General features: G+C 41.3%; 1 protein-coding gene across 1 annotated transcript; it reads right to left on the bottom strand.

Annotated features, from left to right (window-relative positions):
- Positions 1–13,464: 13,464 nt before the first annotated feature.
- Positions 13,465–35,135, bottom strand: LOC117249301 (NXPE family member 3-like). Its single transcript, XM_078165065.1, has 8 exons — positions 30,962–35,135; positions 19,654–19,734; positions 19,105–19,254; positions 18,100–18,549; positions 17,538–17,833; positions 14,706–14,776; positions 14,204–14,404; positions 13,465–14,121 (listed from the first exon to the last, which is right to left on the bottom strand). Exons 3-8 carry the CDS (start codon positions 19,192–19,194, stop codon positions 13,577–13,579), a joined length of 1,653 nt encoding a protein of 550 aa, XP_078021191.1. The 5' UTR covers positions 19,195–19,254; positions 19,654–19,734; positions 30,962–35,135; the 3' UTR covers positions 13,465–13,576.
- Between the last annotated feature and the right edge of the window lie 28,892 nt (positions 35,136–64,027).

Genomic DNA, 64,027 nt, shown 5'->3' with positions numbered 1-64,027 from the left:
AGTAGGAGGCGTTCCTCCAGAGTGTCCTCACGGGAGAGTGGCTGGAAGGTGCAGAAGCTGTGATTCATGTCAGGGTGAGTGGTAACTCTCGGGAGGATGATGGAGTTCACTTCATGCTGAAACTGGCAGGGGTTAAGAGAGATTTCTAATCAATACATGGACTGGTGCAAAGGTGATTCATCCAGCTATTGATGGTCTTCTTCCTAAAGCCTCCCCCACTGCCCTCTCAACAGCATCCTTAGTGGCTTGAACATAAAAATACTAGATGAGAGCACTATTTGACAACAGCTCCCTTCTAAAATGTAACAGTTATACTTTTGCTCTCTAGGGAAATGTTCATTTTTGAGTCCAATAACAGGTAAAAGTAGCACACACATTCCAGAAAACTTAATGCTGGGTGCTGGACCAAAAGGTAAGTATGGAATAAAAGATAAAGTCCGCACACCAGAAGCTGCTCCTTGAACAATTTATTCATGTGTTACGTTTCGGGCCCCTGCCCTTCATCAGACATGAAGTGAATGTGAATACACCTCCATATATACACACACAACCCCTTAGGGTCACCTGACACGATCAGGTGATAAACCACAGGTGTGAGAACAGTAATAATAATTATCAAACAGAAAAGAAAAATATATATTTCTGATTGATGACAAACAATCTTTAAATGCAGTACAATGCAACAATGCTAGAATACCACTTTACAAAGATTCTATAAGAAAATCTTTAAGAAGGTTCTATAAGAAAATCTTTAAGAAAATCTTTAAGAATTTGCGCAGGTATAAGGCCTGCAGTGCAAATATAAATATAAACAAATCCCACACACTTTAAATATCACATAAAGAGAAACATCAGGTGAAGACCATCATAAATTTATGCGATATCAAAAGGGAAAAAAATGTTCTGTAGAGGCGTCTCTATCAAACACAGTGATATGGCAAGTGTAGACAATATGAGAAACATGGCTCACACAGTAGTAGCAGAAAACAATCAAAACCAACATCATACCAGCTACTGAGGGAACAATGTAAACACAAATGACAAGTTCCTAGACCCATAGAAATGAAGCGCACGGACCACACACATCATAAAAAAGGCCTCAAGTCAAAATCAACGTTAAGCCCTTTGGGAGCCAAAGAGTCCAGGGTGTATATCCAAAAAGCTTCTCTTTTAAGTACGAGAGAGTTAATGTCACCACCACGTGAGGGCTGTTTAACTAGTTCTATACCTATGTATCTGAGAGAGGAGACATTATGCGAGGCTTGTGTGAAGTGCACTGCCACTGGACTTCTGGTGTCGTGGTTTCTAATGTTAGATCTATGTTCTGAGATTCTAGTTTTTAGTGGTCTGGTGGTTTTACCAGCATACGCCAGGCCGCACGGACACTTAATCAAATAAATAACATTTTTGGTATTGCAGGAAATAACACCCTTGATGTTAAAAGACTTGCCAACTTGTTTAGGAACTTGTCATTTGTGTTTACATTGTTCCCTCAGTAGCTGGTATGATGTTGGTTTTGATTGTTTTCTGCTACTACTGTGAATACTAAATTTATGATGGTCTTCACCTGATGTTTCTCTTTATGTGATATTTAAAGTGTGTGGGATTTGTTTATATTTATATTTGCACTGCAGGCCTTATACCTGCGCAAATTCTTAAAGATTTTCTTATAGAACCTTCTTAAAGATTTTCTTATAGAATCTTTGTAAAGTGGTATTCTAGCATTGTTGCATTGTACTGCATTTAAAGATTGTTTCTCATCAATCAGAAATATATATTTTTCTTTTCTGTTTGATAATTATTATTACTGTTCTCACACCTGTGGTTTATCACCTGATCGTGTCAGGTGACCCTAAGGGGTTGTGTGTGTGTATATGGAGGTGTATTCACATTCACTTCATGTCTGATGAAGGGCAGGGGCCCGAAACGTAACACATGAATAAATTGTTCAAGGAGCAGCTTCTGGTGTGCGGACTTTATCTTTTATTCCATTTTTGAGTCCAGCCCAACTGATAAGCCTTTGTCTATGGGCCTGACTTAGCTGCACACAATCTGGAATTTTACATCTCTAAGGCGACGTGATTATTCAAGAAACCATTAAATCAATTGTAGAAAGAAAACTTTCACTTTAACAACAGATGAGTTACCTTATTTTAACCTTTAAACGGATTCTGTATGCAGAAGCTTACAGCAATGAAACTGTAATATCAATCAGATGTAATAAATGCAATCAAAACGGAATTAATCAAAGACAATGAGTCAATTATTTTCTATCTTTGCCCTATTGCTCCTTTACTCGTGACCTCCTTGGGTTCTGAAGAACAAGGCTGGTAGTAAAAATGCAAAAAGTCCAAAAACCTCCAAAATCGGTATCAGCAACTCATTTAGTGGATTGAGTGTAAACAGGATAAGCTCCAGCACTCGCAGTAACCTCATCTCATCAGGCCCTGGTTCATCTCAGTCTATGGCAACAGAAAAATTGTTCTGCTCAGTTAAACGGTTCGTTCGAGATGAGCCAGGCCTGCGCAGATTCGATCACCGGCGATCGGCGCACAGTGCATGCCAGTTAGTTTTGTGTCCGACTTCATCCCAACTTGCCCTGACGTATTACAAAAGTGGACGGCGATAAAATTGCAAAAGCGAGGCGGCCGCAGTTTTTAGAGCCAGGCGCTGCAGTTGCTCTCCACCGACTGCAACGCCTAGCTCTCACCTGATCTAACAGCTGATTGGTTTAGATGTCGACTCAACAAGATGACGTTTTAGATAAACTATTCATTTTTGTTGAATTTCAGAGAACAACATTTCATTTGTCTGATTTGAAGGTTTATTGTGTGAACAGAAAACATGTTGTGTGACTGATGGTGAAGTTTAGTCACCAGAGACTGAATACATTCATCATAAACTATACAGAGTCTACTGTATATTGACACTGGATTGTTTTAATTATTGAGGTATTTAACATCACAGAGACTTGTGGTCAGTGGGATGTGAGGATTTTTAAAATAACATCTGTACAGATGTGAAGCCCTGACTGTATCTGACTGAGCCTTAAAGGGCCAGTGTGTAATATTTGGCATGGTTTATTGTCAATCTGAATCTGAATCTGAATCTGAATATTCTACCCATTAATATGTTTATACAAGTGTATAATTGCTATAAAATAAAATTTGTTTGGTTTTCGTAGCCTTATAATTATGCTTTTATATATATATATAGCATGGGCCTTGCTTTAGAGAGGTCGCCATCTTGCGCCGCCATGTATGTACGGCAGCCCGAGTGGACAATCCAGCCAGCCAGAGAACGCGTTTCGCGTGTATAAATAAACCAACGAAGACAGCGGAAGGAAGGAAGAAGGAGGAAGAAACAGCAGAGTGTTAGTAGTTCGTCAATAGAGAGTAGTGAAAAGTTTTTTTAGTTATAAAGTTTGCGAATGGACCACACTTACCACGCAACGGGAGAGAATGAACCCGAACCGTCATCTGCAAGGAAAAGAAGACGCAACTTCACTCCTCGTGATGCACTCTCTGCGGCGCTTTTCCTCATGATGATATATCTCCCCAACAATGGTAGCAGTAGCACCAAATCCCATTCTGTGCATTCAGCCTCTCTTCTCGCCCGCTCAGCATCAAACACATGGAGTTCCTCATCTGTATGCTCCGGCTCAAACAGGTATGGCTCTGGGTCTGTGTCCACTATAAGAAACACTTCAAAATCGCGTTCAAAGTCGTCCATTGCAGCGACTATAGTCCGGAGATATTGCTAGGCTAAATAAACAGCTGAGCTCTGTTTACCGGCTACGCTGTCAGTCAGTGTGCGGGCTGGAGATTGAGCAGAGAGGGGAGGGGGGTCCCCACTCAGAATGGTAAACGAGTATGTGTGTAAAGTTATGAAGTATGTCTGTTAACGCTAGAAGAAGTTTGGGACGGAGTCTTTTACCCCCTGGAGTGTTACCGAAGTTTCTGGAGTGCTCAAATAAACGGTCTCCTGCTCGTGAGGGATTCATTACAATATCGTAACATGGTTTAGATTTCTAAATAAACATTCACCTCGTCGCTAGATAGACCTACTCCTGAAAAACTCGTGCGCAAGGCTTTTTGTCCCTACGAGGCCACCGTCATTTACCCGACGGGAGGGGTGAGCGAGTGAGCCCTGCAATCAAGAATTTGACCACTGATGTCACTGTTTTCAACCCATTTTACACACTGGCCCTTTAATGAAAGCTGTTGTCTTGTATTTTTTTCCTCTGAAAATATGAACCTCAAGCATTGTTTATTTAGCCTGTGTAGTTGAGGGGACATGTCAGACTGATATGATGCTGATTTACAGGAGAATTCATGTCAAATGGAGGATAAACCATGAACATAAAATTACAGATCACCTGTAAAGCATTTTAATAAATCAATCTATCATAATTAAAACTAGAGGCTGAGAACAAACTGATATATGGGTCTGATCACTTTTTTGATGAATTGACATCATTCCAGACAGGATGTAAATGTGTCTGTGACTTCCTGTACAGACTGAAGGCTGCTGGAAACTGTCTGACTTCACCACGGCTTTTTGTCACCGCCTCCTGCTGCAGCCGCCTGCTCTCGTCTACTTTCCAGCATCTCGAACAAGCCTAATGTCTTGTTCTCAGATATAAAAACTTTGTCCAACTCCCAATCTTGTTCAGAGCGACAAAGTGTCCCCCAGCAATTGATCAGGGGATCTTCACTTCTCTCCCTTGGGTTCTTGTACCTTTTTCTTTATCACCACTTGGACATCCTTCTTCAAATCTCTTCCTTTACTGCCCCTAAATGGATATCCTACATTAGATCATCGGAAAGCACAAGGCTAGCACGAGGAGAGTCACACAGATGGCATAATCACCTTTGCTACGTGAACAAAACTTTGTGTCCTTTCTTGAAAGTTCAGTACTAGGTCATACCCCCAAGCAACCTTGGTCACAAACCAAGATTTTGCTGAGCTTTACTGATCTGTTAATCAAATCATCCCATTTTCACAAGATAAACCTGTGCTTTCCACCAGTCCTTTCATATCTCTATTCATAACCACAGGAAGTAGGGTTGCTGGGCTGCTGCGGCACCCCCTGTGCAAAAGGGGGCACTGCTGGCACTGAAGCACTCTGCTGCAGCACCCCGTGATTTAACGGCTACGTGTCAGGTGACTAATCACGTATTTACCAATGACTTTTCATCAGGGATGTAGCAAACTGAAAAACTGTCAAAATGGCACAAATAGGATACATCTTTGATTATATTGGGAAGCCTCAACAGGCCAAAAAAAAAAAGGTTTCAGCGAGTTGAGTTGGAGGAGGCAGACTTGCAGCCCAGTCTGAGGACCTTCGGCAATACCAGGAGAAAACCTGGCTTCTACTCTTAAGTATTTCTCTTTAATATCAAATATTCATGACCAAACAGGAAAAAAAACAAAACTTTTTTGATCAGATATGATTGACATTCACCAACTGTCATCAGATTTTGATTCAAATGTTGATTTGTTTATCAGATTGTTCAGACTGAGCCCTGCCCAACTCAAACCACTGAAAAGAGCACAGAAAAAAACAGAAATACAGAAATCTCTGATGGGAAAAGTAGAATGGAACACATTGATGATTTTGGTCTTATCAGTAGTTTAGAATATTGCCGGCATAATCACAGGACTGAGAGGAAAATTAACATTTAACTCAAACTGCATTTATTTACAGTGAAGAGCATTACTGTTATCTTGAATCACAGTGAAACACATATTTAAAAAGTATACCCTGAAACCTGACCAACATTAAACATTTCAAATGGGGTCCATCATTCAAGTGATCCCACTAAAAACAGGTTCTCACCTCCAGAACGTCCATGTTGTGTAGCAGTAAGATTAAGACAGCCACGGCCAGAATGAGGAGGATGGTGCTGTACTGCCTTCTTGTACAAGCTCTGGCCTTCATGACAGTCCTGATCTATGGCAGTAGTAGCACTGTAACAACTTCCTCTGGTACTGAATAAAACATAAAAACAAAAGGGTAACTGTAACCTTGTTATGCTGAGACTTGAACCTAATTGTGAAATTCTCTCTATACAAGTAGAGTGACATGTCCAACTTTCAGCTATCATGACTAGATCCGGTCTTACAGGTAATTCCTTTGATCAACCATCCATGAAAGCCACAACCAAAGACAGCAGCCTGTCTTGTAGTTAGGCAACCCCATAATGTACAACATCATGTACTGTAAATATCTGAATTCATTTGGACACTGCAGTCTCCTGTGATCCACAACACAACAAATTGCACACGTGTTTCCCTCTCATGACACAGATCAGAATAGCCTTCTGCAAATTGTTCAAACATATTTCTGCTAAGACAACAAATGCCGTGGATGTAAGAGAAATCAGACAGTCTGATCTAAAGAATGCAGACGTTCAGAAGTTCAGCTTGCTGCAGCTTTGTGCTTGAATGTATACAGTATAAAGGTATCATGCTTCAGAAACAGCCCAATTTCTCTGAACCAGTCACTAAATGAAATAAACGGAATTTGAATTATCTGCTGACAAACCAGTGTTTGAAAAAAAATGTATTAGCAGCACATTTAAAGTGTCCAAAGTCCTTACTATTAATTATCCAATTTTTACTCTACATACATACATGCATTATATATACATATATATATATATATATATATATATATATATGTACCTACATAACGTTTTGACTGAGCAGAAGTATAAAGTATCATAAAACTGAAGTATGAAAGTAAAATAAAAGTACCTCAGAAGTTCACATGTATATTAGAATGGTTGGTGGTGACATTTAGTTTTCACATGTCTATAAAGGGAAACTCTAAATGTACTTTAATCGAGCATATAATGTGTCTTAACAGAGAATCGTGTGGAAAGAACACAGTGATGATATCTTAGCTGGTTCTGCACTCTGTCCTGCTCATTTGCCGAAAAGTTCGTTGTGTTTGCTCGATTTCCTGGTAATGAATGTGAGGGTGGAATGAATGTCAGACAGCACTGGAGCACGCTCACAGCAGTAATAGACAAGAGTATCCCACCTTGTTTTAACATTAAACACTCCCACGTGCCAAAAGAGCCACCTCAGTAACATGAGTCCCTTTTACAGGCACAGTTGTTATATATACACACATGTCATATCATTTATTATTATGTATAATATAACAAGAATGTTGTCTATCTGCTAGATTCAAAAAGATTTAAGGCGTAGTCACAGGGCTGGATTTTTGATGGTGTGTTGCTTGCCAACAAAACATCACCAGCGATGGATGTGATTACAGCAACAGGTAAAACAGGCTCTGTTCTTGCACTTAAATATACTTAAGCACATCTTTTACTAGTAATTCTGTACTTTTAAAAAATATACTTTAACCCAACTTTGTTTCTACTGGAAGAATTTCTTAAGTACAATTTAAGCACACTTGAAATGCATAACAAATTCAATAAATTTTACTTAAAACAGATTTTAAATAAGAAAATAGCACACTTTTAGTACAATCATGTGCTCAGCTGAATATTTTAAGTATACTTTGATCATTTTTGTAGATAACTATTATAATATACAATAAATATACTTTGAATCAAAATAAAGTGTTAAAAAAACTTTAAAGTACCATTTATTTGAATTTATAATGAGTTTAAAGTATAATTAAATTTTATCAAAAATGCTCCAAGTAGAAACAAAGTGGCTTCATGCAAAAGCAAACAAAACACAACAAAAACGGGCCTGTGCTTTAGAGATGCTTTGCCTTACAGTGCATACACACAGAGGGCACCTCACTTCTATTCTGTAGTATAAACAGTTATAATATATTGTACTTAAAGGGATAGAGCACCCAAAAATGAAAGTTCAGCCATTATCTACTCACCCATATGCCAAGGGAGGCTCAGGTGAAGTTTTAGAGTCCTCACATCCCTTGCGGAGATCCCAGGGGAGAGTGGGTAGCAGCACAACTCCACCTAATGCAGGCTGGGCACCCCAGATCAAAATGTCCAAAAAACACATAATTGAAACCACAAAATATCTCCATACTGCTCGTCCGTAGTGATCCAAGTGTCCTGAAGCCCCGACATAAAAAGTTGTTTGGAAAAATGTCATTTAAACTCTGTTTTTAGCCTCATTGTAGCCTGTAGCTCTGACGGAGCTCACGTGTGTGCGTTTGCGCAAGACCGTGAGACATGGGCATCGCCTTCATGTGTGTTCACGTGCTTTCGCTGGTCTCATGCACAAGCATAATATCTGTAAATCAGACTGTGATGGATTTACTCCTTTTGTGCTAGAAAAGAAGAAATCAAGTTATAAACATGGTGGTATACATGGGGTATGTCTATTAGTCAAAAATGAGTTTGCAAATTATGTTCAGGAGATAAAAGACACTACTTCTGATGCCATCCTATGGACTAAAGTGGCCAAAGCAGCTTTTGGGTTTGAATTCATCTTGGGAACAGTTTATGTGCCACATGAAGGATCTATTTTTTTTCAACAAGGACTATTTTGGAAATGTTTCCCAAGATATTTCATTTATGAACAGTAAATACAGCTTACCAATAGTGATGCTGGGTGATTTCAATTCAAGAACTGGTACTCTGAGTGACTCTTTAAATGTAGGTGACGTAGGAATGAATATTAGAAATGGGCTGTCTTTTGATGGTGAAATGCTTTTAAACAGTGACATAAATGATTTTTCTTTGATGGATCTACAGAGGGTCAGTGAAGATTTAATGACTAATAATAACGGTCACAGCCTAATTGACTTATGTCAAAGTTCAGAGTTGAAGATTGTAAATGGAAGATTTGGGTCTGATAAATAAATAACATTAGTAAAGGTATATGTGACATTATGGTAGATCCTGCTAAAAGTTTGGGTTTATGTAAGGCATATGGTCAGGATTTGTACAAATTTGGTAGAACGTCCAAAAAACTACAGAAGAGAAAACCCTGGTTTAATGCTGAATGTGTTGAGGCCCATAGAAAATATTTTAAATCCATGAATATATTTAACCGCTCTGCTCAATGTAAAGTTGAAATAAAATGTATCGCTAGAAAGTATAAATCCATCATAAGGAAATATTCAAGGCCGTTCTATGATTCTTTACATAGGAAACTTCGTACACTTAAGAAATCTAATAGTAATGAATATTGGTCTATTCTAAATGCAGGTAAACCATCTGGAAGATTAGGAAATGTATCTATAGAAACCTTTGCTGAATATTTTAAGAAACTCAGCCAAAAATCAAGTGATAATTGTACACCAGAAGACCAGCAATTTGACCCCAGACAAGTCACCTCTCCTACAAATGAATACATAAATGATTTGTTTACTTTGGAAGAAATACAGCAAATGGTAAAAAAAATTAAAAAATGAAAAAGCAAATGGTATCGATTAAGTTATAAATGAATATATAAAGAACTCCCCTTTGGAAATGCTGAACATTTTAGTAAAATTATTTAATTTGGTACTGATAACAGGTATAGTCCCCACTGACTGGTGTTTAGGAGTGATAAAACCATTATACAAAAACAAGGGACCAGTAGATTACTGTTAATTTATTATGCTGATCTGTTCTGTACGACATCTATTGTACGTCTGTCCGTCCTGGAAGAGGGATCCTCCTCAGTTGCTCTTCCTGAGGTTTCTACTGTTTTTTTTCCCCGTTAAAGGGTTTTTTTTTTGGGGAGTTTTTCCTTATCCGCTGTGAGGGTCATAAGGACAGAGGGATGTCGTATGCTGTAAAGCCCTGTGAGGCAAATTGTGATTTGTGATATTGGGCTTTATAAATAAAATTGATTGATTGATTGATTGATTGATTGATAGATGATCCTGAAAATTACAGAGGTATTACTTTACTTAGTTGTACTGGTAAGCTTTTTATGGCTGTAATAAATTACAGACTAACTGCTTATACAGAGTCTGAAAGAATTCTTGGAAAAGAGCAGGCAGGGTTTAGGAAAGGCTTTTCAACCCTTGACCATATTTTTGTTCTTCACTCACTGGTTGAATGGCACTTGTATAAGAAAAAAAGACTGTGTTGTGCTTTTGTTGATTATAAAAAAGCGTTTGATTTGGTAGATAGGTCATCACTATGGTTTAAATTAGTTGCACTTGGTATAAACGGAAGAGTATTAAATGTGATACATAATATTTATGAGAATGCCAAATCTTGTGTTAGAGCTGGTTATGATTTATCTGACCAATTTGTATGTAATGTAGGAGTGCGTCAGGGGGATAATTTATCACCACTATTGTTTGCACTATATTTAAATGACTTTGAAAAATATGTGAGTCAATGGTACAATGGACTTCACCTTTTTTCAACTGAATGCCGCAATGTGATGAATGGTGAAATAGGGATATATCTGAAATTATATGTCCTGCTTTACGCGGATGATACGATTGTACAGGCAGAGACTCCTTCAGAATTACAGGCTGCATTAAATGCAGTTGCTTCTTATTGTAAAAACTGGTATTTAACTGTCAACACAGACAAAACAAAGGTTGTTATTTTCTCTAGGGGGAAATTACGGATACTCCCAGAATTTAAGTTTGGTTCAGATAAATTAGAAGTTACTTTTGAGTATGACTATCTTGGAACGTTATTTAATTTTAATGGACGATTTGATAAAGCAATAGCTAAGCAAGTTAAACTAGCTAAAAGAGATTTATTCTCCTTGGAAAACAGAGTTACTAGATTACAGTTACCTGTTGATATACAATGTGAGTTATTTGACCAGCTTATAGTGCCTATTCTTTTATATGGAAGTGAAGTCTGGGGATTTCATAAACTTGACCAAATTGAAATACTTCACAGATCTTTCTTGAAACGTTTACTTAATGTTAATAAACGCACAGCAAATTGTATTATTTATGGAGAGTTTGGTCGAAATAGTTTAGATTTAAAGGTAAACATGAGAATGATTAACTTTTGGGTACATTTAATTAGTCATAATACAGCAAAATCTCTTTGACTGTGTTTATTGTTTTCAAGACTTTGTATGATGACAATATTTTTCAGTGTAAATGGATTTCCAAAGTTAAAAATATTCTTGATGATTGTGGTTTATCGTACTTATGGCATGACGCTGGACGGATGAACCCTAAATATTTAAAATTAATGATTGAACGTAGAATATCTGATATGGAACTACAGAAATGGCATGAGAAATTGCAAAGTAATGTGATAGTGTGATAGTTATAAATTGTTTAAAACTGATTTCATTTTTGAACCTTATCTGATTATGTTAAGACCTGCCGAAAGAGTTTGTTTGTCTAAGTTTCGGTGTGGAAATCATAAGTTACCTATCTCTGAGCGCAGGTATGATCGTGAAAATGTCCCCTGGAAATGTACTCTTTGTTTGACTGGCAATCGAGGAGACGAATATCATTATGTACTTGTGTGTTCTTTTTTTGATAAAGAGAGAAGAGAGTTGGTCGGACAGTTCTATAGAACAAAAAAGTTTCAAAAGTTAATGTCATCTCAAAAAGTAAAGGTCTTGTCAAATTTGTTGAAACTTTTAAAGAAAATCTTGAATAGTTTCTCTTGATTTGCTTTGACTTGTATGTATGTACACAAATTCTGTTTTATTTATTTTGCTGTGCATTGGCTGCCGCCTGTCCTGATTTGTTAATGTTATTTTTTGTTGTCTGCCCCTTATACCCCGGGGAGGGGTCAAAAGGAATAAATAAATGAAAATGAAATGAAGCGCACACACGTGAGCTTCGTGTAAACAGAGGCAGTTAGAGCTACAGGCTACAATGAGACGAAAAACAAATGACGTTTTTCCAAACAACTTTTTATGTCGCGGCTTCAGGACACTTGGATCACTACAGACGAGCAGTATGGATATATTTTGTGGTTTCAATTATGTGTTTTTTGAATCTGGGGTGCCCAGCCTGCGTTAGGTGGAGTTGTGCTGCTACCCACTCTCCTCTGGGATCTCCGCAAGGGATGTGAGGACTCTAAAACTTCACCTGAGCCTCCCTTGGCATATGGGTGAATAGATAATGGCTGAATTTTCATTTTTGGGTACACTATCTTTTAAAAGGGACACTTGGTCGATTTTCAACCAGGATGCCCAGGCCTAACAACGCCAGTTTATTCTACACTACTGAAGCTGCTCCTCTGTTTGGAACCACCAAAGCTATGCTTGTTGTTGCCGTTGGTAACACTATGACACCAATATATCAACAAGTCGAAATACTGCACAATATGAATTTTCATATAATATTAGAAATTCTAACGGCAGTATCATTAACGAGATACAGCACACCTCTAATACGTACTCAAGTTATTTTGAGAACATACCATTGAGTTTACACGTCAACATAGAATGAATGTCTACCAACATTGGTCTGGTGAATTCCTAGATGATCTCTATAGACCCTTTTAGGGCAAACGTCACAATGACGTCATTTTGTCAGCTGGAGGCAAAACATGACTCACTACCACAGGGCTGTAGACTACAGAGAAGTTTTAAAATGTTGTCTTGTTGTGTTATTGGGTGCCAAAATAAAAGGAGTCATGGTTCAGTTTTATAGCATAGCAGCTGCCACTGCCCGTCCACAAAAACGAAGACAACTAGGGTTAAATGTGATCAGAACTTGGGGAAGCATTAAGGGGAATATTGGATTTCTCCATAGCATTAACTTTTTAGCGCATTAGCTAACTTTAGCTTTGTCCTCCTTTATAAGATTGGCATAGTAGTCAACCACAAAGTCCATCATCCCACCTTCAGGAATCCTGTCAAATTATCCATCCACTGAGTGAGAACACATGGGTTGGCCAGTCTGGTCCCGCTGGTCAGTGTTTACTGATTCACATTACATGGTGCATTCATAAATTCAGTCTGGCGCTCTCCACGAAAATGAGAGCCCTGCTGGTCGAAGAAACTGTGTTACATTGCTACATGAATTAACAAACACTTAAGTAAATCACACTTTCACCTGGTGCTCTGCTGCTCCGTCTCCACAGTCAGAGTGCCCAGATTGCACTCTTCCACTCCGAGAGTGCGGTGCGCTAGATAATCGAACAGTAGTGTTTGAGAATCCATGTGTGTGTGGCAAATGTATGTTGTATCTGTGGGGTATGTGTATATGTTGGGTTGGCACTCAAGATGGAAGCGTGAAGAAAATGTTCCTAATAGGACAAATAAACTAATCTAATCTAGTACATCCTGACAGAGCTCCGACTTTATGAATAGTCCAGTTTGTGCCAGAGTGTGCTCCGACACTTGGAATACATATTTCTGAATGCACCACTCGTATCATCTTCCTCAACTGTCTAAAACAAGCCAAAAGAACTCGTAGCTAGTACTAGCTAATATCTGTGAAGAATTGTTTTGCCCCCAGCTAAGCCCGCCCACCAAAGAACTTCATACTGTTTACTAACAATAGGGTGACTGGAATGAGGTAGATTATTTCAGACTGTTAAAGACTCAAACCAGAGACTGTTATACCAAAAATATTTAGGATTTATTTTTAATGCATAGCATAAAATATATTTTGATTCAACTGAGGAGCAACAAAAGTTTAAACATGAATTCAAATGAAACCGTATTAACCATCCCTCTAAGGGCATACGTAAGACAAGAGAAGGTCAATCATATTCTTAACAATGGGAGGTTGTGGGTGGAGCCTGTGTGGCAGGTGGTGGGCCACGACCATCTCCCAGGCATCGATCAGATGAACATTCAGTCCTTTGAACATGAGTCTGAGCACCTTATCATGCTGCAGAGTGTACCAGTCACTGTTGGTTAATGTTTCATAAAGTCCCTTTAAAACTTTGGGGTTTCCTGTCCGGATAACGACCAGCGTGCCTGGAGCCCTGTCCAGCAGCCTCACAACCGCCCTGCGGATTCTCCGGATCCGCTGGATGTACACCTCCACAGGGAAAGTGCTGAAGTGAGACCAGATGCCAAAAACTACAATAGTATTGATGCCTCCATTTACACCATCTAGTTCATTAGCAATGTAACGAAGCTCGCTGGTGTGGACCATGTAAAAACGGATAGGAGGTCCGTGGCAGCGGAATGTCACCAAGATGTTGTTTGCATAGTGTAAGGCCATGAAAGGTCCAACTTGCCTCGGGCTGTGCAGGTCAAACTCCTTAAGATCTAAAAGTATGAGAGGGAACAGATTAGTGTGAACAGTATGAACAAAATCAAACTGTTGCCAGAAATCCTGTGGATCAGCTACCTGGTAGAGCTCTGAGGTATTCAAACCACTGCCTGATGGTGGAGTCTCCATACATGTGGACCACCTTGCCTTTCAGACACTGACTGATGGCAGAGGTGTTGAATTGATGAACTGTGGGGCCTCCCAGTGCTCGCCACATACCATGGTAGTAATAGCCAGAGGGTCCAGATGTCACATTGCTTCTCATAACCTCTGGCTGACCTGAGAGGAAGTTAAAGGATAAGGGTAGGGTTACTTTATGCCTTTGTTATTGCCAACAAATCCAGATCCAAGGTAGAAAGTGTGACCTTTTATGTACTATCTTTATGTCTGAGAGACTAGATACACTGCTAACAGCTGGTACCCTGTTATGAACCTTTAACCCAGTGCTTCATGCTCCTGGAAAGAACACGACCCAGAAGTAAGTAGAATATTTTTTTCCTGCCTGTTTTACTTTCATTGTCCGTCATATTCAGTTTTGAATTGTCATTATAGGTAGCGGTTGCATTAAATCATGCTTTACCTTCCTCTTTTGGCAATATGCTGACACTGTCAGGTCCGGAAGCCTGAATGAGGACTTTCATGTTGACACCACTGAAAAGGAGCACACATAATAAAAAACCCTCACTCACACATTAACAAAAGAAAGCAGGACAAACACTTTGAATCATTTTATGAAGTTAAATTTAGATAAATCAAGCACTTGTCACTTGATATGTTTATTTATTCTATGTTTTGTCTCTTTAATGCAGCAGAGGGCTGTACCACGAAACCAGTTCAACAGAGCCTGAGCTGGCTCAACAAACCCTAAAGCAGTGATGAGATACTTAATTCCTTTTACTAACTCGAGTTTGTATGAGTCCCTCACCAAAGTGAATCAGGTTTTCGTTTGAGTCAGTCACCCAGAGTGAGCACACTAGTCAGGTAAGGGAGGGGCTCTCTGAGCAGGGAGAGAGAGCAAGTGACCTTTGTGCTGCCGGTGAGCTGGGGATACTGAGTGAGTGAGTGAATTGTTTGTTTTTTTTGTAGCCTCAGCCTGTGATACAGCTCATCTCAGGGCAGGGAGGAGACAGAAGAGTTGAGTTGAAATAAGGACCAGAGCTGTTGCTTCTCCCACTGGGCTAATACAAATTAACGCATTAGCTTGATATATTTACACAAATGCAGTTAGAATAACAGTTGAGTGGCATGTTGCCTAGTCTCCTCTTTGCAGTTAGCTTATGGTAGTAATGGAGACGATGACTTGGAACTCCTGGGTCAGTAAAAAGAATCTTGAGTTTCGAATGATTCGTTCATGACTCGCACATCACTACCCTAAAGCCTCAGTCAGAGAAAACCAGTACCACCAAGGTTGTTATCAACTTGCTCTGTTAACACAGGCATTCCTCTTCAGGCTCTTTATGCGTTCCTATGAAATGAGTCAAATCCATTGTTCAGTGCGTCGTTTGACTTTTAAAAATGTTCGATCCCTGCCACCTATTTCCGCCTTTAAACAATATTAAAGAAAGCATTACATTAAAAAAAACAGCACTGCTGCTCCAATAAAGGTGTGAGAGGAATGCTTGCAGAAAATGACTAATTGTGTGAATCCACAAGTTAACACATTTATTTTACCACTCGGTTTATTCTACAGCTCTTTACCTTTAAACTGGACACGGCAGATTTTAACTTTATACTGAAGCACTGTGTTTACGTACACTGACACTGTCTAAAAATGAAGGATATGTAATATTAACTTTAGTTTCTGTACAAATCAAAGTAAAATGAATTCTAGTGATGAAATATTATCTGCGATAAATACCAGCAGCCTGATCTATTAGTTGTAATGCAAGTAAACATCATCCTGATTGATAATTTGGTTGAGACTCTCTTTTCCCTGCTTGTTTTTATTGGTGTGTTCGGTCTGCCCGCACGGACGTCGTCCTGGAGATCCCTCAGGCCCGGAGGGCCGTGGCGTGCCTGCAAGCGTGTGTGTGTTATATGTGGGGGGGTGGAAGGGACGGGTTTTTCATTGTTTTTATTTTGTGAAGCACTTTGTGTTGCATTTTTAATGTATGAAAAGTGCTATATAAATAAAGTTTGATTTGATTTGATTTGGTGCATTGTTTGCTTTCACCCATCCAACATCTCACACTACACGCAGCACTACTGCAGACACACACCTTGTCTACTGACTCAACTGATAAACACATCTCATCATTGCCTTTGTTTTGGGTTTCTGGGGTTTACCATTATTTAATTTAATTTAATTAATTGTATATACTTTATTAATCCCCCTGAGGGGAAATTCTCTTTATGTAAATAAATGTATCATTTTGCTTTCAGCCTGTGTCTCATTTTTTGTCATGACTTCAGAGCCAGGCCGTGACAACCTAAATGGAAAACAACTGCTTGAAAGCTCATGCCATATTTCACAAAAGTCAGCCTCTAAAATCCATTTTGAGTGAAAGGCGGTGTATCTAACTTTCAGAAAACTACTTCAGAGACTACCTTGCCAGGAGAAGAGCAGACAGTAGCTCCGGAGAAGGATCTTCAGTCAGCAGCTGAAGCAAGTCAAATTCAGCTGGTACAAACCCCACCGCCAGGGGTCACGGTGGATTGGCAGGCTGACCTGTGGTTTTTCCAACCCACCTTACATGAAACCACACCCACTTCCACATGACAAAAATGGGTTGCCAGAGCCAATGATTGGTGGACAGCCTACTGCTATCCAGCACCACTGAAAGAGACTGCGACCAGCTAGCTAGCCCACCCCACGTTCCCTCCACCTCATTCCCCGCCACTCAGACTACAAAGCTGGAGAGTTAACTGATCTGGTAGGGTGTGGTCTGGGATCAGATCTCCGCCCTTGGGTTTGACAGCTCTCATTAACATATTTTATTAAGTAGCAATAAGCTGTTTTTATTAAAGAAATCTCTAATTACCCAAGTCTGTAGGATCTACCACTATACAGCAGACAAAGTTAGCAGGTAGCAGATGGACATGGCGGGGCATTTAGCAGCGAAGCCAGATATTTGCCTGTTGATTTGGCGGAGACCAAAGTAGAGCTAAAATCAGGATGTGTACTGGATTTACAATTGACCATTAACACAGCTCCAAATAAATGCTAACATTGCTCCACATCCGCTGGATGTAAATAGGCCACTGGACTATCCAGTTTCTTAGGGAAAGTCAGGTAGTGAGAATAAGATTGATCATGTTGATTTGTATCATCTTAAACAGTAAAAATTTTTAGATTCAGTCTTTACTGTCTGTAGTTTGAAACTTCTCACCAAGGGGACACATAGATAACACTGGATGTGTGTATTCATTAGAAGTCATGAAAAATGCCAGTCCTGTCTCTCTTCTCCCTCACCTTTGAAAGAGCTTCCTCTCGTCTTCCTTGAGGTTTGGTCTGTATATTTCCCTGGAGTGGCTGATTCTGGCATCACAGCTCAGGTTCTTTGGCTTGTAGCAGAACCAAGGCTCACCTGTACGGAGGTCAGTGTAGTTGCAAAGAGGTTTCTGGGTTGGACGTAGGCAGACGTTACAGAGGGTAGTTTCAGAGCGTGAGCCTGAGCGGAAGAGGCTGCTGAAGGTAACCCTGTCAGGATGTTCTCTGGTCACCCTGCTCAGCACTGTGATAGCCTCACTAGAGTGAACCAGCGTCACCTGGTAGGATAGAGAACCAGAGTTTTTGACTAAAAATCTAGAGTCAGTTGCTGGAAATGAGACCTTGGCTTTGTATGAAATGGAAAAGTACCATTATTTCTAAGATGACTAAAAATTTTGAGTGATAAATCTGCCACTGTTATTACTAACTGCACGTGTGTTGTGCCCACGGTTTACAGGTGTAGCAACAGTAACAAAGGAAGACAGGCTTAGCTTTAACAGTCACATTTAACAACATTAACACATTTAATAGTTTTTGGCATCACCTCAACCTGCGCGTCTCCTTCCCAGAGTAAAGAGAACACAGCAGAGTAGCTCCCATTGAGATGATCCAACACTTGCCCAGCTACACCTGCACCAAGCTTCAGGTTGTGGAGCCAGGCGAGTAAGAAGTCCCCCCCATACTTCTTGGAACGGTCCTGAAAGTCAGACATTGTTATCATGACCTCCAGCTGATCCCCTACATGCCACTGTCCTCCTCCCCTCCTTGGGAGAATGTGGAAGGTGCTGTGAGCTGGATCACTGGTATTCTCCAGGGAAACAGGAGATGGCAAAAGTGGAGTTTCAGGCCAAGCAATGGAGTCTAGTAGGAGGCGTTCTTCCAGAGCCTCCTCACGGGAGTGTGGCTGGAAGGTGCAGAAGCTGTGACGCTTGTCGGGGTCAGTGGAAACTGTTGATACATTGATGGTGGATTGTTTAGGATGGTGGACTTTATGCTGAAAGTGGCAGGGGATCAAAAGACAGATGGTGACTATTAGGTGCATCAAACAAATGTGCTGAAAGGAAATTAACAAAGTAAGGGCCAAGAGATAAGACTGTATGAGTATTTTGGGGGGATTGATAGCTGCTGTTAACATCTGCTCATGGGAGAAGTTAAAGATACTCAATCTGTTTTGCACAAGTCAAGAACCTGATTTTTTAAATTCAAATTCAAAGGTTTCTTTATGGATGCTGCAAGGCCCTGTTTACTAAAATGTATATGTCACTGGACCAGAAGCACTAGAGAGGCTGTTTGACACCTGGTGGTTTGACATGACAGAGGAAGCTTTTCACAGCTGTGAGACACATTGAACTGTACTGCATACAGATTGAATATAACCGTGCTAAAGATACAGAACATCAGGGACATAGGGGTAGATTTTGGGGCTGGGAATACAGTTGCAGGATTCAGAGGGAAAATACCTTTTAACTCAAATGATATTTATGTGCAGTAAGGAACATTACTGTAATCAGCATCTACCCTTCAAGCAGTCCAACAATCATATTCTTACCTGCATGTTTAGTAGCACAAAGACTAAGACAAAGACAACCAGTAAGACGAAGATGATGATGCTTGTCCTATTAGAAGCGCTGGCCTTCATGGTCGGTGATCAGTCTTTATCTCTGGCTGCAGCATAGCACTGTAACCACTTTCTCTGGTACTGGATTAAAAACAAAAAAGAAAGGGTTAACTGACACCTACAGTAAATAATATCACTTGTGTGGCATGAGGAGGACAGTAAAGGTTGTTGCAGCAATGCTCCCTTGGGAATTACACCCAAGGTAATTATTGAGAATGCTTTAAGGTAATGAGGACAAACAGGTTTGAATGAATCCACCGGGTCAGAGACATGTTGCCATAAAAAGATGGAATTTATTTAATAAAAATGAACCAATATGCAACTTCAAGCTATAGTGTCATAAACACCAGGATTAAATAAAGAGCTAATCAGTGATAAACTAATAATAACTAGCACTCAGGCAGGAGAGTGAGGACAGGGCTGGGGCTAACCACGACAGCAGGGAATCAAAAAGGGGAGAGGGGTTCACAAACTAACCACCTGTGACACTGCACACCAATGAAAAAGGAATTGTGAGAAACACCACCAGGGGACTGGACTCCTGCCCTGCACCCACAGCACCTGTCAAAAAAGGGAAAGAGGGTGATTAAAACACTGTCATGAGGTGCTAAAGATAATCCTGGGGTCAGTATATATTAAAGTCGCCCACACTATATGTATATATATATATATATATATATATATATATATATATATATATATATATATATATATATATATATAAGATAGATAGATAGATAGATAGATAGATACACTTGTGTCCCGGTGCTCTTACTGGCATGCATAAAGTGCAAGGACCTCACCATAGGTGCCTAGCCTCCCAACAAGATGGCACTCAACTGAACAAAAATAACTTAAACCAACACAGTTGTTTTAATAATAGCAAAACTAGTCCATACCCATTGAGTACAGCATGCTATACCATGACTTAGTCATACCAAAACTTAGAAAAGAAAAAAAAACATTTGGCCACAGGGGGAGCCACAGCGATCGGTCGTATTTTAGCCATTTTTAAGCATTTTTCTGTTGTTATAGCGCCACCCAGTTGCCAGTTGGAGTTAAATTTCTCCAGTCACCTTGAGGCGTCCTGTTCTACATATCTACCAAGTTTAGTAGAAATCGATATGGCAGTTAGGCCTGGATAAGAAATTAGCTCTCTAGCGCCCCCATTTTGTTTGATGCGGTCAATAATGGAGGGGTCCCCTCAGATTATGTGTGGTCATATGCCTACAAAGTTGCGTGGTGATCGCTGAAACCCTTGAGATGTTATACACCTTTATGTGATGAGCCACGCCCTCCGCAATATTCATTGCCTTATAGAAGCTCAGTTTTACTAAGTTTTCCAACTTTTACCAAGAAGGAACTTTAGATATTGGTCCCTAGATTATGTTCACCGAGTTTCATGCAGATCAGTCAAACTTCCTAGGAAGAGATTGATTTGAAGTGTTTTTCAAAAAAATCAAAATAGCGGAAAATCTATATAACCGGAAGTTATGGGTTCTTGAGGCAAATTTGATTCTCGTGAGGAGAGGCATCTCTGTGCAAAGTGTCATGTCTCTACGACATACGGGGCATGAGATATGCCCATTCAAAGTTTGCAATTTCAATCAATTGCTATAGTGCCCCCCTTTGGCCAATTGATGTAATATTGCTTCATCATTCCCATCCTCCCATGACCCTCTATCACTGTGCCAAATTTTAACATGGATTGACCAAGTCAGTGAGGAGAAAAACGTGGAACAGACACATCCCCAGACAGACAGAGTTTTCGTCATTATATAGTAAGATAAGTACAATTCAAGCTACTCAACTGTAACACTAAAGAAAAAACAAAATAAGGTAAGGATAACACAACAGAACAGCACAAAACGGCAAAACCATACAAAACAGCAGCAGGTTTACCTACAGAGGGGAAAACAAAATTAACAAGGCCCACCATGCTGCATACTTAAATATTTGTATTGGAACCCTACTCACCACCTCAGATAGAGGGCATAAACACAGGATGACTTATAGACAGGACAACAGGATTTTGTGCTCAGAAAATGGATCAGAGCAAAGCTAAAACCAAAAGGCAAGAAACTGCTTACACAGGGTTAACAGCACTGACTTGCCTGGGAAAAATTTAACCTCATACTTGTAAAGCAACAAGCCACAACAGGAGAGAGGACAGGAGCCAAAAGAATGAGAATACTGGACAATCTTTTGCAATTCTTTTCCCAAAGGAACTTGCAACGGAATACTGTTTGAGTTACATACAAGGACTGGGAAAGGACACCCTCAGAATCTCTGTATGGCATACACTGTGTTACACCCTGTATGTTCAACTGTGATTCTCCTCAATCAAGCCTTCATTAAATAATATGTGTAATCCATTGATGTCTCCTGAGGTCTTCTTCAGCTATTACACCATCAGCTCTGGCATTTTCATCAACAAATCGCCGTTATGTAACAGGATGCCAGTACAACAACAGATTGGTAAGTGCAAAGTCTTATCTATTTTTCCTTAAAGCCCCTACAAGGAACTTCCATTTTGAGTTGATGTTGGCGACCCTGTGGACAAAAGCGGTAGTGTTTTGCCGGAATGAAGCCTACATTTCCCATGAGCTCTAGCGCGTATTGTCGTAAAGACGCTTACCTGGCTCGCGCACGTGTTTGTTTTGGGGATGAATGAAACAACAAGACGGGAAAACTTTGCCCCCGCTCTATCGGGGATCCCAGCTCACCTTTGCCGCGTCCCAGCTCCACCTCTCCGGCGTAAGTGCCACTGCCGCCGGGGTAAACGCAGCGGTCGGCTGGTAAAGCTGAAGGCCTGTTTGGCGAGCACTTCCATGGCTTCTTGGACTGAGTATGGAGCGGTGCCTCGCCTCTTTATTTCTCGGCACTCGCTGGACCCTGTCGACGCCTGGCTGGTACCTGTCGTCGGCCCGGATGAGGTGTTCCAGCCCCGCGGCCCCTGCTCTCCTCGTCCCTGCTGGCGCGGGGTGAATCTGCGCAACCTGCGGCCTCTGTGTGTGGCTCCCCGGACAGCTAATGCCGTGGACCCGCCGGCTCCTGCCAGGATTGAGCTGGTAAATGCTAGATCGCTAGCAAACAAAACGTTTATCCTGAAGGATTTCCTGACTTCCTGAGGATTGGATTTTCTGTGTGACTGAAATGTGGCTGACTGTTGGTGAGTCCGGTGCTTTCACAGAACTTTTACCCGATGATTGCTGCTATTTTAACTCCCCGCGGACGTCAGGTCGAGGATGAGGAATAGCAACTATTTATAACAGTAACTAAATGTAAGCAGCTAGGTAAGATGACAGGTGCCGTCTGAGTGCCGTAAATCGCTTCATCCTGGAAGCGAGCTGCAGCAGACCCGGACACAGTTTCCTAAAGGTATGGATATACACTATATAGAAATAGCTTATCTTCACACCGATGGTCTCATTTGCTGTTGTAGGTCACGCACAGACATCAGCAGAAACGAGAGACTTTTACATATCCAGTTAAAAGTTCCTTGTAGTGGCTTTAACATATCTGTGTTTGACGGGATCATAAAGAAACTGTATTTTATATTGCTCACGACCAAAGTGTTGTGTGAGTTAATGTTAAGTAAATAATTGATAAAATAATCAATTCAAATCATACACAAAAATCAAATGAGCTCAGTGGGTTTAATCCAGATGTATTAGAAACATTGATGAATCAGTTGTAGAGATTAGTGGCTGGTGGATTTGAAGAAGAAAGACTGTGGTGAGTTCTATTTGACCCACAGCGCCACAACTGGGGTTGTAGATTCTGACGCAGCTGAGGGCTGTGCCCAACGTAGACAGTACCTTACAGTGAGGTAAATTTTTGGGAAGATGTTCTGGGGTAAGATGAAAAAGGCTAATTTCAGTTAATTGAGAATCTGCTAGTGAATCTGTGTGAGCCAAGAATCAAAGGCTGTGATTGTTGCTGACATCAGAGGCCTGCAAGGTGCCGAAATAAATTGTGTACACAAGGCGAAACACTCTCTGAGATTTCATTTCCTAAAATCTCAAATCACCACTACTGAAGACAAAACTTAATTAATTAATAATCCAAGAAGAGTGGAGACTTAAGATGTCACTGTATGTTTTTCACATGTTGGTGTGAAACATGTTTGTGTTGTTTCAGATGTTGGTGTGATATGTGATTATGTTGTCTAAGATGCGTTTGTGTTGTTTCTGTCTACTGTGCGTTATGTGCGTTAAGTATGGGAAATCATCAGTCCACAACAGAGGCTTAGAATGACTCCACAAATTCAGAAAACACTCCAAAGATTAAGAAAAAAAAATTAAAAATGAAAGACCAATCTGACTCCAATCAAGACATGAAACAAAATCAGAAAAAATCAAAGTCTTGTAGCAGCAAGGCTGCTGATCTGATATCTCAATATGAGGCCATAACTGTTAGAACTGGCTAGAACTGTTGGGAGAAAAAAGGACTAGATCTCTGTTTTTCCTTTTACCTCACTGATATGTGAATGGACAAAAGCTGACTGACCTAATTAAGGTACATTTAATAAAAATAAGCTACAGTTGGCTGAGTTAAACACTAAACAGGGTAAAAGGAATCCAGTGTTGCTTTCCAGCACTGTGATGTGTGTGTGTGTGCGTGTGTGTGTGTATGTGGATGATAGCCGTGAGGAGCTGTCTGATGAAAGGCAACCAAGTTTTCTGAAATTTTTACTGCTGCCTCTGGAACTGCTTTTAACCCACATTTTAACACAAAAGAGCTAGTGTCCTTTTTTATTCACAACTGTCAGACTGTCCTGGACACTTTTGCCCCTTGTAAAGACAAACCATCAAATACAAAACCCCAGCTCTGGCTAAATGCATCCACCCAAGAAGTAAGAAGAGATTGGAGGGGAATGCAGCTTTTGACACAGTTGATCATACCATTTTAACTGACTGTCTCAAACCTGTGTTGGCATCAGGGACACTACACTTTGTTTTATTCTGACCATTTAGAAAGAACCTGCTCACTCCCCATAGGTAACTACTCATCTTCTCCAACTCACATTACCTGAGGTGTCCCACAAGGTTCTGTTTTAGAGTCCAATTTTATTTTCAGTCTACATGCTTCCACTTGGCAAAATCATCCAATATCACAAGCTATCTTTATATTGCTGCACAGATGAGGCACAGATATACATTCCCCTGAGACCTAGTGATCCAAAAAGCCTAGATGCTGTTTGAGTGACATGTCTCAGTAACGTAAACTGTTGGGTTGCACAAAATTGGCTTTAACTCAATAACCCAAAATCATTAATCATACTGTGAAGTCCCTCAAACCTTATCAGCCCCATAGTGAATGCCCTTGATCCCCTGTTGGCTAATGTGAAGCCTGATGCCAAAAATACTTGACTCTCACTTAACCCTCCAACAACATATCAAAAAAGTTCAGTCATGCCTCCTGCATAGAAGAACCATCTTCAGAATCAAATCAAACCTTCGCACTCAGACTTGGAAAAAGTAATTCATGCACAAATTTTCTCCAGACTTGACTACTGTAACTCGCTCCTTTCTGGCAGAAACCAAAGGTCACTCTCTTGCCTCCGTCTTGTTCAGAATTCAGAAGCTAGGCTTCTTACTGGTTTTAACAGACATCACGTCAACTCAATCCTGGCTTCTCTCCATTGACTTCTTGTTTATTTTTGAATTGATATTAAGATTTTACTGATCACTTTTAAAGCTCGTCTGGGTCTGGACCAGAGATGGGGGACTCGAGTCACATGACCTGACTCGAGTCAGACTCGAGTCGCAAATATGATGACTTGAGACTTGCTTGACTAACGTTGATAAAAGACTCGACTTGACTTTGACCCATAATTGAAACCACAAAATATCTCCATACTGCTCGTCCGTAGTGATCCAAGTGTCCTGAAGCCCCGACATATAAAGTTGTTTGGAAAAATGTCATTTGACAGAGCTCTACAATCAAGTATTTTACTCGCATTTGCGACTGAAAATAGTTTTGTGCGAGCAAAAGAAATAATTCAGGAGCTGTGCGAGTACAGATTTCAACCAGCAGCAGAAATGAAAGGCGAATCCTGCCGGTTGTGGGTTGAATGGGGGTCACAGACAGGAATATGGCGGAACATTATAGTCAACGCAAGATGACGGTTTACAGGCGACCGAGAAGCCCAGCTCCAGGTCCAATAATTTCCTCTTTGTCTGTGTCATGCTCCACAGTGACTGTTAGCTACCAGCCCACTGTGGGTCTATTAGGGAATGTACTAAAATATAACAACCGGGCTGCATGATGTGTGTGGTTTATGCACTGATAAGGGACTGTTCTTAACTTATCAGAGGAGGTGGGTGGCTGGTTGATTTTTATTCTATTTATTTATTTTATTTTGATCCCCCCCTGTAGCCACAAATATTTCATGAATTAGGTTTTTAAAATTTAGCTGAGTTCATTGGATGAACTCAGCTCAAGGAAAAATATTTGTGGCAACAGGGGGGATCAAAATAAAAATAAATAAATAAAAACCACACACGTCCCACCATTACAATGTATGCAGCATTTCAATAACAGCACACTGAAAATCCCATCATCCCGTATTTTGCCCCCCTTTTATCAGAAATGAATGAAACTTGATCTGTGCATTCAGATGTTAGTAGCAAATGTGTCCACTAATCAGGACTGCTCAAGGAAAATGGGAGTTATGGCCTATTTACTGGTAAGCCCAACCCTTGGTGAGGTTTTTCCATTGATGGCATGTTTTGTGACCAATTTTTCTCATTCATAATAGGAATGTGTATTTCTGTCCCACAAGGCCATCAAGCAAATTTGGCTTTGATTGAGTCAAAGTTAAGAAAAGTCTATTCGTATTACTGTTTTTCACATTATGCAAATTAGGAAAGATTCCATCATGGGAGCCTTAATTGTCCAAGAGGCTTTTTTGGAGAGCACACTGAGATGTAGATGTGTTTCAGATTTCAGTGTGAGGGGCTTGGCCTGTCAAAGTTTTCACTTTTTTGGCTCTCAATTATAGCGCCGCCATCAGGCCAATTAGGATTTAATGTGAAGCATTAAGACATTATTTCCAGTTATGGTGCCAAGTTCGATATCTCCAGCTTATTCCAGGTCACTCCAGTAATTTCAGCAAAGGCATAATTTAGCATATAATGCTAACTAAAGCTATCTAAATTATGAAATGATTCTGTGCATCCCATTCCTCTGTTTTGTCATGGCTGTGTCCCACCACCACATTTTCCTCAATTTTAATGACAGACAAAAGTTTCGGACTCAGTGTGGAAACGTGATTGACACATAATTAAGTCATATTTATTTCTAGACGTGCGACAATTTTGGATAAAATAAACATACTCAGTGTGCATGCCTCCCTATGCTACGCTAAGCTAGCTCATTGCAAGATGGTTAGTAACACCATTACCAGACTTGAAATAGAAGAGCCTCCAGTAACCTACAGGTCAGACATCTGGAGCCACTGTAGTTTTGCTTTGCATAATGTGGACGATGGCAAGGGAGCCAACCTGATCTCACAGAAACACGTGAAATGACCACGACCTCTTAACACCGCATTCCGTGGTGGCAGCACGTAATGGGTTGAAATTACGTGCTGCCACCACGAAAACAATGCCAATGTAAAGTCAATTAGGATCCTCTCCCGTGGTGGACACGCGGATTCCCTGATTCAATCACATCACGTCAACCTCGTTTTCCTCAATGATATCTTTAACATTCCTGTATACACACAAAACGCGGAAGTGTTCTTGATATTAAAACGGCAAATAGGGCCTATATTCCTCTGTTATAATTTCCCACCAATAATAATAATAATGATAATAACGTGGTAGTTCGGCTGTTCTAGATATTTGTTATAGCCTATTCAAATATTCAATCCCAAAAACGCCGTTTCTAGAGAACTTGCTAAAATATCTGAAATGAACCATCATGCCTACTTTTTCTTAACATATTTCATCTAGGTGCAGTGTCATTACTAGTTCAGCTTTACTAGACATTTGATATATTCAGTAGATGTATCTTTTTACGACCCTGTTTTACAAGCCGCAAAAAAACCTACCGTCCCAAAAACGCCGTTTTTAGAGTACTATCTAAAATAACTACGATTAGCCAACATCCTTGCTTTTTTTCTTAACATAGTTCATCTAGGTGCAGTGTAATAACTACTTCGGCTTTACTAGATATTAGATTTATTCAGTAGATCTATCTTTTTACAACCCTATTTTACAAGCCGCAAATGAACCTACTGTCCCAAAAACGCTGTTTCTAGTGTATTAGCTAAAATATCGAAAATTAGCCGACATCTTTACTTTTTCTTACCATAGTTCATCTAGGTGGAGTGTAATAACTAGTTCGGCTTTACTTGATATTAGATATATTCAGTAGATATATCTTTTTACAACCCTATTTAGAACCCTACTTTGCAAATCAGAAGAACTACAACTATGTTGCTGATATGTATCAAACTGCATGGCACGGTCCCAGGGAATTGTAGTTTTTTAAAATTCTAAGTGTTTTTCCTAGATTTGGAAGTTGTAAATACTGAATTGAGAGTACACTGTGGACTTTAAGGGGATGGTAAACACATTTGTGAAATCAGATTTTAAATATCTAATTTCTAAATGGGTGAAAATTAATTTTATCTATATTTTATCCATATCTGACAGCACCCTCAGTTGTTGACTACACTCACATGATAGCTGAGGTCAAGAGCTCTCTATAACAGTTGGTCCCATGTCTGTACCCCCTTTAGTTGCTGAGTTATAAGCCCTCAAACATGCACTGAGGTCAAGGTTCAAAGGTCAATGGCTGAAAGCAGGAGCCATGTAGAATCTTCATACTGGCATATGTCACTCTCCAGGTTGAGACCTTTCTAATGATGTATTTGGTTTAGCTCTATGACAAAGTTTAGATTTTTTCATTTTTTGGACACAAGGCATGCCAGGTGTAGTTTCAGAGAGCGCTTTGAAGGCCCAGTGTATAAAATGAGTTTTGTTTGTTTCTTTGCTTGTTTTTATCTTTTTTACTGTAGATAGTTACTAAAATGAGTCATCCTCAGACAATACAATACTACTAAAAAGTAAAACCAATAATAACAATAATGAAATAAGCAAAAATAATATTAAAATCATATTGAAATTTTAAAATCTATTTACAGAGTGGAATGGTAGCCTAATAGATAACTTAGATAATATTTATTATTGTTTAGACACTTTATTATTGCTTAGATACTATTTAGCCTATTATTGTATTTACTTTTAGCATGTTCTACTTTTGAGTAATTTCCGAGAAGTTATGATAAAAAAAAAAAAATAAAAAAATTACAGACTATAGGAGACAACCTCTTCAATGTCTCACGTCAATTAATTAACACTATTTGTCGGCTTTTTTATTTATTTATTTATTTATTTTTGCTGCTGTCTCCAGTTGAGAGTGGTGATTTGCTAAATACATTCTACAATAATAATTAGATTAACATTTGGTCTATAATATTGTTGGCTATATTACGCATTTTAATTAAAAAAACGGAAGAATAAAAGAAATAAACACCGAAATAATTACTTTTTTTTATTGATACTCCTCTCTGACACACACACACACACACACACACACACACACACACACACACACACACACACACACACACACACACACACACACACTGAACACGCGACTGAATGAATGAATGAATGAATGAACATTGGAATTGGTTCAGCCACAGTCCCGCCGGCTGGTGCGGTCACATTGAGATTACATTTGTTTTTTATTACTAACAAAATGTTTTATATTGACCATATGAATGATTTCGTTTTCAAATAAATATTTGGAAACGAAAATATGCTTTGGTGTACTTTTACAGAGTTTTGCAATATGTATATAGCCTACCTGTATCAAAATGTATAATTTTCAGCAGCGGTTTGTGTGACAGCTGCCACGGTCGGAGGTATAACCAGCGGGGCAGCCGCTGGTTCTGTGGTGCTGGCTTGGGGTCCACTCTCCCCTGGTGGAGTGGAGGGTGGCCGGGTTGCCAGGGGCAGACGGCTCCATGTGATGGTGTTTCCTCTCTGGTTCTTCCGTGCTCAGCCTTATTTTTATCTTCTTATTTATTTATTTATTAGTGGAGTTTGGATTCGGTTATGGCAGACGGATGGCAATCTGAAATGGAATGAAGCCCACAGACGGCCGACAGCAGCTACAAAACAGTAGTGGAACGCGCCCCATCCGCCCACAGCACAATGCTCTTAAAGCCCTACGCTATCAAAAGCTGGCAAAATACATTTATTTTATTTTATGGCCTTGACATTAACCTGTCATATTGTTGAGTTATCAAGGACACTTCCGCGTTTTTGTGTGTATACAGGAATGTTAAAGATATCATTGAGGAAAACGAGGTTGACGTGACGTGATTGAATCAGGGAATCCGCGCGTCCACCACGGGAGAGGATCCTAATTGACTTTACATTGGCATTGTTTTCGTGGTGGTAGCACGTAATTTCAACCCATTACGTGCTGCCACCACGGAATGCGGTGTTAAGAGGTCGTGGTCATTTCACGTATTTCTGTGAGATCAGGTTGAAGGGAGCAGTGGATAAAAAATAAAACAAAAGTGTGTCGGATTTGCTACATGATAGTAGGTTATATCAGTGGGAAAACTTTAAACATGCCAACTCATTTACCGCGACTTCACCACAGTGTTTCAGTTCGTGGAATTAAAGAAAAACAAGGAGCAACACATGCTTTAATCTAACGTTATCCCCGCAGCATTCAGGCAGCCATTTACAACCGATTCAGACAGGGCAAAAAAAAAAAAAAAAATGAGCATGCCGATTGGTACATTCATAGCCGCAGATAAAAGAGGGCCTACTCTGTCATGGAATGGGGCACCATTTACAATATTCATTCCTGAGCCCATTTTAGCCCGACTGATTCCTGCTTTGTATAAAAAAAACCCAACAAAGCTCAATTTATGATGTTAGCTTTAATAGATTTAAAGAACACGGAAATTTCAGAAACAGCCCTTTGATAGTCTGGCGACCTGTCCAGGATGTACCCCGCCTCTCACCCAGTGTCAGCTGGGATAGGCTCCAGCCTCCCCTTGACCAGGATAAGCGGTTAGGGAAAATGAATGAATGAATGAATGAATGAACTAATGAAACATAATTGGTTCTTTTGTAGGCTTTTGAAATAGGCTCCAGCCCCCCTGTGACCCCTAACAGGATAAGCGGTTAGGGAAAATAAATGAATGAAACAGAATTGATTCTTTTGTTTTTAATGTCTGTCACTACAATACTACATTTTATATTTCATAAGGAGCTGTTTTTGTTTCATATGCTGCTAAGAGGACACCCAGAAGATGGGTCACTCAGGTATATAGCCCCATTATTGTTCAAAGTCAAAAACAGATTATGCTTTAAAACATTTGTTTTTACAAATAAATAAATTAAAATGACATCTTTAAATGTGAAAATCAAGAAAATTCTTCTAGCATTTCTACTTTTTTGCTGTATCAAAACCCTTAACATGACATGACTGTGTTGAAGTGTGAATTTTATGAACTGTATACCCCTACTAAAAATGAATCCTGAAATGCACTTCTCAGTTCTGTTGTGTCATTATTTAGTTAAGCAGCGTTCAGACAGATTTTGGAATAAAAAAGAGAAGAGCATGCAAGTCAGTTGTTTATCACACACATAATGTCATCTTTTTCAAAGCTCTCAAGAACATGTCTCAGTGTTAAGGTGTTGTGTGAATAGCCTCACTAAATATATAATGTTCAGTGGCCTACCTGCTCGGGTGTGGAGTCCAATTTCAGCTGTACGGTGTCTTAGAGGCGCAGCAGTGAAGACTTTGCTCTCACTGGTAAATGGGTGGTACATAAAAAGACGCAGCAGGTAGATAATGATGGTAAAACTGGTTGTGCCTGTTGAGGTGTGTGAGGCTGAATCTGTTGCTGCAACACCTTATGTAAAACACAGAGAATAAAAATCTCCTGCAATGGTCTTTGTTATAACACAAAAAAACATATTGAACATACAGTGAGAAATGGTCTATAGTTGACCCTTAAATAGGATCAAGAACAACAATTTACTTGCAGTCTTTATTCACTGACAATACAAGTTATATGTATTTACATGATAAATAAACATAGTGGTGTCATTACGTACCAATGTGAATGTCAACCATCAGATAAATGGTTTAGTCCATGTGACATAGGGGTTCAGATGTGCAGAACACACAAGCTCCAATAATGTGAACATATAAGGCAGACTGCAGCCTGATTGGCTAAGTCAGAATGCCTCACCAAAAATTAGGGGCTCCTAAAAAAACTCAAGAGTACAGAGAGAACAAGAAAATGAAAGGAGCAGAGAGGTGATGACAATTGTCCGGCAAAAACGTGAAGAAGCAGCAGGTATGACAGGCAGAGCTGAGGGTGAGAAATGAAGCAGACTCATTTTTAGAAAATAAAACCTGCTGCGCAGATTTGAAGCTACAGTGAAGACATAGGTATCATATCAAACTACAGGACCTAAAGTATCCATTTGCAGTAGAGTACAGCTGAACAGAATAACATGGTTACATACTGACTTGTGTTCAATATTACTGGTCAAGTGTACAGGCTTTTTTCACAACTGATATTTGGATTTGTCATGGTAGGAAACAGGCACGTGGTGCTCAAGCACCTGCCCCTTTGCCCACTGTCTAGATAAGTGCCCTTTTTGCAAGACAACTTTTTCTATTTCTTTTTTCCTTTTCTCTTTAATCCTTTATTTTAGTTTTTAAATTTGATCCATGGCATCAATTCTCAATTAAAAGTGTGTTGTATGCCCGATTGCTGCATCTGAGTCGAACCTCTGCCCCTTTCTCTGTAACTTCCCCTTTAACAGACACCACAGTAATTGTAGGTAAATTTAGCACCCTGCAGAGCAGCGTCATGTTTCCCTTACCTGCCTTCATAGGCAGCCAGGTAATGATAGTGTTTGCTCTGAGCCTCAGCACTGTTTGTCACTGTTGTGAAATTAAACCACTTTTAAAACATCTCAATACAGCCAGACTAACTTAGGCAATAACCCAACATTACATTTCACAACAAGTAAGCTAGTCTGGTGTAAAATTACACCATCTCCCTCCAACTCTCTGGCTGATTCAGGTTCACCTGCTGCCTGGTGTGAGTGGAGACAGATGCTGAATTACCTTCCCGCTTCCACATGTCTTTTTAAGCCAAAAACTCAATATGAAATAATTGATCACAGGCCTGTTCACTGGGACAAGAGAAAGAGGAGAGAAGGAGAACAAATTGAGGAGAGGAGAGGAAAGGAGTGGAAAAGGGAGCCAGGAGAGGAGAGGTTTTCAAGTCCCTTTATTAAATCATTTCAGCAATGACTGAAAACCATTAAGTTCAAACCATCAAGAAAAATGAAAAACAAAACAAACAAACAAACAAACAAAAACAGACAAAAGCTGCTCCTGAATAAACAGTCCGCAGACACAGTAAACGTTAAACAACTACTCAGAAATTATACACCAGCTCTCCATTCCCTGTCACAGAGCACAGGACAACCCCAACAGTCCATCTTTCTTTAAAGTCCTGTAAATTGTCCACAGATTGACAGTAAAATGTTCCACTCTGAGCCGGGATTTCAAGAGTCCTTCTAAGACCGGCACCGGCTCCACACTGCCAGCACCCTGAGTCCGGTTCCTGCGAGTCAGCCAGATACGTGATGTAAATATGCCTTCGCTGGTCTCGCGCAAGTGCGCACACGTGAGTGTGGAGCACAGAGAAGGCTACAGTGAGGCTAAAAACAGAGTTCAAATGAAGTTTTTCAAAACAACTTTATATGTCGGGGCTTCAGGGCACTTGGATCACTAGGGAGCATGTTGGAGATATTTTGTGGTTTCAATTTTGTGTTCTTCAACGTTAGTCTGGGGCGCCGTCTGCCATTAGGTGTGCTAGCCGCTCCCCCCGCCAATCTCCGCAAGGGATGTGAGGACTCTTAAACTTCACCAGAGTCTCCCTCAGCATGAGGGTGAGTAGATAATGGCTGAATTTTCATTTTTGGGTGCACTATCCCTTTAAAATACTTGTTGAGTATTCTAAAGGGATAGTGCCTCTTCTTCCAGAGGCAAGATCTTCGGGGTTTGCCTACAGACTCTACATTCAGTGAATGTAGAGTCTGTACGCAAACCCCAGAGATCTTGCCTCTGGAAGAAGAGCGGAAGAGCCCTGGTTTCCGGTTGTAGACTGTTTGTAATCCGTGTGATATTGACCAATCATGTTTGAGCTGGCTGCAGTTGTTGCCAGGTTAAACGGTCCGTGCGGTGAACTAACGAGGTGGAACATAATTGGCGTCACTGCAAACTCTGAATCCACCGCAATGGTTCAGCATATCTACTTATATGATCGGGGGGAGGAAACGGAAGTCGGAAACGGAAATTCGCCTCCTCCAAACTGGAATGCCAAAAAATCAGGGGGCCTGCCCCCAGAGCTGTATCGCCGTCTGCCGGAAGTCAGACGACAAATACAGCCGATGGGTTCCGAGAATGCTCACAGATTAACTCATCCGGCAGGTAAGTGTTGTTAAGAGTTTTTAACACTTGTAACACTCTTTCACAAGGCATTTATGGGACATTTACACATAAGCCCAAACATAATGGTGTCATACATGCACATCACATCCTATCAGATCCTAGGTACTTCCCACTTCAGTCCTTGAACATCAGATCCTGTCAGATCCTGCATCCAATACAATACACCAATGAGTGTGTGTGTGTGTGTGTGTGTGTGTGTGCACATCTTCCTTGAACATCAGATCCTGTATTCAATACAATATACCAATGAGTGTGTGTGTGTGTGTGTGTGTGTGTGTGTGTGTGAGAGCACATTATGTGGATACATGAAACAATAAACCAAGGTGTGACTGGTTATGATCAAGCAGAGTATACTGTCTGGACATGTATTTTTAAAGGTCAACTGATACTAAAGCATAAGACTAAACAGGTACATTACACTAACAAATTTGTTCCCAACCTTGGCCAGAAAAGTGGTCTGGAGTTCAAGTTAGTTCTTGGTCAAAAACCCTTTTGTCAAAATCACTTGAGTCACAAAAATACTCTGTAGAAAACACTTGATGGAGCAGGATCAGATGCAAATGACTTGATTGTGTAGTTCATACAGACACAACAAGCCAAGCCAGAACTTTGGAGTTTTAGGGTATTTTTTCACTTGGTCCTTTTTAGGTGAACCGAACTCAGTTCTCTTAAAGTGGACCAAAAAGTGGACCAACAGAAAGGGGACTCAGTTCTCTTTCTGGTCCACTTCAGCTTTGATGGGGCCTCAGTCCTCTTTCTGTTCACTCTATAGCCTACACACACACGCCTACACACACACACACACACACACACACACTTTGATGTGGCACTGTAGTGTGGTTATGAATTTAATGTGGGAGGAAAACCTTAGTGTTTCTGTGCGCTGTGGACAGCTGCTGTTTGATGTTGTCCTCGTTCCATATCTGGGGGAGTGCAGTTGTTTCATCATCAGACCAAAGTACTCCTCGTCCACTGATTATGCATCTCACTGAAATAGCGTGTGATCTGTCTACAGCACGTTTGGAGGGCTACAATACAATAGCAAAAGGCAAAGCGGACCCAGGGCTTTTTTTGGTCAAAATGCACAGGTTAAGTGAACCACACCACAGACTTGAAGCAAACTGAACTCAGACCACCGAGTTCTCTTGGAGTGTTCACATTTGCGCACATTTGGGTGGCTGAAAAGGACCAAGTGTGAAAACACTTTATCAGCTGTTTGGCCTATGCATCAGCTGCACAGTGTTTCACCTGCACATCACCATATCATTGTGTGGTTCACACTTACCACCCCTGTTCTCTTAATTTCTCAACATGTAGACAACATGTAAACTTCGCATGCTTGAATCTAGACTCCCTCCCCCTATCAACACACACCTAGGTGCTGTTTTGAGGACACACATGGGACAACAGAATATTAATCATGTTTTTAATAATGGGAGGTAGTGGGTGGATGTTGTGTGGCAGGTGGTGGGCCAGGACCATAGACCAGGCATCGATCAGATGAACATTCATTCCTTTAAACATGGCTCTGAGCACCTTGTAATGCTGAAGTGAGTACCAGTCACTGAAGATTAGCGACAGATCAAATGTCAAAGCTCTGGGGTTTCCTGTCCGGATGATAACCACTGTCCCGGGAGCCCTGGTCAGCAGCCGCACCACTGCCCTGCGGATGCTCTGCAACCGCCGGATGTAGAGCTCTATGGGGAAAGAGGGGAAGTGAGCCCAGATGCCAACTCCTACAATGGTGTCGGTGCCTCCGGTTAAGCGGTCTATTTCATTGGCAATGTAATAAAATGTGGTAGGTGGGACCCTGATAAAACTGACTAAAGGAGGGCCATGGAAGTTGAATGTCACCATGATGCTGTTTGCATTGTCTATGGCCATGAAAGGTCCAAATTTCGTCCGGCCCTGTGGGTGAAACTCCTTAAGATCTGAAAGTATACAGAGGGAACAGATTAAGCTGCAGTGTGAACAAAATCAAACTGTTGCCAGAAATCCCTGCCGATCAGGTACCTGGTAGGTTTTTGTTGAGGAATTCAAACCATTGTCTGACAGTGGAGTCTCCATACAGGTGGACCTTCTTCCCTTTCAGACACTCAGTGATAGCGGAAGAGGTGTTGAACTGTTGAACTGTTGTTCCATCTAGCGCTCGCCACGCACCCTGGTAGTAATAGCCAGAGGGTCCAGATGTCACACTGCTACTCTTCACCTCCGGTTGACCTGAGAGGAAGTAATAGGTGGGGTTATTCTTAGGGGTCAAGACGATCTGTCTTTTAAATATCATACAGTGTCAAAACCCTTCAGGATTAAGTTGGGTTTCTATTATAGAAATTAATTCTATTTCTCTTTTGGTGCAAGAAAAAACAAATGGTTTAAGTAGCATTTTTATGAGCTGTTTATTATTTTAATATTTCAAATTAAGCCATATTACATGAACTGCCTTCTAATTTATGTTCTTTACTGACTCCAAAAACTATCAGTAGCAACCTTCAGTCATGTGGACAACTTATGTACGTCATTCCTCAAACCCAAGTTTTTGCTCCCTTATTTTGGTATCAGCGTCAAAGTTACCTTACATAAGATTGCATTATGAGCATGTAAGATTCTAAAAACAGGACAGAGGACTATTTGCCCCCAGATGCAAATGTCTGGTTATTGAACGATGCTAATTCAATTGTTTAATGTAATTTGGCTGTTTGTTTAAAGTCTGTTGTGGAATTTCTTTTGCCGTTTACTTTTAACTTTTTGCTGCCGTGCCTTTAGTTTATATGTTCTTTCATGTAAAATTCTATGCTGCTGGTCCCTTGGCCAGGACAAAAAAGATTTTGAATGTCAATGGGAAAATTAAAAATAAAGTAAAAAAGCCCATAAGGGGTAGAACTGGTAGTTTCTGGTTGTTATTGTAATCTTCACTTTTTAAAATATTTATTAAAGAGATATTTATTCAGATCTTTGTTATTCTACCGGGTTTTTTTTTCAGTCAGCTGTTTGGTCAGTTTTAACATAGTTTAATGTTGTTATACAGTAAAATTAGAAGAAGTCCCTGCTGTTATTATTGTGGGTGGTATTGGTATCCATGTTGACGTCAGTAATGACAGTCTCAATACTGCGTTTGTCTTATGATGAGACTCAACTGGCTTTAATCAGAGTGTACATAAATGCACATTTTTGGAAAGGCCATCCCCCTCACACTGTAACTGACTTCAATTTTGGAACACATTTCAGGCTCAATGTGGTCTACAAAAAAAGTCTCTTGGACCGTAACAGATGGCCACGATGGATTTTTTGCTGGAGACAGACGCCGATTTACTTTCACACTTCCACTTATCTTTAAAAACCAACCAGGGGTGTAGCCATCATTTCAGAAGTGAGGGGGACAAATTGTTCAGAGGTCTATTGAGTGATGTATCATCCTCTCGCATTCAATTGCACCTCTCCTTAGTGGCTAAAGAACCACATAACCACAAACAGCCACAGTACAGCACCAGGGGACCCACTTTAGTTTTTTTTTTAAATTATATACTATCAAAATCTAAAGTTTTAGATGAGTTGACACAGAATGACCCTCGAGCATCTACAGGGTAAGTAGCCAGATAATTAAATACCAAATACCTGCCTGGTTTCTCCCTGTCCCTCTTCTATCTATTGCAATAATATAGATAATAAATGTGCAAAGCAAAATTTATGAATAGAATTAATAGTAGCGGTGACATAGCTGTGGAAATTAATCGCAAAGTCACTTTTATGCTATAGATATTTTCTCTCAGCCAGTTATATTCTCTTCTCACCTGTAAAGACCCTGCATGATCATCCTTGCTGGCCTCTGGTCCACTTTCTCCTCCCTGACCCTGCTCTTTCTATTGTGGCAATAAAGATTAAAAAACATATGTGCAAAGCAAAATTTTGAAATAGAATTAGGAATAGTAGTAGTGAAATTGCTGTGGAAATTAACCTCAAAGTCACTTTTATGCTATAGATATTTTCTCTCAGCCAGTTATAATCTCTCCTCACTTGTGAAGACCCTGCATGATCATCCTTGCTGGCCTCTGGTCCACTGTCTCCTCCCTGACCCCACTCTTTCTATTGTGGCAATAAAAAAATATGTGCAAAGCAAAATTCTGAAATAGAATTAAGAATAGTAGTGGTGACATAGCTGGGGAAATTAACCTCAAAGTCACTTTTATGCTATAGATATTTTCTCTCAGCCAGTTATATTCTCTTCTCACCTGTGAAGACCTCGCATGATCATCCTTGCTGGCCTGTGGTCCACTGTCTCCTCCCTGACCCCACTCTTTCTATTGTGGCAATAAAGATTAAAAAAATATGTGCAAAGCAATAGTGAGCACAAGTTCTGCGCAGAAATTAAGGAGGAGTGGGTTTATTCCTAGCATGAAACTAGCTAGCAAGCGATTTAACGTAGGTAACAATAACATTAGAATTCTTGTTAACTAGCTTAACTTGATATATTGGCATCTATTAATTAGTCATCATTTAGCAAACATTATCTACATGCAACAGCATTACTCAACTTACATGGTTTGTTTGGAAGAAACTGTGCAAGGTTTTTTGCTTCTTGCTGGCTGGTTTGCTGAACATAGTTAACACACAGAAGCACTGCCCAGCAGAAACACATCTCGTCTGTGTGATTTATTCAGATCACAATACCACAGCATGTATGCCGCCTGGCCCCGCCTACTCATGGTGCGTTTAAAGAAAAAACACGTTACTACATGTTAAAAACGAATTGAGCGGTTGCAACAGCTGTAAAAAGTGTGGGGGACAGAGGGCACAGATATGGGAAGTGCGGGGGATATGTCCCACGCGTACCCTGCGTCCACTACGCCCATGAAACCAACCTTAACTTGAAATAAGGTTTAAGTCTTCTGTGCCTCTGATTCTGCATCTTTCATTTCAAGGAAGAATTCTGAGGTAGAAAGCATCCGGTCTGTGTGTCAGAGCAGGTTCTAATCTGTACATCCAAATTGATTTAAACTTCACCATTTGTATGACTTTAGCCACTTTCTGCAGGTTTCATGATGACTGGCATAAGGGTTATGGAGTTAAGTCCATTTTTGTACTGAGCTACGCCCCGCCAATATCCTTAAAACGTAGTAAGAGATCAACAAGCTTTTGATAAATTTTTGTAAACGTAATCTCCCTCTTTACCTTGATGCTCTGGAGCAGTGCCTGCATCACTACAGAGGCCACACCAAACCACCTATACATCTCAAACTCCATTTTACCCTGACTTATGAACAAGACCCCAGTATACTTGAAGTCCTTCATTTGGGGCAGTAACTCTCCCATGCTAGAGGAGGCAATCCACCGTTTCCCCAATGAGACCAATGGCGTCAGATTTGGAGGTGCTGACTCTCATCCCAAGTGCTTCACACTTGGCTGCAAACCACCCCAGTGCATGCGGGAGGTCACAGTGTGACAAAGTCGACAGGATCACATCATATGCAAAAAGCAGAGATGTAATTCTAATGTCCCCACACAGGACCCCTTCCTCCCCTGGCTGTGCCTTGAGATCCTGTCCCTGAATATCACAAACAGAGTCTGTGACAAGGGACAACCCTGGCGGAAAATGAAATCCACTGAGAAAGTGTTTTACATTATGCTAAGTATGCGGGCACAGCTCTCCCTCTGGTCATACAAGGACCAGATTGCTCATATCAACAATCCTGCAGTATCCCCCCTAACACTCCTCAAGGGATGCGGCCATGAGCTTTCTCCAAGTCCGCAAAACACATGTAGACAGGATGGGCAAACTCCATCTAAAGCTAGAGCTGGTCCACTGTTCCACGGTCAGGATAGAAGCCACATTGCTCCTCCTGAATGGCACTGAACAGGGCACTGTACCTGACCTCCATGTGACATCGAAAAGGCATGTTAGTCAAAACAGCCCAACAATATCCATAGCCTCCAGCATTTTAGGGCATAGCTCATCCACACCCAGTGCCTTGCAGCTGGATAACTTTTTGATTACCTCAGCAACCTCCATCAGGGATAGAGTTCCCCCAAGTCTTCAGGCTCTGGCTTCCTCCATGGAGGACATGACAGAGTTTCTCAAAGTTCTCTTTCCAACACTCAACAATATCTCCAGTCTGTGTCAGCAGTCTCCTTCTCTGCTGAACACAGTCTAAGCCAAGCCCTGCTTTCCGCTCCTGAGGTGTCTCATGGTTTGCCAGAACTTCCTTGAGGCTCAACTGAAAGTCCTTCTCTATAGCCTCCCTGAACTCCTCTCACACTTGGGTTTTTGCTTTGGTGGCCACCACAGCTCTAGCCCTTCTGGCCAACCAGTACCTGTCTGCTGCTGCAGAAGACTCCTTGGCCAACCAAACCAAAAAGGTCTCCTTTTTTAGCCTGACGATCTCCTTCACTGCCGGTGTTCACTAGCAGATTCTGAGGTTGCCACCATGACAGGCACCGACAATGTCAAGACCTATGGCTGCAGATGTGATGATACAACCACAAAGTCAATCATCAATCTTTGGCCCAGGGTGTTCTGGCACCAGGTACACTTAAGAGCCTCCCTATGTCCAAACTTGGTATTTGTTATAGCCAATCTATGACTAGCACAGAAGTCCAAAACAAACACCACTCAAGTTCAGGTCAGGCAGGCGGTTCCTCCCAATCCACCCCTTCCAGGTTTCTTCATTGTTTCTCACGAGTGTTGAAGTCCCCCAGAAGACCTAAGGAGTCCCCAGTCAGCACATTTTCCAGCCCATCCCCCAGAGACTCCAAGAGGGCCAGGTACTTCAGTTGCTGTTTGGCCTGTATGCACATACAACAGTCGAGACCTCCTCTTAGCAACCTGCAGTCGTATCGAGGCAGCCCTCTCAGAACTCCAACAGCAGCACTCAGCTGGGGACTTATGAGTATCCCCACACCCGCCTGGTGCCTCTCAACCTGGGCAACTGGAAAACATGAGAGTCCTACCCTTCTCCACACCAGAGAGGTTGATACCACACCACCTTCTACACCAGGTTCCGTGTCCACCAGAGAGGTGACGTGGAGGTGACAAGTGGTCTTCAAAAGTGGAAGAAATGATTGATGGCAACAACATTAATACACAAGTTTTAACTGCTAAACATTTGGGCTACCTGCTAGCTGCCAGTAATCTTGGTTAAAGCTAAAATTAAGCTAATTTCCAAAAGCAGAAAAGTGTTGTTGTGCATTGTAATGGTACACTCTGAGTATATGCAAAGAGTAAACACTCCATCCACACAGTTATGGAAAAGACAGTGTTAGCTTTCTAGCCAAGAACAAGTAAGCAAAATTTTGGGAAAACTGGTATAATGTGATTGAATGAACATCTTATGGGCTAACCTTGCTCCAAAAAGTCTAAATATACTGCTAACAGCTGATGCCATGTTCATCAAATTTTAGCATAGTATTCCATGCTCCCAGTGCTTTTCTCATATTGGCTGAATACATCTCCTAAAGGCGAATGCTAGCCAGAAGACAGTGGTAAGTTGGGTACAAACAGGCTTTTTTCTGTTTTAATCTGTAGCTAATTTAGTTTTGAGTTACAGACAGTGGTGACATTAGTAAAAAATGTGCTTTACCTTTCTTTTTTGGCAACACAGTGAACCTGGTAGGTCCTGAAGCCCGAATGTAGACTTTTAAGTTGACACCACTGAGGATGAGAGCACACAACAAAATATCTCTTGAACACACTACATGAGCAACATAAATACAACAAAGGTGGGTACAAGTCTGAAATCTCTATAATGGGAGACAACTGCTTGAAAGTTAATTCAACAAATTCAAAAAGGAAAGAAAATACCTTTAATATCACTAGGCTACAAACCTTTTCTTCTATCATCTCTATTTTCTGGAACAAGCCCACAGTAATGTGAGTCTTATGACTTGCACCGTTTTCACTCTCTGTTTACAATGAGGCTTGTGGTCCTTCTGTCTCCCCCTCCTCTAGGAGACTACGGCTGCAGAAATGGAAGCTCCATAGCAGGGACAGAGTCTGCCCACACACACAAGTACTGGGCTATTAGCATCACAACGCTAATGTATTATGGATTTAACAACAAAGTTGAGCAGCTTTAGTGTTGGTGTGAGTTCGTTGGGACCATTTAATGGCTCAGTGTCAGATGTTAGCTACTGCCATTGTGTTAGCTCTTGCTAACCAGGCAGATGTTAAACCAGGCCTCCGAGAACACAGCTTAGCCCTGCTTCCAAGTTTTCTTAGTGGGCACTCACGGCGTTGCAGCAAAAAACAACCAAACAAACAAAAATAACATTCCCTGCAGTCCCAAGAACATTTCTCCCTAGACCATCACTGTAAGAGACATTTATAAAACTGCTGACAGGCACCTTAAGCTGCAAACAAGAACAATTATGACTCTTTGTATTGAAACCTTTTGCAGGCTTTTCTCTGCACAAGTTCTGTGGATGTTTTTTTTATATATATTTGTCCACAAAAAAATTCATTAATAAAACTACTAAAATTACCTGAGTTTTTCTGAGCTCTACAGAACGCAGTAGCATCTTTTAGCTCTTTGTTTCAGTTTTGCAGCTCACAGATTTATTTTTTGGTTGAGTCTAACAGTTCTCATCAACATTATTTAGCAGATGCAGCAGGCAGCTGTTTTCATCGAAGAGCCTCTAATTATCCAACTGTGCACTACTTACCACTGAACAGCGGACAGACAAAGTTAGCAATTAATTGGGGAACACAGCAGAGCAATTAGCAGCTTGGTCAGATATTTCACTCTAGAGTTGGTGGAGACTAAACTAGAACTAAAGGGAGAATCAATATTACACTCACATTTGCCATTAACACAGCTCCAGAGGAATGCGAATGTGGCCACATGTCTACTAGATGTCTACTATGTCACTGCTAACACTCATACTTCAAGGTATATAAGGGGAGAGAGTATTTGCACTGATCATAAGTGCTATATCGTTGGCAACTGGACTTGCTTGCGTTTCTTGAAGACGTTTCACCTCTCATCCAAGAGGTGTTTTCAGTTCTGACTGGTGCGGAGTCAGTTTTTAAACTCTGTGTAGCCATCATGTGTGTCATTAGGGTTAGATGGGACCAGGTGTATATGAGTGTGAGGTTGTCTAGGCAGGGATCCCAACACTGCATTGTTGGTGTGAATGTGAATGTTTTAGGATGTCTAAACCAAGGAAAGGTTTAGAAAAACACATGGAAGCTGCTGAAACTAAAAGAGAAGGACTTAGTCATCAGGAAAGAGTGTGATGTTTTGACAACTACGGTTAATAGGTGTTGAAGATCCCTACAAGCTGGCTCATTCTGTCTTGAGTTGACAACCCTAATGCTCCCTGCTTGTTTCCTATCCAAACACTGTGAACTATCTTGTTTTAATATGATATATATTTTAATAAAGCACACTTTTGAACCTATACATTTTAGTAAAATTTGACAGAAACTATATTAGTCTTGTACAAGTGGAATAGGCTATGAAATGAGATCAGAATCAGATATTTAGTCAAGAATGCATGAAACAGCAGCTAAATATCAATATACTTTCATTCTATGACACCATAAAATTAGCTAAGTAGTTATTAATATTTCACCTACCTGACAAGAAATGCAAATCAGTGTTTGTTGGCAGTTCTTATGGCCCAGGGGTAGAAACTGTTGCGGAGTCTGGAGGTATGTGATTTAATTGACCTGTAGCGCCGAATAACTGGGGCCCTGCTGCCAATACTGTACCCAGGTCTCTTTATACATCCATGGTAGCGACCCATTGCTTTTCCTGCCTGGATAGTGCCCCCCAAACCATTTTTTCTACACACTTCTCGAACTTCCCATCAAGGAGACACATAATGATAATAATAATAATAATAATAATAATAATAATAACACATTATACTTATGCAGCGCTTTCCAAGGCACTCAAAGACGCTTTACAAATTCAGGGACAAAAAAACACAACAAAACAAGCAAGAGAACAAATAAGGGATGAGGATGAGAAACTGTCAGTGATTGAAAGCAGCATTGAACAGGTGAGTCTTAAGTGTTTTTTTGAATATGGAGAGAGAGGGGAATCTCAGATGGGTTTGGGAAGTGAGTTCCAGAGGGTGGGAGCAGCAATGGAGAAGGTTTGCATAAGCAGAGCAGAGTGTGCGATGGGGAGTGTTCACATAGTTAGCACTGTATGAATGTTATCAGAAGGTATAAAAAATGCCAGTCCTGTCTCTGTTCCCTTACCTTCGAAATAGCTTCTCCTCATTGGCTTTGATGAATCGACCATTTTGTCCCCTGGCATGGCTGATTCTGGCATCACAGCTCAGGTTCTTTGGCTTGTAGCAGAACCAAGGCTGGCCTGTTCGGACGTCAGTGTAGTTACACAGCAGCTGCTGGGTTGGACGTAGGCAGATGTTACAGTCAGTAGTTTCAGAGAGTGAGCCTGAGTGGAAGAGGCTCTTGAACAAAATCCTGTCAGGATGTTCTCTGTTCAGCCTGTTCAGCACTAGGATAGCGTCACTAGGATGAACCAGCATCACCTGATTGGACAGAGAACCAGAGTTTTCACCAAGTGCAAGTCATGTTGAGTCATATTAATAAAGACAAATAAAATCAAAACCACTCAAAGCTGCACACTCTGAGACTATGGGAACTGTACGGGGCGATGTGGTTCGGGGTAGAGTGAGTGCATGGTGAGCAGACAGAGTCTCGGTCAGAAGACATCAATAGTATGGAGTGAGGTCAAGAAGGAGGCAGGTTACGATGCACCACAGCTTTTTTTTACTTGAATTCAATGTTTATTCTCCTTGTTCCCTATTTCTTGCATCTGGGTATCTGTGTGCTGCATCAAAAAGAGAAATAAACATACAATAGAGAGATACAATGAGTGATCAATTCATGAATGATCCATCTCTAACAATCAAACAAACTAATGAAACAAATCATATTAAAGCTGGTATTCCATATTCACTATTCAATCAATTCAACTTGAAAGTTGTCGCAATGCAAATGTACACTATATACAAACAACTAAAGAGGCCATAATAGCCAGAGTCAACCACAGGTAAATCAATGATCAGGATCAAACAATTTACATGGCCCGTGGCACACGTCTGGAAACAAAGGATATCAGGCAGAAGTGCACAAGAAGCAAACTACCTGCAATAGTATCAAGAGCAACCAGACTGATAAATTGAGACTCACATTAACTGTGAAGATGCACACATCAAACACCGGACACACAAGGCTGCAGAGTGAAGGCGAGCAAAGAGTGAGAGATGGGTGAACAAACAATTTATCGTCTCCGCCCCTGCTACAGGGTTTCCTGGGCAGGTAAAGTGGGCGTGGTTTAGAAAGGTAGCCTGCAGTTTCACTCTGGCACTTTCACCCCTTGTGGGATGGTGAATCAGGAATAGTTGAAAACACATATAAATCAAAGGAGTCTTTTCACAGCCGCTCCGGAATTGGGATCAATTCCTCCCCGAAAAAGGCTCATTCTTCTTTCAGCTCAGGAAGTACCATCAAACGTGACACTGGACTGATATAAGTTTGTCGGCCGACTTGAACTTCAACGGACCGGACACATCCATCTCTACCCGTCATGACAGCTGTGACACACCCTGTTGGCCAAGAGGCCCGAGGCAGCTGGGGGTCAAGGATCCAGAAGTGGTCAGCTAACATCTGGCTGTGGCACCACTTTCGTCGCCCAAGGAGCTTGCTACTGCCGAACATGGCTTGAGGCAAGGAGGCATCCCACCGCCCCATCAGGAGCAACTTGGGAGCCCCCGGATCTGGATCAGCAGCATTGGCAGAAAGGTAGTCAAAAGGCTTTGAATTTAGAATGCCCTCCACTTCAATAAGGACAGTTGGCAGAACAGCTTTAGAAGTGATCTGATTCCCAAGAATCACTCGCAGGACATTTTTGACTGATCTGATCTCACGCTCCCAGACTCCGCCGAAGTGTGGAGCACCTGACGGATTGAATGTGAACAAGATCTGCTGGTCTGCCAAGAGTTCCTGAGGTTTGGGCTCCATGACCTGGAAGCACTCATTCAGCTCTCAGTCTCCTGCACGGAAGTTCGTCCCCCTATCTGCCAGGATCTCAAAGGGCTTGCATGATGTGATATGAAACGATGGAGAGCTAGAAGAAAGGCATCAACATCTATAGAGTTTCCAACAAATCAAGATGCACGCAAAGGGTAGTTAAGCACTTAAAGATGATTCCCCATCGCTTCTCTGCTCGTGGATGGTGTAGGGTCCAAAGCAGTCTACACTGGTGGACCAGAAAGGTGGTTTAAAGAAACGCAGTCTGGCAGGGGGAAGATCAGCCATCTTGGGCATTTTTCCGGAGACAATTTCCACCTCTGGCACTCCCTGCAACTGTGCTGATGCTTACGGATTGCTGCCCTCATCAGTCCCACCTCTGGATCCAACTCAGGAGAGAGTGAAAGGAGACAGCTTTGTCTTGGGAGAGGCCTTCCCTCCTGGAGAGCATCAAGTTCTTCAGGGAAACATGATGCCTTGGCTTGTTGGAGGACTGAGGTCTCACCTGATGCACTGGTATGGGCTTTGCCAGATTTGGACAGGGTATGCTCAGTTGCGGCAATGAGGTTACTCCAGCTTTGACACTGGGAGGCATCTGGCAGCTTTGCTCAGTTCAGTACTATCTGCTGGAGGTGAGATGGGGAAGACATCAGGAGCAACAGGCCAGAAAGTCTCTGGCTGTTGAAGGAAGAGTGGTCCAGCTGTCCAACAGTTAGGTTGAGCCAAGTCATGCAATGTCTTGCCTCTGGTCAAGGCATCAGCTGGGTTGTTTTGACTGTCCACGTATCTCCAGTCATCCCAGTCTGTGAGTTCTTGGATCTCTCCAATACAGGTGCTGATAAAGACTTAATAATAGCAAGACTCAGACTTCGACCAGGTCAAGACAGTTATGGAGTCGCTCCACAAGATGGTGCGGATCAATGGCAGGGTAAGTTCAGATTTGAGGGTGGTCGCCAATTGAGCGGCAAGCAAAGCAGCACTCAGCTCCAGCCGGGGCATCGAAAACTGTCTCTTCGCCGACACCCTAGAATGGGCCATGACGAAAGCCACATGAATGTGATTCTGGCTGTCATGGACTCGCAAGTAGGCAACTGTGCCATAAGCCCGCTCAGAGGCATCACAGAAGACATGTAACTCTTGCTGTGCATCTGTTTGATCAGCACAAGGAGACACATAACAGCGAGGCAGTTTGATGCTTGAGAGATCAGACAGCTCCTGCTCCCAATTCAGCCACTGATTAGCCTGCTCAGGTTGAGTGATGGGGTCATCCCAGCCTCGTTTGGATTTCTACAAGTCCTGAACCAGCACTTTGGCCCTAGTGGTGAAGGGTAGGATGTACCCCAAGGGATCATATTGACTGGCAAGGGCACGGTAGATGAGGCAGAATGTGGGAATCTTGATGGGAACCACCCGGTGTTTGTATCACAGGCAATCAGGAAGACAGCTCCATCTCAAGCCTAAGGTGGATTCCTGGGGATCTACGCCAGCTTGCGATAGCCACAATTCAGTGCTGACAGATCTTGCCTCTGGAGGAAGACGTTCGACTACACTGGAGCCGTTGCCCGCCCACTGCCGGATTTCGAACCCTCCTTGAGACAGTGTGTGACGCAGTTTGTCCAGCAGGGCTTTGGCTCTGGCAGGTGAGGGGAAGTTTTGCAGGCAATTGTCCACGTAAAAGGCCTTCAGTACAGATTCCATGACTTCTTCGTCACTTGCTGGATGGTCTTTTGCGTGGTGCTGCAAGGCGTAGATGGCACAACAAGGGCTACAAGTTGTGCCGAAAGGCAACACCTGCCAGTCATTGGTTTTTGGGTGTGTGGCCTGAACCATAGCACGCCAGAGGAATCTTGTCAGTGGGAAGTAGATGGATCTAGTGAAACATAGACTTAATATCACCACTAATGGCCACAGTATGCTCACGGAAACGGAGGAGCACGCCAAGAAGAAAGGGACCCAAAGCTGGACCAGGGAGAAGGCAGCGATTCAAATTCAGGCCCTGAGTTTGGAAGGAGCAGTTGAACACCAGTTGATGTTTTCCACTTGCTTGCTTGATTATGTGATGGGGGACATACCACGATTCAGAATTTGGTGGCTCATCTTTCGGATCCACTTCCTTCACATACTCAGCATCCACAAGTTTCTGGATCTCCTGGTTATAGATGTCAATCAGCTCCGAGTCTTTCTCGGCGGTCTGTTCCCCACAACCATGGCAAGAGGGTACAGATTGAAGAGGTCAATCGTGGACTGTTAGGTGCTCTGATAGCAAATGGAGACACTCCACCCACCTCTTGGACAGCAGTTTTTGTCTCAAGCAACTCCAGGCAATACTGATCCTGTTTGGATCGTGTAACTTCCTTGGCGGTGGTCTTTGCGGTTTGGGAAGGAGTTCATTCTCCACAGTCGCTGCACAATCTCCATCAACTCTGCAGTAGCAGGACAGGGTACAGTGTTACAGAGAGTGAACAAGGATTGTGCACTGGAGGTTGGAGGGGAAGGCAAAGCATTGGCTGGGCCTTGAACCGCCCAGGCAGTGTGGACAACGAGGGGTCCCCCATATGGCCTGATGCGGACAGGCTCCTTGGGCACCAACAAGTGTGAATGATCTGAGCCGATCAGGATAAGTGGCTGGGCATGGATGAAGTCCGGTAAGGGTAAGCCTCGTAAGTGGGAATACTCCCTCTGCAGGGCAGCGGCAGGACAGGAATGCTCAGCCTAGTTGAGGACAGGAGCAGTAAAGGCATCGACTATGGGGAACTTGGTGTTCTTTTGGTTCACTGGGGAGATGCAGAGGGAAACTGTCTTGCCGCTTATGGAAATCACTTCATGGCGCACAGTCTGAGATTCAAGATCTCTTTGGGTCCTTTAAGTTGGAGGTGAGTCGCTGCTGAGGCCAGAATAATCGTTCTTTCCGAGCCATCATCAAGTATGGCATACGTCCTCAGCCTATGACGGCTATTGGACAGGAAGACTGGGACTACCTTCAACATCACATGGGGAGAGGGATTTGGCTGATCTACATACAGGGCGTCTCCGACACTTGGTGATCGGACAAGCAGTGACAATCAAACAAACTAATGAAACAAATCCTATTGAAGCTGATATTCTATTTTCACTATTCAATCAATTCAACTTGAATTCAAACAATTCACATGATCCGTGGCACATGTCTGGAAATAAAGGATATCAGGCAGAAGTATCTCACTTTTAAAGAACATATCAAAAAGGTTACCAAGTGCATTAAATTCAACTTGGCAAATTTTAGACAAGTCCGCAGTTGCATGTCAACAAAGGCTGCACTAATGTACATGCACGCAATGATCTTCTCCCACATAACATATTGTCTCACAACCTGGTCTCAAGCTAGCAACACTGCTCTCAAATCACTACTTTCTCTATATTAAAAAACTCTCAAAGTGCTGGACAGGAAATCCAACAAGTATCATCACTGCCATATTTTATTGAAATACAAGTTGCTACACTGGGAAAACCTGATTAAGTATTCACACTTTGTCTTATGTACAAAATCATACATGGACTTGCTCCATCTGTATTGAGCCAGTTTATAAAAATGGCATCAACATCCACACGGAGTACAGCTAGAGGAGACTGTGTTGTCCCGTTTAGAAAAAGTGCTTTTAGCCAGTCTGCATTTTCAATCAGGGCTGCTCGTGAGTGGAACTCCATCCCAACTCACATTAGAAATTTATCAAATTATGCTTCTTTTAAACGTTTTTTTAAAAAGTGGTTGATTAGTGGTCAAAGCTGTCAACATTAAATTTTAGTGCTTAAATTTTCTCCATGTTTGCTGCTCTGCCTGCCGCTGCTTTTTGATGCCATCTGTCATGTCATGTTGTCTGTCAGTTTACTAATTGTCTTGCATCATTGTTGCTTTTTGAGCATGGCTTTTTAATGTATTTATTCTCTATGTCCTGCTTGCTTGTGAGGTTGCTTTTTGTGCATGGCTTTTTATAATGTGTTTATTCTCTATGTCCTGCTTGCTTGTGAGATTGCTTTTTGTGCATGGCTTTTTATAATGTGCTTATTGTCCTTGTCCTGCTTGCTTGTGGCCTGTTAGTTTGTTAATGTGTTATGTGTAATGTGTAATCACTGTTGATGTTGGTGCTGCTACTCAGTGTTTTTGTCTGTTGCAACTGTCTGCTGTTTGAGCTGAGTCTCTGTTAGCATGCATGTGTATGTATGAATTTTTGCATTGTTCTCTGTATTTTAATCTTTATTCAGATTTAGTCTTCTTATTCTTGATTGTATTATTTGTATGCTTATAACTAAATCTTTTATATTCTTTTAGGGTGTCTATTCAACATCAGTTCAGGGACAGCAGATGTAAAATAGCCTTTTGGCTAATTCTGGCATGTTTAAAAAATGCTTTATTAATGTGCATTGTCCCTGATCACTAAACCTTAAAATAAATAAATAAATAAGCGCACAAGAAGCAAACTACCTGCAATAGCATCAAGAGTAACCAGACTGATAAACTGAGACTCACGTTAACTGTGAAGACGCACACATCAAACACCGGACACACAAGGCTGCAGAGTGAAGGCGAGCAAAGAGTGAGAGATGGGTGAACAAACAATTTATGGTCTTTCCTGGGCAGGTAAAGTGGGCGTGGTTTAGTAAGGTAGCCTGCAGTTTCACTCTGGCACTTTCACCCCTTGTGGGAAGGTGAATCAGCAATAGGTGAAAACACATATAAATCAAAGGAGTCTTTTCAGAGACAGTTATAAAGATCTCTTAAGATGTCTTATGAAGCCAGATTCATTTTCAAATGACAATCTCTTGAAAACTGTCTAAATTCACTAAACCACTCCCCAAAATAGTGACTGTCCAATCATAGCTAAGCAACTGTAACCAGGAATTGCAGGTCCGTCAAGCTTTGGATTTCTTCATACTTTAAGTGGTGTGAATGGGGCTGTAGTAAGAGAAATACTATGCAATGAAAACAGTGGCATAAGGTAGTTATGACGAGCCACAGTGCACGCTAATATTACAGGCCTGTGCAGACTTTATCCACTGCTCATTTTCATTCACTTCTGCTGCTCATTATTATTATTATTAAAATGAAGTAATTAACTGTCAAAGTGCCAAAATGGCCTCTCTAGCGCCACCTAGACACACTAAAATGGCTGCTGCGGCTTGTAGGAATGACGTAGAAAGATCAAACCAAAACTGGCCTGTTCGTCTCTTTGAGACCTACAAATCACGCGCTGCAACCCCTGACCTAAACCCAATAGGAAGTGAGGTATTTGCCCTTTCAAAGTAAGATATAGCCTCAAAATTGCTCTTTCTCCAAAAATCAACTTGTCCTAGACCATTTATCGTATTGGCTTCAAACTCGCACACGTGACAGATCAACTCATCCTAATCAGATATTCTGTATAACTTTTTAATTACTTGAATGGTTTGGATTTTATGGCATGTTACAGGTGATGTCTTACAAAACCTCCCGACGATTTTTGCACCACCTACACACACTAAAATGCCCGCTGCGACCTGTATGAATGTCGTAGAAAGACAAAACCAAAACTGGCTTGTTCGTCTCATCAAGACCTACAAATCACGCACTGACACCCTTGACCTAAATCCAACAGGAAGTGAGCTATGTGCCCTTTCCAAGTAAGATGTCATTTTTCAAAAACTTCTCTTACTAAAGAAATATTTCCTTCTACAATGTTTATCATAACGACTTCAAATTTGCACACATGACAGGCCAAGTCCTGCTTAACAATTCCTCTGAACAACTTTGTCATTACTCGAACGGTTTGGATTTTATGCCCTCTTTAAGGTAATATGTCACAAAACCGACAATTTTTGCGCCACCTACACACACTAAAATGGCTGCTGCTGCCTGTAGGAATGACGTAGAAAGATCAAACCAAAACTGGCCTCTTTGTCTTCTCGAGAGATGAGCTAGTGCCTCTGAAGTAACATGAGCAAATGTGTCCGCTGTGAGCTAGACATTGTAAACGTGCGACGAAGATTGCATTTTGACTTTACAAACATGAAACCTATATCTATGCATTCGGAATGAGTGTATCTCTCTTGTGGTATGTTCAGATTGACGATTGGACCTTCGGTTTGGGAATACGAGGGAGGAGTTGAAAGCCACCTCAATCTGCCTGCTCTTCAACTTGTCTCTCTCTGTCAGTGGTGAACTTAGGATGTTTGTAGGGCAGGGGTGAAAAGGAAAAAAGGGCACCTACTACATGACATGGGGGCCCATTGATGTGGAAAAAACTCAGTTGACCCCCTAAACATGCTCAAAAACTCACCAAAATTGGCACGCATGTCAGGACTGGCAAACAATTTGATACAATGAAAAAATTAACCCCAAAAGTGCCAAAATGGGCTCTCTAGTGCCACCTAGACACACTAAAATGGCTGCTGCCGCCTGTAGGAATGTGGTAGAAAGATCAAACCAAAACTGGCTTGTTTTTCTCATCGAGACCTACAAATCACATGCTCATGTTACACCCCTGTAAAGGGGGATAATACAAGGAAAAACACAGACACAATGTTACTTCAGTCACGTCCAGTGTTGTAATGGACGAACGAAAGCAACGTCTTCCCCTCTACAATTTAGCTCAGACGCAAGCAATCAAAACCCGATCAATGATTAGAGTAACAACTTTCAAAGAAATAAACTTGAAGAAAAATAATCACTGTAGCAAACAATATAAAATAGTAATCAGAATAGCAATAGTAACCAAAATAGCATCAGGAATTACTTATGTTCTAAACACAGATGATCCTTTTTTAATTTATCACTCTATACTCATTTGTCTGGGAGACTGGAGTAGTAGATAACAGATCACTTAATAAGCAGATCACTATGAATTTCACCTTTATCAGTTTTTACCTTTGATGAATAATGTTTTGTTTTTAACCATGTACTCTCATGAATTAAAGCATTCTTTTGCTTACTGTTTTTAGCATGTTCACATAAGTATTTTTTAGTGTTTTAACAGCATTTTTACTTAACTTTTACTTTTATAACCATTACACTCACACCCCTGAACTAACTCCAACAGGAAGTGAGCTATTCGCCCTTTCAAAGTAAGATTTCGCCTCAAAATTGCTCTTTCTTCAAAAAATCTTCTACTCCTACACCGTTTATCATATCGGCTTCAAACTCGCACACGACAGATCAACTCATGCTTAGTGCTCTGTAATTGTAGCACGTGTAGTATGCAGCATGACAAGTGACTTACTTACCCCAGTATTTTTTTGGTCAACAGTCAAGTAACCACACACAAACTCTCTCTCTCTCTCTCTCTCTCTCTCTCTCTCTCTCTCTCGTCCTGTTACTGCATGTCAATAACTCAGCCGTACTGCATGTCAGTAACTCGGCCTCTTGTCCGGAGCCTTTGTGCTCCACTGTCAGGTTAACTTCTATCACAGCAGTGCCTGCATGGTGTGACGTGTGTGCTTGTGCTGCTGCTGTGGTCCTGCCAAATTCCTCCTGCTGTGATCATTAGTCATACTTCTACTGTTATTATACACATATAATTATCACATACATATACTATCGAATTTAAAATATACTTTCAACATATTGTACCACAGTAGCCAGAATTATAATTATAATATTATTACTTTCATTAATGTTGTTGTAAGCTATTAACATTATTGTCTGTCCCGCATCTCTCTCTGTCTCTGTCTACCCTTCTGTCTCATTGTGATCATACAGATTACCGTTAATGTATTATGTTGATCTGTTCCGTATGTCATCTATTGCACATCTGTAGTCCTGGAAGAGGGATCCCTCCTCATTTGCTCTTCCTGAGGTTTCTACTGTTTTTTTCTCCTGTTAAAGGGAGTTTTTCCTTATCTGCTGCGAAGGTCCTAAGGAGAGAGAGATGTTGTATGCTCTAAAGCCCTGTGAGGCAAATTGTGATTTGTGATATTGGGCTTTATACATAAAACTGAATGATTGAGTGATTGATGTCGTCAGTAGTTTGGTTTTCAGAAGCCATGAAAGTTCTACTCCCAAATCATGGGTTCATTGCCAAAAATGACCTTGCGTTCTATTGACATTGCTTGTTTTATCGACATTTCCACTTTTACGAATAGGCTAACTCACACTGTCTACGTGAGCTGGAGGCTGACAGCGAGGGTCCGAGGTCCCGACCAATGCTGCTCGCAGCTTTAATTGTTGTTATTATTTATCGTCGTTTCTTGTATTTTTGTTCTTATTTTTCATGCCTAGTTTTTTAAGTTTTAAGTTTTTAAGTTTAAATTTTGAAATCTTTAATCTGACTCTTTTCTTTCCTCTTTTTGCTGTAACACTGGAATTTCTCAATTATGGGATCAATAAAGGTGTATCTTATCTTATCTTATCTTATTTAGACAGAAATGGTTGGACTTAATGGAGTCTGTTTTCTGACAGTATGGACAGAAACATGCACACCAGCAGCCTGCTGGAGGTCATTTTGTAGGGCTCTGGCAGTGCTCCCCCCATTTCTCCTCACACAAAGGTACAGACACCAGTCTGCTGCTGGGTTGATGCCCTTCTACAGCCCTGTCCAGCTCTGCTAGTGTAACAACCAGTCTCTTGGTATCTCCTCCATGCTCTTGACACTAAACTGGGAGACACAACAAACCTTCTTGTGACGGCACGTATGGATGTGCCATCCTAGAGGAGCTGGACCTGTGCAACCTGATGGGCTGCAGGTACTGCCTCATGCTACCAGTAGTGACAAGGACACTAGAACACAAAACTGGAGAAGAATCAGCCAGGAAGGATAAGGAGAGAGCAACTGTCTGTGGCCACCACATGCAAAACCATTTCCTTTTTGGGGGTTGTCTTGCTTTTGCCTCTCCATTGCACCTGTTGTCACTTTCATTTGCACCAAAGCAGGTGAAAGTGATTCACCTGAATCACTCATGCTTCCTAAATGGACAGAGTGATATCCCTGAAGTTTAACTGACTTGGTGTTATACTGTGATGATTAAGTGTTCCCTTAATTTGTTGAGCAGTGTAGATACTGCAACTCTGTCAAAGGTGTTGCCAATGGAGGGACATAGGAATAGCCTTGAAAAACTACAACTGGTACAACAGGGAGTGTCATACTTGGGTCCTATGCTCTAAGGACAGAGCTCTGTCCACTAAACGTGTTAAAACTATTGCAAAACTCTGCAAACCAAACTAAAGCTTAAATGAGATAATTTCTTGGCTGGCTATTGCTGACAGTGGATAAATGATTATGCTACCATGTCACGCCCACTCTACGATATCTCTGCCACAACTGCTCTTAAGTTAAGTTTAAGTTTATTTACTTTATTAATCCCCCTGAGGGGGAAATTCAATGTTTTCACTCTTGCTGTCAATTACACACAGGTCCGAAATACACACACATGCACAAACAGGACTTATACATGCACAAAGTGGAGAGATGTCAGAGTGAGGGGGCTGCCCTTGGTGAGGCGCCCCGAGCGGTTGGGGGGTTCGGTGCCTTGCTCAAGCCTTAATTGAAGCTCAAGCACCTCGGCAGGAGGTGAACTGGCATCTCTCCAGCCGCCAGTCCACGCTCCATATTTTGGTCCGGATGGGGACTCGAATAGGTGACCCTCCGGTTCCCAACCCAAGTCCCTATGGACTGAGCTACTGCCGCCCCTTGAGCCTCTTGTATGGACTGATGAGGCTGATCGTGCTTTTAAGGAACTGACACCAGCATTGCTTGCTGCTCCTGTGTTGGGTCCTCCTGACTATGTGTGTGAAAAGGATGGTTTTCCTCAAGCAGTTTTGATTCAGCTCAACGGTGGCAAATAACGATCTGTTGCTTTTTATTCCACACAACCTGACAATGAGACAAGGAGTATGTCACCATGTCTGAAAGCTGTAGCAACAGCGGCCTATGTGGTTAAAACATCTGCCGCTATTGTGCTCAGCCACAAGTTACATCTGTACGTTCCCTATGCAGTCCATTCTCTTTTTCTGAGAGCATCTACTCAGCGTTTCTCTACTGCAAGACAATCCCATTATGAGCTGGTATTGACCTCCATGCCTCATATCCAAATTCAAAGATGCAGTCCATTGAATCCTGCCTTTATGCTCCCTACTCCTGAGGATGGTGAACATATGTGAAATTCTCACGACTACCCTTTCTCAAGCCTGTCCAGACTTATTTGATGTTCCTCTTCCTGATGCTGATATTCCCATTCTTTATTTTGTTGATGGCAGTTCTTGTTCTTGTTCAGTTCAGTTCAGTTCAGTTCCCTAGATGCTGGTTATGCTGTGACAGCTCCTGACTCTATTGTTGAATCTGCCAAGTAACCTGAGCACTTTTATGCTCAACAAGGTGAACTGGTTGCATTGACATGTGCCTGCTCTTTAGCTTTCAGTCAAAATGTTTCAATTTACAGAGTCTAGATATGCTTTTGGATGTTGCCATGAAATTTGGGGAAACAGGTCATCTTACTTCATCTGGCATCCCTATAAAAAATGCTCAACAAGATTCTGTTCTTCTCCAGGCTATGCTCCTCCCAAATAAAGAAGCTGTTGTGAAGTGTGACGCTCATACCCAATGCATGGAGTCGGTGGACCTAAGGAATGCACTGACCGATGAAACAGCCAAGGCTGTGGCTAAACAACAAACGCTCCCATGTGTGGCTTGCACTGACAACTTAAACAGTGGTAAGATTCTCCACAGGCCTGAGTGCATGCTAGTTGCTAGTTTAAAAGCACATACACACACACACACACACACACAAAGACATGTGCACACATGGTTTTATGTTTAAAAAGCATGACTGCCTGTCATGTTTTCAAAACTGAAAACATGACAGCAAAAGTGTAAGAAATTAATTAGTTATTATAATTAACTGTTTGTCTGCTCTAATATAATTGCTATTTTTAGCATTACTATAAACAAAGAAAAAACACATCAGGTTAATGACTAGCACATTTACTGTGTAGTAATTCCCCACAGGAGCTTTGTCAGTGCTACTATCAGAAAATGTACATGTAGACAACATGTACATCATACACATCACCAAAACAGGGTTACCTTAGTGACTAGAGTCGCTGTTTTCACCAAATTCATATAGCTTTGGGTAGTTTAATTAGCTAGCTAGCTAGCTACGGCTGATAAAATCTGCGAGGGATACTTTGCAGCTGACAAAATCAACAATCGGTGGCTACAAATGAGACCCAAGTTTTGTATAGAAAAAAAAAGCTGCAATTTCTAAAATTTGAGTTCTAAATCTGCCACTGTTACTATTACAAACTGCTGTACATGAACTGACAGTCGACAGTAACTAAAGGGGACGGAGCCTAGTGAACAATCAAACAAAAGATTATGGTGGCCCTGAGAGTCAAAACACAACAACATTTTACAAAACACTTCAACATTTTTCAAAACACTACAACAATATCAGAAAACCAAACATTTGGTGAGACTCACACTGGGAAAGGAAGTTACTCCTGTGCCAGAAGCACGCAACCTGGGCGTCATCCTGGACTCTACTCTTTCATATGAGTCACACATCAAATCTGTAACCAAATCTGCCTTTTTTCACCTAAAAAACATTTCCAGACTCCACCTTTCACTCTCCTCTGTGGCTGAGACCCTGATCCATGCCTTCATCACATCCCGGCTGGATTATTGCAATGGAGTCCTGTTCGGGGTCCCCAATAAAGCTCTCGACAGGCTCCAGTAGGTATAAAACTCAGCTGCCAGGGTGCTTACCCGCACTTAGCCTTGGCAGCACATCACCCCATCCTCATTCACCTGCACTGGCTTCCAGTTAAGTTCTGCCTAACCTACAAACTTCTTCTACTTGCATACAAATAGCTCCACAACCTCGCTCCACCGTACCTATCGGACCTTCTCCACCAGTATACCCCATCACGGAACCTGAGGTCCTCTGACTCAGGCCTCCTCTACATCCCCCGCACCAACAGGCGGACCTTTGGGGATAGAGCCTTCAGTGTGGTGGCCTCCACCCTCTGGAACTCTCCCTATGGAGATTCGCCTTGCTCCATCTCTGGACACTTTCAAGTCTGCGCTGAAAAGACAGTTATTCACACAGGCCTTTGGCAGCTAGTCTGTTTATCTTGCTCTGTCTTGTTTTGTTTGTTTATCTGTTTTGTTTTGTTTTGTTTTGTTCTTTGTTTTTTTATTTTTCTCTAAAGCGTCCTTGGGTCTCTTGAAAGGCGCAATATAAATATAAGCTATTATTATTGGATGTGAATGCTGCAAGCATTCACAACCTATGTTCTTCTACTACCAAAATTCTTTATTGGGTGTGAATGCTGCAAGCATTCACAACCTATGTTCTTCTACTACCAAAATTCTTTATTTTTCTTCTTCTTATTATTATTCTTCCGCCGCGTTTTTCAACATCAATTATCTTCAACATACTTAAACCGATTCAAACCATTCAAACTTCTTCTGATTTGGCTTCATTAGGACATTATTGGAAACTTTCAGATTTTTCCATAACCTTAATATTTTCCCAGGAATTCAACGTTAAAATTCCGACTTCTATTAAAGCGGATGGAGCGAAAACGGTTGGACCGCTACCAGTTCCACAAACTTCAACCGATTCAAACCATTCAAACATGAAAACGTTCAGCTGAATTAGGATATTCACAGATGTATTCACTTTTTTCCTAACATTCATACTTTCCGAGATTTTTCCGATTTTTCCCAAATCCTTTTCCCATTGGGAATGCATTACGGAATCCTCAAAAATCTAAAAATTTCACCTTTTTTCAAACTGTGACTACCCATTCATACTTTCAGCTAGAAACTCCATTCAAAATGGAAAATATTCATCATTTTGCTGACATTTTACATATGATTCAACTTTTCAATCCCATTCAAACTTTCAAAAATATTCAGCGTTTTCTGAAACTTTGTTATAATGGAAGTCAATGAGAAAATCCTTCAAACTCACTCATCTTCACCCACACATCACGAATTCATACATTGACGTAGAAACTCCATTCCAACTCTCAAACGTTGACGCTGCCGTCGACTTTCAGGAACTAATTCAAATTTTCAATATCTCTTTTAGTTTTTCTACAAAGTCAGTTTAAAATACATGAAGTTTTCAGCCCTTCTCAGACTTCATAATGGGTGTGTATTGCGTGAGCTAGAGTGGGTGATGTCATCACTAGAGTGAAGAGCAGCTGTAAACTCATCAAGAAATTTTCTCTTCAACTCGCTCATACGGCCACAATTTTCACTGTACATACACAATTTATACCACAAAACGTGGAAAATTTGTCCTGGTCACAGAAATGTTGACATGGAATCAGTCACATGTACACATTTTTGCTGAGTGGCTCCGAAGCGAAGGGAGCGCCGATTTTTTTCTCATTCACTCCCATGTAATCTGAGAGGAGAAATTTCTGGAAACAGCTGAGGTGCAACACATTTGTAACTCGCTCTGGTGACCCCATTTTTGACTGTAGAAATATAAAACATGACACGTGCGTTCATGAGAAGTGGCTCTCTCTCACCATCACTTTATTTTCATGATGGGACCAACGGTTTGGGTATGGGAAGAATTTGTTCGAGGAGTTCAAACCCATTAAAAACAGCCTTTGCTGATCTGCTCTCTCATGCGCTCTGTGTGCACCTCAAGTGCAGGCAAGTCAGGAATCGCCATGACAACGGCTGCACACACAGACACGCACACACAGCCCTCTACTCATACTTGAATTTTCTCTTCAACTCGCTCATACGGCCACAATTTTCACTGTACATACACAATTTATACCACAAAACGTAGGAAAATTTGTCCTGGTCACAGAAATGTTGACATGGAATCTCTTACACGTACACATTTTTGCTGAGTGGCTCCAAAGCGAAGGGCGCGCCGATTTTCTTCTCATTCACTCCCATGTAATCTGAGAGGAGAAATTTCTGGAAACAGCTGAGGTGCAACACATTTGTAACTCGCTCTGGTGACCACATTTTTGACTGTAGAAATATAAAACATGACACGTGCGTTCACAAGAAGTGGCTCTCTCTCACAATCACTTTATTTTCATTATTGGACCAACGGTTTGGGTATGGGAAGGAGTTAAATCTTCTCTAAAAGAGCTCTCTTCTCTGTGTTCTGTCTGTCTCTCTCTGCTCTTCTGCCAGGTGCACCTAGTTTATTACCATGGCAACCGCTGTGCCACACAAACTCACAGAAACATGATGTGTGTGTGTGTGTGTCTACATCTTACATGCAGACATGACAGGGGCAGAATCTCCATTTTAACCCTTTAGTTGCCAGAGTTATTTGAGGAAAATATTCATTTCAACATTTCAAAAGGCTTTCACTTGAAAGTGGTGAGAGATAAAGGCATACTGTAAATGAGAAAACTATTCATCATGACCCAAAGTTTGTGATGGGAGTAAATTAACTCATCTAATTTGCATATTGTGGCGTCACTAGGCGGCGGCCATATTGGATTTCATAAATCTCAGTAAAACATTCAAATATTCTAATCATTCCAACTTTATTTTATTAAAGGCAGCTATTCAGTGTGGCGTCAGCTTTTCAACAAACTTTCAAACATTCAAATCATTCAAACTTCATTGTATTCAAGGCAGCATTGCAGCGTGGCTTCAGCTCGCAGCATTCACACCCGCAATTTCTTCAGAAATTGCTTCTCTAGTTACTATTATTATTACTATTGGACAAGGACTCCTTGATGTGGATTGGAAACAGTGTCAGTCAGTCTGTGACAAATGTAAGTAATTCTTCTTCTGTTTGATTTCCTGTGGACTGGATGCCTTGTGGCACATTGCTGCCTCTCACAGGCCTGGAGCATTAGATAAACGCTACTAGTGACAAATTCAGCAACTTAATCATGCCATCAGGGTAAAAACAAGAGATATATTCCAATATATTATATTATACCTAATTTCCATGCATACTGCACAGGATAGTCACAGTCCACAGCTCTGCTGCTGAGTCTCTCACCCTCTCTCCTTTTGCGCAGCAGCATATTCAATTCAATCCAATAGTACCTACCTTTTCTAATTTGAGTCTCACCAAATGTTTTGTTTTCTTAAATGTTGTAGTGTTTTGGGAAACATTTTGTATTTTGAATTGTTGTAGTGTTTTGGGAAGTGTTTGGTGAAATGTTTAGTTTTTGAAATGCCGAAGTATTTTCCAAAATGTTGTTTTATTTTAGGAAATGCTTTGGAAAATTATATTGTTTTTGTTGTTTTCTTTACGTGTTCTGAAATGTCATTATGTTTTGACCCTCAATGCCTTCGTAGAAGATAGATTACACACCTGCGGTACAACCACATTTAACATAATAGTATTTAGCATCACCTCAACCTGTGCGTCTCCTTCCCAGGGTAAAGAGAATACAGCAGAGTAGCTCCCATTGAGATGATCCAACACTTGCCCAGCTACACCTGCACCAAGCTTCAGGTTGTGCAAGCGGGCGAGTAAGAAGTCCCCCCCATACTTCTTGGGACGACCATGGAAGTCAGACATTTTTATCATGACCTCCAGCTGATCCCCTACATGCCACTGTCCTCCTCCCCTCCTTGGGAGAATGGTGAAGGTGCTGTGAGCTGGATCACTGGTATTCTCCAGGGAAACAGGAGCTGGCAAAGGTGGAGTTTCAGGCCAAGCAATGGAGTCTAGTAGGAGGCGTTCCTCCAGAGCGTCCTCAGGGGAGAGTGGGTGGAAGGTGCAGAAGCTGTGATTCATGTCAGGATCAGTGGAAACTTTTTGGACGATGATGGTGGAGTTCACTTTGTGGTGAAACTGGCAGGGTGTCAGGAGAGAAATGGTAACAAAAATGCATCAATTAAGTACACAGAAAGCAAATTTCCTAAATAAAGCAAAAGGGTCAAGAAGGCCCAAACTCAAAGTAACTGAATATATTTGGGGGATTGATAAGAACAGTTGATCTGTTAGCTGGAGGAATCTCTACCTTTCGCAACTTCTCCTGTGGTCCTTACTCTGTTGTTGGTTATTGAGCCATGGAGAGAATGCATTTTTTAAAGCCATTCAAATTCAAAGGGTGTGTGTGTGTGTGTGTGTGTGTGTGTGTGTGTGTGTGTGCATTGCAGGTCTTGTTCACTAAAGTTCATGTTTTGGTGTATTTTATTTCATTTGCCCAGAAGCCCTTGACAGAGGAAGATTTTCATGGCCAAAAGATGCACTGGATTTTGTTGCATACACAACTGAGCCACATTCAAAGTGCAAAACAATATTTTTACAAACTCCACTGATGAAGAGAATCCAGGTAAAAACCATTAAACCTCATTGATTTTTCTCTCATTAATCTTTACAGATCACAGTGGAGGAGAAGGTAAAATGAAGCTGATGATTAAGGAGTAACGACTGTGCTCTGAAGTATGTGTTGTTGGTTATGTTATCTGTGACCACACCCAGTGATGTCATGATGTCAAAACAAGATTGTCAGAGTGTTGGGTTGCTTTTTTTCATATTGCTGTGTTTATACAATAAAAATCTTTAATAAGATGAACTGTTTTTTTCTGTTTCCACTATGAAAAGTTGTGGATGGTACCAATGGAACCGTTCTGTACTGTGTAGAAGCAAAATAATTCAAATGGTCGGGAGCTGGGCCAGAAAGCTCGCGACCTCGCTCTTTTCCTCTCAAACGGACTTTCTTTGTCTTCCATTAGATATCAAAAACTCAAATACTCAGAGGAAAAAAAAAATCACTGGAGACACGTAGAATCAGATGCAACTGAGTTTAATGTGCTCGCAGGCAACAAACACATCACAACTCAATGAGTCAAGCTCCGGAGCAAGACTGAAATTTCTTTGTTTGCGCACTTGTTTTTATTGTAAAGATTTTCTGCTGAGTCATCTCTTTCTTAATCCTTCCCACTTGGCTCTGATCGTAACGATATCCCACCTCTGCTGAGTCACTTTTTCTCCTTTCATCCTACCACCATAATGGTGTCATATTTCTGCTGAGTAATGTTTTTCCTAGACAATCTAAGACCGCCTCCTCTTACTAGGGTCATTCTCAGGACAAGCTGTAATTCCCCTAACTTTCCACCAGTGTTTCTGAGCCCATCCTCATGCTATTTTTAGAAATGATGCCTAGGTACTTCTCCACCACAATGCTTAAATGCTCAGTGAGTGTGTGTATCATAGGAATACATGAAATAATAAACCAGTGTGTAATTTGTCAATGCACAAAGTACACTGCTTCAACACGTATCTTTTAAAAGTCAACTAAAAGGTACAGTATATGTCTTCAGTAAATCAGTACATTACACTACAACTGTTACCATTTTTGGTACCCCTTCTGTTAGGGTACCAAGTACACAGATCTGGTACTAAAAGGTGGAGCTGTGAACACTGCAGTCCATTGATTGGTCAAAAGTGGACGGTCACTCTGCTCAGGGCCAAGTTGTGGCTGGTTCTGAGGCAGAAGCCACTGTTCATATTGTGGAGAGTTTATTAATGGAATGTAACTATAAAATTAATTTAAGGACATTTTGCTGCCTCATGCAGCAGCCAGAGTCGGAGAAAAAAATAACTTCATTCACTGGGCCAACTGCTGGGATTTTAAGGTGGAACATTAACTTGTAATGTTACTCAATGCACGAGCTGCCAAAGTGACTCAATCAACACACCTTAATTATTCCACATGACAACACTGACCATTACTTAAGTTTTTATATGACAGACACTTTTAGTATTGAGGGGATCTTCAAATGTTTATATGTATTGATTTTGGCCGCATATACAGTACAGGCCAAAAGTTTGGACACACCTTCTCATTCAATGCGTTTTCTTTATTTTCATGACTATTTACATTGTAGATTCTCACTGAAGGCATCAAAACTATGAATGAACACATGTGGAGTTATGTACTTAACAAAAAAAGGTGAAATAACTGAAAACATGTTTTATATTCTAGTTTCTTCAAAATAGCCACCCTTTGCTCTGATTACTGCTTTGCACACTCTTGGCATTCTCTCCATGAGCTTCAAGAGGTAGTCACCTGAAATGGTTTCCACTTCACAGGTGTGCCTTATCAGGGTTAATTAGTGGAATTTCTTGCTTTATCAATGGGGTTGGGACCATCAGTTGTGTTGTGCAGAAGTCAGGTTAATACACAGCCGACAGCCCTATTGGACAACTGTTAAAATTCATATTATGGCAAGAACCAATCAGCTAACTAAAGAAAAACGAGTGGCCATCATTACTCTAAGAAATGAAGGTCAGTCAGTCCGGAAAATTGCAAAAACTTTAAATGTGTCCCCAAGTGGAGTCGCAAAAACCATCAAG

This window comes from Epinephelus lanceolatus, chromosome 23 (assembly GCF_041903045.1).
Source record: "Epinephelus lanceolatus isolate andai-2023 chromosome 23, ASM4190304v1, whole genome shotgun sequence".
In the NCBI taxonomy this organism is placed as follows: domain Eukaryota; kingdom Metazoa; phylum Chordata; class Actinopteri; order Perciformes; family Serranidae; genus Epinephelus; species Epinephelus lanceolatus.
The sequence above is the reverse complement of the archived record's forward strand: the minus strand, read 5'-3'. Positions and strand labels throughout refer to the sequence as shown.

What these genes read in the sequence shown, in the direction of transcription:
- LOC117249301 (XM_078165065.1), bottom strand. Translation starts at nt 19,194, where the DNA reads ATGAAGGCCAGCGCTTCTAATAGGACAAGCATCATCATCTTCGTCTTA. An exon ending in AAGGAGACGCGCAGGTTGAG is followed by an intron (nt 17,834 to 18,099) that starts GTGATGCCAAAA and finishes CTATCCTACCAG; the next exon opens with GTGACGCTGGTTCACTCTAG. An exon ending in CATATTGCCAAAAGAGGAAG is followed by an intron (nt 14,405 to 14,705) that starts GTAAAGCATGAT and finishes ACTTCCTCTCAG; the next exon opens with GTCAGCCAGAGGTTATGAGA.